Source organism: Varanus komodoensis, unplaced genomic scaffold (assembly GCF_004798865.1).
Source record: "Varanus komodoensis strain SLA01 unplaced genomic scaffold, ASM479886v1 scaffold9, whole genome shotgun sequence".
In the NCBI taxonomy this organism is placed as follows: Eukaryota; Metazoa; Chordata; class Lepidosauria; order Squamata; family Varanidae; genus Varanus; species Varanus komodoensis.
Window position 1 is genome coordinate 17849075 of NW_025336598.1, and position 72089 is coordinate 17921163.

The following is a 72089-nucleotide window of genomic DNA, read 5'->3' on the forward strand; positions in this document are numbered from 1 at the left end:
TTAGAGGTATTAAATTGCTTTTAAAAAGCACATTTTTGAAAGAGCATTAGCTGGGGTTACTTGCTATATCTCAGAAGAACTGCAGGTATCTTATCAATGCAGGAAAATGTCATGTAACATTTTAAAAGGATTTATGACTTTGGCACACATACCTAGTACATAATCCTGATGATTATAATAGTCATTAATGGTGCAGCCCCAGTGAAGTGGTGAGAAGGATAGGGATTCCTAAGCGGTAATCCCACACTGCCTGTAATGCAAAGTGAGGGCATGCCCAATTGGGTATCCCTGGTGTTATCTTAAGCTTAAATGCCTTTTCTGCAGACATGAACTTGGCACATTACCCCCTTAACATAGCCTTCCTCTATCTGGCATCCTACAGATGTGTGGAACTACAACTTCCATAGTCCCCTTCCAGTACAGCCATAGGACATCTGTTGAGGAAGGCTACCATAAAGGAATGGTGCTTCAAAGCAAGGTGCATCAGACCAAAGGTGAACTTTTGACAAGTTCAAATTAGAATGCTTGAAACAGAAAAATCAATAAGACCATGACAAATGTATACCCCCTCAGAAAGGATCCCCAACTATAATGACAGAGGGAGTTTTTCAGTCCGTGTGTATCTTTCCTTCTGCTTGCGAATATCTCAAGATCCACTGGAAGCAGACAATCACTAACAGGTTCTTCTATCATTATTTCCCCTCAAACAACCTAAAGCCTTTTAGAAAATTGGATTTGTCAACATTATGGAGTTGTGTGCCCAAGCATGCGACAAATTAAGATGAAAGATGATAAATTTAAGTCCTATGGAACAGGGAGAAACTTGGTGACATCCAGATTCATGAGCAAGATCTCTGCATCTGAACTTTGTACTCAACAAGTGTCTGGAGCTATTACTCATTGCAAGCTTTTGGATATTATGAATCCCTTCCAATTTCTGTTATGAAAATAGTGCTGTTCACCCAGTTTGTGGGTTATCCTAACCATGACACATAGCTATAGAACATATTCCTTTATGAAAGCTTGAATAGGATGCTCATTATTTTTATTTATTTAGCTCAGTCTTTGGACATAGGATGACCATGTGCCCTCTCTTACAAAGGATAAATCTCTGTTTGCAGGAGTGTTGGAGGCCAGACCCCTATTTTGAAATACTGTCCAATCCAAGTCCACTTGCGGAAAGTAGGCCTTGGAATTCAGAAGTTAGTAGCACAGGAACAGCAGATTGAACAGGAGGCACTTGGTCACAAACTGTGCCCATTATGGTAAGGTATTTTGCATTTCTATTCTGCTGTACTAGCTGTTTCCAAATGTTCACCTACAGATATATAAATTAGTATTTGCATATTTGATTATGACATTTTAAAAATGGAGAAAAGAGGAAATTGTTCAAGGTGTTTTAAGGTGGTGTTAGATACCAAAAAGATCCCAGCAACAGGCCCAGGGGACAAAAGTGCATAAATTTGCGTGTGTTTAATAATTAGAATAATTCATATTTTATAGAAAGCAAGCCAACCAATCTCTTAGTTACTTTAAGGACAGAATTGTGCAACATCCCAAACTGTGCTTCTGAAAACTTATTTATCTCTATACTTTTCTGTGCTCTTTGAGCACCAAATCCAATGGAAAGGATGAAGTGCCTGCAACCAGCAAAAGGCAACTTAAACACTGACTAATTAACTGCAAACTGAATGTGGCACACTGAGAAAAGAGCGAGTGTAAATGTATTGTGGACACTAAGAACCCATGTCCATAGGCTACACAATTACTAGGGAATAAGCCACACTAAACACAGTGGGATTTCCTTCTGGGAAAATTATTGTACCCCGAACCATCATACACAAGCAGAAAGCTCGGGATGTAGACCTCAGGACTAAAGACATGGCTTTGCTGCTTCTGGTCCCTGGACAAGGTGAAGAGGCAGAGGTAGAGAAGGTTATTGTAAGACGGTGCTTTTGTTTTATTTCAAATATTTTCCTTTGGTAGTCTCAAAGATTTGAGAATTCCCCCCTCCCTTTCCTTTATTTTATAGTCCTCAAGTTCTAATTTCAGGACACCCCAAAATCTATCCTCAAATGTTAGAAAATTAAGCTTTTAGAAACTATCATAAAAATACTAAAATGCATAGTTGGAGAAATTTATTAGGACCAACCAAAATTTCTAAACTAGGTATCTCCCAACTGTGGATCAGTTTTCATTTACTTATGTATTTTCCTTGGACTAGCATGACTACCTTTGGTTTGGTTGCTGCTGTTTTTATATACTCAAGGTATCAATCCTCTGGTTTCTCTCTAGATCCAGATCTTCAGGATAGACAAGGCAAGTTACACTTCTAGGCTCATTAAAGAATAAGTCTCCAATCCTACACTTGCATGGGAGTAAATCCTATTGAGCTAAATACAACTTATTTCTGAGTAAACATGTTTAAGGTACACAATAAGTTTGATGTAATACTGAAGATGTTACTGGATGTACATTTTTCTCTCTGGGAACAACCTCCAGTTGTTTCCCTCTCCCACATCATTTCCTGGACTACCATTTCCCACCCTGAAGATTTATTTAGCCATGGCTAAGGCTACCTCAGAAGCATTTTCTTGCCTGAGGCAGAATAGAAATTAGTCCCTACCACTCCCCAATCCTAGTCAGGCCATACACAGAGATACTCAAGATCCATTGACTCCTGAGACAGAAAATCCTACAAGCATCTCTCTCAACCCTGGCAGTGAAAATACAAGCATAATTAATAAATTAAATGATGAATAATTTTCTGCTTTTTCATATCATTCCAAATCAACTGTTTGAGACAGCTGCCTCAGGCTCCAAAGCCTGTGTGTTCTCCCTCCCCCCGCCAACACTTTGTGTGTATGTTTAAGGACCCTGCCTCCTAAGAACAGCCGTATATGTAAAAAAGAGATTATTGGCAGGGGGAGGAAGGCATATGGTTTTCAGAAAAACCTGAAATAGAAACATTCAAAGGGGGTAGCAGCAGGGTGAGGAAAAGCTCAGCTCATCCAGGGGGGTGAGATGCAACACAGATCATCAGGACCCCTGTGCCTTTATTTCAGCAAGTGTCATCTCCCACCCCACTCCAACCCACACCTGTGTATGGAAAAGTAACATCTTTCTGTACAGTGGACTTCAGTCCAGGAAAGCTTATAGTAAATGTATGAGTCATTATGGTGCTGCAAGGCATGTAGGTTTTGTATGCAAAAGAGCAAGAAGCTCCTCAAATTCTCCCATGTTTCTAACCTGCTCCTAAGCTTCTTTTCGTGTCTGTTATCTTTCTCTACCTAGTGATGATGCCAAGAAGGATCATGCACCCACCATAATCTGGTCACATGGATCATGCAAAGTCCAGGTGCACTCCAGAAAGATCAGTGTAGTACCAAGTAGGGCTGTGTGAAGAACCTTTATGCTACACTCCCCATTACTAATAGGTTGTCCTAAGGTTTCCTAGTAATTGTAGGAAACTGACTTCGGAGGGAAGGAGCAGGCTTGTATTAAGGCAGGTGATGGTGGCAGAGGCAGCTCTGAAGAGCCAGAGTCCATGTCCGAGAGAGTCAGCTACTAACACTGCCTAAGAATGGCAGGTGACCACCCTGGGATTTGGGGTTCTAGAAGAAAGATCTGGGGTTCCATCCCTAGTGGCCAACCCCTAAAACTGCCTATGGCTGACATGATAAAAGATGGCATGGGGAAACAACATAGCAAAGGGAGAACGCAAGGTCTTTTAAGGAGTGGCACAGGGGACAATTGTCTTGGATTTACCATGGAGAGGACCAGAATGTCAACAGTGTTCCAGCATTACCAATTCTTTTCTTTCAGAATCCATTGCGCTCCATTAACATAATTGGAAACAAGTCTCGAGTTCCATTAACCTAACTGGAGGGGGGAAATCACAAAACCAACTCACTGATAGCTAGGGCCTTTTATAATACTACCATGAGCAAGGTGGTTGCAGTCACAGGCAGTGCTAAGAGCCACAATCCAGCCCAACATACAATATGGACAGCTCACTCACAAAGGGTTACCAGTGTGCTGTCCATCTTCAGCACCCTCAAATGAACACTCCCTCCTGGTCTTCTCAGTATCTTTAAAAACCTCTATAAGAAAAGGACTGAGCATCAACAATCAGTGGAGCAGCTGGTGCTAGATTCAGATGGGCAGCTACTGTGGAAGAAAGGGGACTAACGATCCAGAAAATGGTGATGGGGTAGAGGAAAACTCTTTAAGACAAGGATGTTGATCACAGGGCAGAACCCACTGGTGTAGTATCAATATGTAAGACTCTCAGTGGAGAGAACTAGGACTAATTTGGGCTTTCGTGATATCCATTGAATCCAGAGTGGCCACTTGTGAGAAGGAAGATAAACTTGTGATGTTACAGACAAGGCTTGATCTGTTTTCCCCACAGAATTTGGATTGGCACAGCCTCTCCATGAGCCAAGATTCCACACCCTTTCTCTCCCTTTGCATTTGATACTCACATGTCCCTTTTTACTGGAGCAGTTAATACAGTGAGATTTCTCCTCACTTCAGACCCAAGGAATGACTGTACTGACCTGTCAAATGTCAAGCTCACCACTTTCTCCAAAAGGCTTTGGAAAATGGGGCAAAGTGACTCTAGCAATTCGTGGTGCTGTAAATACTTTGGATACAGTGACATCTTGAGTTAGAATTTTGATATTTTTGAATGGATGAATGAAACTATTGTACAGTCAGGCTGCCGAGACATTCATTTCAGTACTGCCTTTACAATGAGGGCAGCTGCTCTCTGGGGTTTCTGATGGGTTCCTTTCCAGGCCCTGCCTGGAGATACTGACAATTTAACCTGGGACCGCCTGCATATGGAAGGGGTGCTCCACCACTAGTGTCTGTTGAACACCTACATGTCTGATGCTGTGCAAATTAGGCAGACATGTATACAGTGGTATCTCGGCTCATGAATGCCTTGGTTCATGAACAAATAGAGTTATGAACAAAAATTTCATTAAAATTTTGACGTGAGTCGTGAACTCAGCATTGGGTGGCGACCAAGAACGCAGCCATCTCCCCCGCCCCCGCCCCCGAGTGGGGAGATGGCCATGATCGCGGTTGTTTTCGTGCAGGGAAGGCGTGTGTGATCAGAGGCACATTCCTGCAGGAAAGATGGGCACAATCTCAGCCATCCCCCCTCCCCCCCGCAACCAGCATGATCACGGCCATCTCCCCACCCCACCACTGAGTGGGGAAATGGTCACGATTGGGCTGGGGGCAGGGGGGAGATGGCCGAGATCGCGCCCATCTCTCCCTCCCCCAGTGCGCCCGCAATCACACCCATCTCTCCCCGCCACCCCCCAGCGCGCCGGGATGATGGGCACGTGCTGGGATGACAGGCATGATCTTGGTTGTGCTGGGGGGCGTGGAAAGATGGCCAGCTTGTGTTTGGGGGGGGGGGGTTGATGGCCGCGATCTTTGTTGTTGTAACTTTGCTTCACATTTTTCTGATTTAAAAAATGGTTACAGAATGGATTAACCTTACTTACACTGAACCTTATGGGGAAATTTAACTTGGCTCACGACCAATTTGGGTCATGACCAGAGTCCTGGAATGGATTACGTTCGTAAGCCAAGCTACCACTGTATTTTTCTATTATCTATTTACTTTTCAGACCAAACAGGGCTCCTGAGGTGACTTAGAACTTCCAAATAATTTAAAAATGGTGCAGTGGTCAGGGCGATCGACACAATCGCTCCTAAGCATCCTCTTCTGCCATGCAGAGCCCGGTCAGCACCATGGTATACACCTGAGTTGCAGGCAATGAAGCAAGCTGGGAGATGACTAGAGCACAGGTGGAGGAAATCCTGGGACGAATCTGACCGAACACACTTAAGAGCTCATTATTGAGCTTATGCTGTGGCTGTGAGGGTGCTAAAGAAGGAATTCTTCTCTGCTTCCATTGCGTCCTCACAGTGCCATCCAGCAGAGCTCTTTTGGGTGCTGCAAGGCCCATTACACCCTGGCCCCAAAAAGGGCCCTACTGCACCATCAGTAGCCAGCTGTGATGACTTTGCCCAGCACTTTAGGGATAAAATTTCTCAGATTTGTCACGAGCTGGACTCCATGATTGATCCGCCTCTGTCCAGGAGGCATCCAGAGCCCCGTCTGGTCCACTTTTATTGGGTAAGTTTCTATTGTTGTGGCCTGAGGATGTGGACAAGGTGCTTCGACTGATCCATCCCACTTCTTGTCTGCTTGACCCTTGACCCAGAAATAGCTGCCAATTATAGGCCAGTGGGTAAGATCCTGTTCCTGGGAAAGGTGCTAGAGTGGGTAGCTGCCAGACAGCACCAGGGACTTTCCGGGGAAAGTGAATATCTAGACCCATTTCAGTCCAGTTTCAGGCTGGGCTATGGAAAAGAGATGACCTGTGTAGGGAGAGGGACAGAGGGAGTGTGTCCCTCTTGGTTCTCCTGGACCTCTCAGCGGCTTTCAATATCATCAGCCATGGTATCCTTCTGGATAGGTTGGCCAGTTTGGGAGTTGGAGGCACTGCTTTGTGATGGTTCCACTCCTACCTGATTGGCTGATTCCAAGTGGTGGTGAATTGTGACTCCGCACCATGGCAACTTAGCCATGGATTACTGCAGGGTTCCATTTTATCCCCCATGCTCTTTATCATATACATGAAACCACTGGGAGAGGTCATCCGAGGTTTTGGGCTGAGGAGTAATCAATATGCTGATGACACCCAGTTCTAACTCTCTTTTACATCTAATCCAGGTAAGGCAGTGTTGGCCCTTAATTGGTGTCCAGCCAGCATATTGGGCTGGATGAGGGCCAATAACCTGAGGCTTAATCCAGACAAGATGGAGGTCCTGTTGGAAGGTGGTTCAGCCTTCCAGGTGAGTGATTTTCACCCTGTTCTGGATGGAGTTGCACTCCCCCTAAAGGTCAGGGTATGCAGCTTAGTAGTCCTCCTTGACCCTGACCTGTCCCTGGAGCATCAGGCGAGGACTGGCGAGGAGCGCTTTCCTTCAGTTTCAGCTGATACATTAACTACGTCCTTACACAGATAAGCAGTGCTTGGCAATGGTGTCCCACACTCTAGCAACCTCCCTTTTGGACTATTACAATGAACTCTATATGGGGCTGCCCTTGAAGACAGTCCAGATACTTCAATTGGTCCAGAACCGAGCTGCCAGGTTATTAACAAGGACCAGCAGATATTCCCATATCATGCTGGTCATATCTCATTTAAACTGGATGCTAATTGAAGTCTGGGCCCAATTTAAGGTGTTGGTAATGACTTATAAGGCCCTAAACGACTTGGCTCCTAGATACCTGAAGGGAGAACCTTCTTCTCTATGTGCCAGCCTGAGATCTGAGGCAGAGGTCCTTCTCCAGGAGCCCTCTTTGAAGGAAATTAGGAGGGTAGCTACTTGGAGAAGGGCCTTTTCAGTGGTTGTGCCCCAACTGTAGAACACACTCCTCAGGGAGGTTCACCTGGTGCCGTCGCTTTAGTTTTTTCAGTGTCAGGCAAAGACCTTTTTATTTTCCCAATATTTTAATAATTAACTGGTTTTATTCTTGCTTTATCACTATTTACTGGATGCAGTGTGTTGTGTGTTGTTGTTATGGTTTGTTTGTTTTTATTCTTATTCTTTGTAAGCTGTCCAGAGACTTTTTAGTAATGAGACAACATATAAAACTTTAAATATAAATAAAAACTTATTTCAAAGAATGCACATCTCACAAATAGCAGGATCAAGAGCAGGAGTACACAGAGAACCACTTCCTATTCAGATCGCTTATTGCTCACAGAAGGAAGTCTGGGGAAAATCCAGACCATCCAGAAGCTGGGATGCCATAAGACTATTTGGAGACCTTGTTCAATGTTTGGAAGCTTACATGCATTGAAGGTTGGATTATGCCCCCAGTGGCTTAGATTGCATGTTTAGTTTTCTGTATCACCACGGATGTGTCACACCCCTTTTTCACAGTCATGGAAGCAAACAGCTTATAGGATTCATACGATGTGGGAACCATTCACTTATGGATCTCAGCTGCAGCAATTTGTATAATCCTCAATATACAGTTCAGCCCATAAGACACATCATTGCTGCTGCCAAAATAGATGAACTAGTGTCAAACCTACATGGTCCATGGACGACTACACATGAGATCCTGGGTTCCAACAAACTAATGTAAAGCTGCAGGGAGGAACTAACAATATGGAAGGTGTAGGAAAGAGGAGAGCATCCCATACCTCCACTGGTTGCTTCCACCTTCAACCCCCTCCTTGCATCCGTAATCTAGAAATACAGAAGCAAAACTCAAGTTCACTGAAGTTCCCAGAATTCTACCACAAAACTTCTTCTGTCTGTATCAGATTTCAAACTCTGTCTTTTTTGTCTTTTTGCATGAACATTTTCCCAAATGTATGCGCGCATCTTTGAAATGCATGTATTTTTTCTTTGATCAATGCATGTCCATGCATATGTTTCAAAAGTACACATTTCTTCATGCACATTTCTCAAAAGCACTCATGCTGACAGTAGACATTTTGTTAAAAGATTTTACTAAACTCGTTCCAAATGTCTACCAAGCATCTTTCATTCCATTGCCCACCCATTCACAGATGGGCCTTTTTATTTTGTTATGATGTTCATTTGGAAATGTAAATTAGAGCTAACACACACTTGTGCAACTGTGCATTTGTGCACATTTCCTTCCATAAATTAGGAAATAACAAGTCTGCAAGTTTGCAGAATCTGCATTACTCAGAAAAACCCAGTCCACTGCAGAATCTGTTGGTTCAGAGAAATCCAAACTACTTTAAATTTGTTGTGAGTTTCTCTAAGATATCCAGCTGTCAGATCCCGTTTTTCTGATCAGTGAATCACAGGCCAAGCTCAGATTAATAATGAATTTGACCACTGACTGTGTTCAAGACTGCATTCAGTTTGGAAGGCATGAATTCAGTAGATCCTGACAAACTAAGAACTTAAATGGATTACTCATAAAACCCCTACCCAACTTCTTTGCCTATGAATCTGAAACCCTAACCAGAGAAAAACAAGCTGGAAGCATGGAAAGTGGGAGAAGGAGAAAGACAGAAAACATTGATATTATCAAATGCTTTTCACTAACAATTGTCCCTTATCATACCATCCTGAAGCTGTTTGGCAGACACAATGCCTGAAACAGACTTGGGACAGTAGTTCTGACGTGGTTCATGCTGCATAGCTTTTGCAAGTTCACTTGAGGTCAAGAACATGTGAGTACCAGGCTTGGGAGAAGTCCTACAGAAGAATCAGTGACATGAAATGCTGGCAAATTTTTAAAAGCTTTGCAAGCTTGCCATTCCACCAGTGGGAACTCTTAACCTGATCATTTTCAGAACATTGAAAATGTTCTAGCATTGAATTGCAAATGAGTAGAATTTTACACAAAGTTGCATTTGCTTTTGTTAAACAGAAATATAGCATTATGATGCCTCTGAATGCCACAAAATTCCACTCTGTTCTTTGTCTCTTGCAGCCTTAATAGCATTCTGCCGATCAAACATGAGTACAATTATTTTGGAAAGCTCTTTGGGTTCACTTTTTCTTATCCAAATAATACATGCCAATCTATATGGTATGGCACTTGTCTTAGTGAAAATTCTGACACTGATTGGTTGAGAGGTAAATAGCAGAGCTAAACAAAATCTGTTAATACCTGGACTGGAATCTGAATTTCATCAGCTTATAATGCCTACATCCACTTTCGAAGTGAGTTCCATTTCTCCCCATATGCTTACCTATCTTAGCTTACAATTCATGCTGGGTGCTCAGAAACTGTTATGTCCCAAGGATCTGCATACCTGGGATGCATGCTCAGTTGCAAGGTACTCTGGGATATATAGTTTCCAGATTACCTAACCCAGAGAGTATAAGCTTAGGTAGTCTGGATAATTTAATTCCCAAGTTCCTTAGTGCACAGGGTGCTGGCATGAAAGACTTATATTCACTGGGGACATGGAGAGGCCTTGATTAGAGGTCTTTGGCAAGAACTCTTCACCACCAATAGACACGGATGAAAGAGAATTGTATTTGGCAGGAAGGTGAAAACTCAACAGAATTTTCTGGCTCCCCTCTGGTAGATTTTGGTCCATTTCCCTCTGTCAGCATCAACTCATCTGCAGGTCATCAATCGAATATGTGGAGCATGTGATGTGTGTGTGTGTGTGTGTGCACCTTGCACCACTTAAAATTGATATATAAAACATATATAGTGGGTCTTGAAACATGTGCAAATGGGGTCTTTAAAAAATCCCTCTCGTCTTTTACAAGTGTACAAGCATACAGATTCATCTAGCTCAGTGGTTTTCAACCTTTCCACAGCTGGGGACCAGTAAAAACAGGAAAACCACCTCAGGGGCCACTGAGGCAGAAACAAAAAGCACCATACACATAATACAGCATTCTGTGTATTTGTTTCCAAACACAATACCAAAAGAATGAAAATTATCCAAAACAACCAGAAACTGAGCAACAAGAAATGCCAACAAAGGAACAAAGTACAGAAATCCATGCAGTGTGGCTCCCAGCTGGATCCCACTGAGCCGTCTCTCCTCTCCCTGGCCCCGCTGGTGGCACCAGCACACACCCCATGAACATGATGCCTACTGAGGAAGAGGTGGTGGAGCACAGTCCCCACAGACCAGCACAGGTCCCCAGACCGGTGGTTGAAAACCACTGATCTAGCTGATATGCACAGACTTGTCAATTTCCTTGTATGTTTCAACTGTCATCAGGAGAACCAAAGTGGAGTATGTAGTATCAAACAAAACTGATGATTTGTCTGCACTTATGAAGGACTAGGATTAAAACTAAAAGTCAGGAGGAAATAATAGCAAAACAAGGAAGAACTGATTAATGCAATGCAGAAGCACCAAAACAGTGGAAAAATATGATCACGGCCTTACAGCATACCCCGCAACTCTGCAGCTCCATGGTTCATGGAGAGATTGCTGTCTTTCAAAGAAATGTGTCCTTCACTGGGGAACCACAGATAAGCTTCTGAGGCACTCCTTGGGACAAAAATTGATAATACTGCTTTAGGTGCAATTCAGTGTCCACTCTGAGCTCTTAGCTCTGTGACTGGTCCTCTCAATTATGCAAAAAAAAAAAAGACTTAAAGCTGATCCAATTCAATTTTGATCTATGGGACTGAAAGAAAAAAGTATGCTGGCCATAACGGGGATTCTGAATGGCTTTTCAAGTGCATGAAATGTTTTGTTGTGCTGGTTTCAAGTTGTGTAACTCTTGGCACTGACATTACTGCTTGATTAAGGAATCCAGATCAGACAGGTGGCACAAGTATTTTTGGGACACTAAGCAAGTGTAGAACTTTGCTGTTGCACTAAAAGTAAATTGTCTGTTTTAATTTGGTCTCACTTTTTTTTTGTTCAGAATTTAATTCTTTTGCTGAATGTGGTGATATGAAAGGTCAGTGGATTTATCTATAATGGAACCTTAAGGGGATTTGGCATCCTTTTTATCTTAGCAATTCTCCCTTCTAAAAGATATGACAGGTGGTAATTTTCCAGGATACATGTGGCATTTCAGTGACCTGTGGCAAACAAGGTCAATAGGCAAGTCTGAAATCGTAGAAAAATGCTGCTAAGTTGGCAACACTACCAAATTCTTTCAAAGCAGATTCTTAGGGACTCTTATAATAACTGGTCATAAAGCCCTGAAAATCAATGCAGCTCTTCCAGATACTTTTTTAAATATTCAGTGGGATCTGACCCTGTGTCCATTTTTTCTATTGATAGTAAAGTTATCATCCATCCAAATCTCCACATTTCACTCATTTCAATGAGTTAACTCTCTCTCTCTTTCATCTCACTGATATTAATAATTTTATTAAGTTCAAAATCTTATAGTACCAGCTTGAGTGTTGCTTGGGATTAGGACAATGTTTTACATATATCTTTGGGTAATAAATGAAAGATTCATGGAAGTAACTTTGAGGTATGTGTTAGCATTTTGACAGGCAGCCATTATTTTAGGAAGTTTGTAAAGGATTGATATAATAGAGTGTCCTATTCTGGCAAGACTTGCATTGCTTAGTTTAAACAATGCAATAGCTTTGTACTTTCCATGCTATCCAATAAAGACACAGTGAGCTGGAGAAAGTAGGATATCTGCAGAGATGGGTGAGACACAAGTCCTCATCAGCAATATCCTCATTATATAACTCTAGCTCTGGAGAATAATCTTTGTTTGATGTTCAGTAAATCTTTTTTTGCCAATATTCCAGAAGGCATTGAAAAGGGGACAAAGACAAAATCGATGCTGTTTTATTCACAGTTTTAAGTCCTTAGGATTTAAATTTTATTTTACTTTCACATTTTTGATAATGTTTATGTGTTGTGGGCCAAGCTGAAAGTTCTGCAGTACCATCAATACACACCAAACACAAATTCAGTAGAATGGTTAGTTTGCCATAGAATTATGGGAATTTGCTTCCAAATGTTCTTCTGATGTTGCAGATAAAGATTTTGTGAATACTCTTTGGATGTGCGCAAGCTTGAAGAAATTTGCTTTTGGACATCAGTAATGTTCCCAATGTAGAATATTTAAGGAATCCTGCTTCCTGTACTGTTGGTCCACCAGTGATGCTCTGAGAGGCATCCATAGGACCTGGATTTTCACAGGATGGGTGTGAGGAGGTGGCAAGACTATTGCTCTTGTTCTGTCTAAATATCAACATATCAGACAACAAGAATACTGTACAGTGTAACTCCAGATCATCATCATCATCTACTGCCCCATCATCATATGCCCCATACTGATACTGGAAGTATGATGATGATTACTGCTCCATCATCATAATCATATACTGCCCCATTCCCACAGGCCCTGTGTAGTTTGCCAGAGATCTTGAAAGCCCTTGGGCAGGAGGCCTTCCATGGACCTTCCTTTCTGGTGGACCCAGATCTTCTTTGCCATTTGTCCCTCTGGGCCCAATCTACACAATGATCCAAAGGGAAAGCAAAAAGCTAACGATAGGTGCTGTTCAGTTTCCACCATTGTAGAACATTTGCATAGACAGAGAAGACAGGAAATGACAGCAACAGCAAGGAGAAAATGCAACAGGGACAGGAGGTTCCGGTGGTCAGCAATGGTTTCACCTGCAGGAGTGTGGCATTCAGCAATTACCCAACAGTGGAGTCAGGCTAAGACATTTTTCTGCCCGAAATGGGGACAAAAATGATGATTTCCCCTCCACCAGGGAGCATGAATAGTACTTAAGGCTAAACAAATTATTTTGGAATCAGAGGCAGAAAATCGCCACAATTACCTCATGGAGGTAATTACCTTGGGAGTAAAAATACAGTGGGTTAGATCTAAATTCCATTATACTAAGAACAGATTTTTTGAAATCAAGGAGGCTTATGTTAGGACTGAACCCTACCTAATAACAATAACCTACAACCTGTTGACTTTTCAGGACACCAAACAACTGCTACCAGAGGCCACTGCTTCACTTTACCCAATGGTAGAGCTGTCCTGGACCAGTTGCTAGCCCTGTGGGTGGGTTAATATAAGCATGTGGGACAGTCAAGCTTCCTGCTTTAACTCACTGATACATATCAGTAGTCATGACAGTGTTTCATAAAAGTTCTTTATCAAATACTAGCTAATTGTCATTATTGTTTTCAAAACAATCATGCCAACTTAAGATGAGCAATATTTTCTAGGTAGTACAATTTTCAACAGAAAGCAAGCTACATGCCTAGTATGCTTGCATCAGATTAGTGTCTCATTAGAGCAACTGAGTAAATGACACAGCAGAAAGAGCAAGAGGGAGAATGCATTGAAAATCTATGGCTCAAATGCAGGCACTGTGCTGAGGAAACAAACTTGCTCCGTCCAAAGGTTTCTTTCCCTCCTATGCAGCAGGAGCTTCCCTCTAGCTGGGAAAACATTTGTGCAGTTGTCTTTGAAATTGAATCACTCCAGGGAAATAAAATGGTATAAATTAAATTATTGGGAAGAGGAGATGGATAGACTCAGTTCAATTCAGTGATACTTTAGTAGCATGCCAAGCTAAACAAGCACAAAATATAAGAAAAGGGCAATCCCTCTCAAATTCGATCAGGAGGAGGTATAACTCACTCAGCTGAGATCGAACACTGTGATTTGAGACAGATGCCCTTGGGATTACTCAAATTGGTACTTGGCAGATCAAAAATACTGTTCAAGCAACTTTGAGAACTCTAATCCAGCTTCATAAAGTTCATCCATCCCTGCTCAGTAATACACAAAACCTTGTATAGTGGCTTAAAATTGGTTTTCCAATTTGAAAATAATTGATCAGCTCTGCTCAGCAATTTTTAAATGTATTTTTGCAGGTTAAGGGGGAAATGATTTTCAGTCCCATTGAGCAGTGTGTGTGTGGGGGCGGGGGCGGGATGGGGGACCTGTAGTCTTTTTTCTAATGAGGTTAAAGATAGGAACCCTACAAAACTGGCCTCTGAACATTTTTCCAAGCCATCTGATGGGAGGCAGGAAATCTACCTCTAGGGCATATCCCCAGAGTATAATGCTTTCTCATGAAAGCTACATGAGTTGAATTAACTCTGCTAACTTGCATGGGAGAGAGAGAAAAACCTTGCAGGGGCCCAGTCAAATGGTGCTTTTGGTAGAGGAGGCTCAGTCTTTCACTTAACCCTAACTCAATCCTGCTCTTGCTGTGCACTGACTGCCTTGAAGTTCTCTCTTTATGTTCCCCAGTTGGCCACTTGTCCTTGCTTCTCTTCACACCTCATCCCTGCCCAGTGGAAGCCATGCTGAAGCCTGCAAAGACCTGATCTTCCATTCCTTTGGGGTGATGTTAGAGCTAGAGGTCAACTTCTAGAGGCCAAGGGGCCGTCTCAACATGTCACTGGCCCAAAGCATGAAAAAGGCCACACTCTGGACCTGGTTTTCTTGACAGGGCAGGAAGATGGTGATCTGGAAGCGAGGGGTTTGTCCCCTTTGTCATGGGAAGACCACTTACTCATGAGGTTTGAGTTTGGGGTCAGTTTCCCCCTCTGCAAGGTTGCAGACCCCATTAAGATGGTTTGCCCATGGAGCCTGATGGATCTTGATGGATTCCTGAAGGCTTTGGGGGATTTTCTGGTTAATAGCACAAACACTCCTGTCGATGCTCTGGTTGATTTGTGGAATGGTGCAATGACCAAGGCAATAGACACGAATGCTCCTAAGCACCCTCTCCCACCATGCAGAGCCCACTCAGTGCCATGGTATATCCCTGAGTTGCAGGAGCAATGAAGCAAGCTGGGAGATGACTAGAGTGCAGGTGGAGGAAATCCCGGGGCAAATGTGACTGAACACACTTAAGAGCTCATTATTGAGCTTATGCTGTGGCTGTGAGGGTGGCGAAGAAGAAATTCTTCTCCACTTTCATTGCTTCCTCACAGTGCCATCCAGCAGAGCTCTTTCAGGTGGTGCAGGTCCTATTGCACCCTGACCCCAAAAAGGACCCTATTGCACCATCAGTATCCCACTGTAACAACTTCGTCCAGCACTTTAGGAATATAATTGCTCAGATTTGCCACAAAGCTGGACTCCACACTTGATCCACCTCTGGTCCAGGAGGTGTCCAGATCACCGTCTGGTCCACTTTTATTGGATAAGTTTCAACTGTTGTGGCCTGAGGATGTGGACAAGGTGCTTGGACTGGTCTGTCCCACTACTTGTCTGCTCGTCCCTTTCCCCTCATGGCTGCTTGTCAGTGCCAAGAGCAGGATATGTACCTGGGTCCTGAAAGTCATCAACCCTAACCTGAACCCTAACCCATCAACTGGTTTCAGGCCTGGCTATGGAACAGAGACTGCTTTGGTCACCCTGTATGATGATCTGTGCAGGGAGAGGGACAGAGGGAGTGTGTCCGTCTTGGTTCTCCTGGACTTCTCAGCAGCTTTCAATATCATCAGCCATGGTATCCTTCTGGATTGGCTGGCTGGGTTGGGAGCTGGAGGCACTGTTTTGCGGTGGTTCCACTCCTACCTGATTGGCTGATTCCAGAAGGTGCTGCTGGGGGGTTGTGGCTCGGTGCCATAGCAACTTAGCCATGGAGTTCCACAGGGTTCCATTTTATCTCCCATGCTCTTTAACATCTAAATGAAACCGCTGGGAGAGGTAATCCGAGGTTTTGGGCTACAGGGTCATCAATAGGCTCATGACACTCAGCTCTAACTCTCTTTTACATCTAATCCAGGTGAAGCAGTGTTGGTTCTTAATTGGTGTCTGGCCAGGGTATTGGGCTGGAGAGGGCCAATAAACTGAGGCTTAATCCAGACAAGATGGAGGTCCTGTTGGTAGGTGGTTCAGCCTTCCAGGTGAGTGATTTTCGCCCTGTTCTGGATGGAGTTGCACTCCCCCTAAAGGACAGAGTACACAGCTTAGGAGCGTTCCTTGACCCTGACCTGTCCCTGGAGCATCAGGTGAGGAGTGAGTAGGAGCGCTTTCCTTCAGTTTCAGCTGATACATCAGCTGCATCCCTAGCTGAATGATCAGTGCCTGGCAATGGTGACCTCTCTCTGGTAACCTCCCATTTGGACTATTGCAATGTGCTCTATGTGGGGCTACCCTTGAAGGCAGTCCAGATACTTCAGTTGGTCCAGAATAGAGCTGCCAGGTTATTAATAGGGGCTGGCAGATATCCCCATATCACATTAATCATATATCGTTTAAAATGGCTGCCAATTGAAGTCCAGGCCCAATTTAAGGTTTTGGTAATAATCTATAAGGCCCTAAACTGCTTGGGTCCTGAATACCTGAAGGACTGCCTTCTTCCCTGTGTACCCACAGAGGCCCTTCTTCAGGAACCCTGTTTAAATGAAATCGGGGGTAGTTACTTGGAGAAGGGCCCTTTCAGCGGTGGTGCCCCAACTGTGGAACCCGCTCCCCAGGGAGGTTCGCCTGGCACTGTCATGCTATTCTTTTTGGTGTCAGGCAAAGATCTTTTTATTTTACCAGTATTTTAACATTTAATTGGTTTTATCCTTGTTTTTATCACTATTTTTAGATGGAGTGTGCAGTGCGTTGTTGTTGTTATAATTTTTGCTCTTTGGTTTTTTTGTTCTTTGTAAGCCATCCAGAGACTTTTTTAGTAATGGACAGCATAGAAAAACTTTAAATAAATAAATATTATAAATAAAAATTAAAACAAAAGTTCTGTTTCAATTGGAAAGAAAGATACCGGCAGAGAAATGGAAAAGATGGAATTGAATTCTTTATGTTCATTTTCATTTCTCCCTTCCTCTTCCACTTCCATAGATTGATAGTGGTAATGATGAACTTATACTCAGCAAGAAAGTGATGGATACTTACATTCCATGACTTAAATTCTAGACTATGATGGCCATAGCCTGGGAAGATATTTGTGCAAATTTTAGATCATTCTTGAAGCTTTCTTGGAGATCTTCACTAAATGTCTGTATCTTAGCCTAGTGTGCCATAAAGAGAGACATGATAATAAAGTAGGACCCTAAACTCTTTTGAAGAAAGGTGTGCTATTCCAGTAATAAAACATATAATAAATAAATGCACAAATGTAAACAATAAATATTGCAAAGGAGGGACCACAGAATTATTCCTCAAATACTTTTTCTACTTATACCTTTGGAACTCTTGAAATTCTCTAAAGTTCTATTTCTGTATAGAAGGTGCCATTTTGATGTCAGCAATTTCAGAATGAGTTTGATTTAAAAAAAAAAAAACCGATTTAAGGCTGTAGTGAAAACTATGCTATATTGGCTTAAAACTGGGGAAAAAACAAAAAACAAAACATTAGTTTGGAAGCCAAGGCTGAAATCTTACCAGATGTGATCGGCAAAAATGTGTGAAGTCTCTCATTGTACTTGTTTACAATTTACACTCTGTGCACTCACACTTTTCCTTGGTGTTCCAGGGTCAAATCCAGATGGGTATACTAGGGAATATGTAAAATGGGCAAAACTGAAGGAAGTACAGCAGTTGTTTTCACCAAAATGTGAAATACGTAATATGCCAAGTTACAGCTTGGGCTATACTATATGAATGTGTCTATTTTCATCACTGCTTATTTTACCTGCAGCAATTTTCCTGTACTGCTTTGAAATCTTGCAGATGTCACGAATGCCAAGTTTCACATTATTGGTTAAACCTGAGTCATTTTTATAAGCAGTAGGATTTTTCTAATTCATTTTATACTAATGAAACCTTTTCTTGCAAGTCATATTAACTAAAGGAGCACTCCTGTACCCCTTTAATGAACTAAGACTTTAAAAGGAGCCTAGGGATAATCTAAACTACAGATCGCCACACATCTCATGCTCAGTTCCCGTTCTCATTTGCAGTCATTTTCTCTCTCACTCATGAAAAGCAAAAGCGTAAAAATTGAGCAGCAACTGAAAGTGAAATTTACACAATTTTCCTCTATTTAATGTGCATACATTTCCTACATTTATGCAAATTACCCCCACAGAATAAAGTGGTTCTAGGACAGTCTACATAGGAGATTTGTGCAAATTGTGAGATTTGCATACATTTAGGAAAATTGGGTAAATTGAATGTAAACATTGTTTGGCCAGTTATGCTCATAATCATGTTCATGGTTATGAACAAGTTTTGATGGCACCTTTTGTGAGACAAATCCTCATATATCCCTAAAGTGATCCTGATTATAGATATGTAACTGTTAATGTTTTCTTTTCTCATTTTCAAGAAGAGTTGCTCTCAATAGGACAAAAACAGTACAAGTCTCTAATAGGACTCTAATGAGTAACCTCATCAACTTCTGTTTGAAAAGCATTGGCTGTGTAGATCTGCTGGTGCAGATTTTGATTTGTGTACTACATTCAGTCACAAAAATTACATGGAAGGGCTGAAGTTTCTGAGCCTGTGAGTCTTAATACGGAGTCTAAAGTCAGTTACATTTTGAGCAAAAGATAAGGACCTGCAAGCTGAAGTGTTTGCTCAGGGTCAATTCCTTATCGATGCTCACCAGCTGCAGCTTCTACTAAATTCTGCAAGTGTTGTTATTTACTTGGGAAATATGTTGACAGAATGAGTATTCTGCCCTTAAACATTCCCTGTTTCAGTTATCTAATCCAGGATTTGTCCAATCTAACAATGAATAAAGATTCTGTGATCCAGTCCACTACATTTCTATATAATCCTTGTTAATCCTTTTCCAGGACTTGTGAACAATCTTTAAGAGTGAGAAAATGCTATTTGTATGACTTCAGTAGGTTTAATTAGTAGATTAATCAACTAAAGCTTTGGTTGATTAATTGTTAGAGTCCAATTATTCAGTGGTGGCAATTTTTAGTTAGTGAGATTGCAAGCTACATGGCACACAGTTATTACTTCAGCCAATTGTGGTTCTGGTATGCTGCTCAATAAGGAATGAAAAATAAAATAGTAATGACACTATTAAATAGTAGCCTGTGGAATCAGGGGCACTGTTGCAGGGTTACAACTGCACAGAGAGAACCTTGGCAAGCACATTCATGAGAACAGAGTTCTTCCACATGCTGAATGTACTGACCGGCAAAAACAGATGCAAGAGATTGGGTTACCACTCTCCCATATGGAAAAGCAAACGCAAATACATATGATGCTGCATGTACTCTCCTGGTCTTATCCTATATGGACATTTTTAATCATAATTGCAGCCCTATGCAGGCGCTGAAAGGTCTAACTATGGAGGTGCTATAGCGCAGCACATGCCAATCCTGCCTGCCTCCATCCTTCCACCTTTCCACATTGGATGACAAGATCTGAAGGGAGATTGAAACGTGTTCAGTTGCACAAGGCTTTTCCCACAAGGAAGCACCCCAATCCCACAGTGATCCTGAGAACTTGAACTGCACCAAGCCAAACATGATTGCATCCTCTGTGCAGAACTTGCCACTCAACACAGAAACATAGATAGGCAGGGGAGAGTCAGGTCCAGAACCTGTATCCTGGCATCCCTGTCATGCTTAGGCTGTCCGAATGCCTGTGAAAGGCTAGTGTGTGAAGTTCCTTTTGCTTCCCCACTTTATGAGAACCCCTGGAAGAAGATGAGTGCTCACGTTTCATTTAGCTATTTTTAATGCCTGAGTATGTTAAATATGTTAAGTGGTTTTATGATAAGTCTCAAACATTTCTTTTTAGCCTGTAAAACCACGGCTTTTCATGCTACTCTAATATATTGAGCTAAAGTGAATAGCGTGATTGCTATATTAACTTGCAGCTTTTATATACTCAAACATGAACATTTTATTTGCAGCACACAAGCCATTCCCAAATTCCAAGCTGTGAATTATCCCTTACTTTGGTGCAATAATCAAGGCTTACTGACAACTAATAATGAATTGATTTATTTAGTACTGGCCAAAGTTCTGCTCTTTTGAGCATGCAAATATTGGAAATAGCTGATTAATTTTAGCTTTATGAATACCTTCAGGTCTTAGTGGATGCTTCACATTGCACAATGGTGATCCAAACCCCTTGTTTCAATAGAATAATTAACCTCAAGGGGTTAATCAGTGGCGCATAATTTTTCTAGGTCATCACAATTTCAGGACATGTAGTTTCAACCGATGGTCACACTCTGAAAAGTGACTTTTACTTCAAATACTACTCCCACTACACTATAAAATGGAACACATACATGACAATCTTAGACACATTTATTCACTTTGGTGAGAAGACTGCATTCCCAAATACTTGCATACAATAAGGCAATGCCTTTATTAGAACCAATCACTGTCACATACAAAATAACCTGGAGGAGGTCAATCATAGGAGTATGTTATCCTCCAGATCAGAATGCTCAGGGTGATCTTCAAATGGAAAATGAAGTCAGAGAGGGGATCCAACAAAGGCAGTACTGTAATACTGGGGAACCCCAATGAGATACACATTAACTAAATAAAAGTATGTTCCAGTTCTGACAGAAAGGTTAAATTTCTCAATGACCTAGATGACTGTTCTCCACCTAGAGCAGTTGGCTGTAGAACCAACCAGAGGCGAGGCAATCCTGGATTTCGTCTAAGGTGAGCTTGCCCAGGACATAGTACAGAATGTAAATGTTGTTGAGCCAGTAGGAAACAGTGACCACAGTGCTATCAGATTTAATAGAAACTTAGTGGAAGACTGCTAATGAGGCTAAACATACTTACATCGAAAGAGGAAACTGGTAAAGAAGAGGGGGATCCAGAAGTTCAAATCGCTTCAAAGTGCTTGGAGTTTACTCAAAATGCTATAATACAGGCACAGATAACATGCATATCAAAAATAAGAAAAGGTTGCACAAAATCCAAGAAATCACTAGCATGGTGAATGCATAGACTTAAGAAGGGACCACAAACTTGCACAAGGGAAATACAAGCAAGAAATCAGAGATGCACGACAAAAGTTTGAGGAGCACATTCCTAACACCATGAAGGCCAACTATATATATCAAATGAAAGAAAGGGATTGGGAGGAGTTCCAAGGGGATTTCTACAAGCAGCGAGAATGGGCATCAAAATGTCAAATGTATGTGTTAAAGTAATGCAGGCTGGGGCAAACAATCCAAACTTCATGTAAGTGCTGATGGTATCAAAGCTAGCAGTGACTGAGCAAAAAAGGGATCTTAGAGTAATAGTGGACAGCTGAATGAAAATGCTGGCCACGTGCACAACTATTATGAAAAAGGCAAATTCAGGGTTAGACATAATTAGAAACAGAATAGAAAATAGAACTGTGAAAATCTCATTCCCCTTATACAAATCTTTAGTATGACTGCACTTAAAATATTGTGTTCAGTTCTGGTCACCTTACCTGAAAAGGGAAATTAATTTGGAAAAAAATAGAAGAGCAACAAAAATGATCAGGGGGATGGAGCAGGTACCCTATGAGGAATGGCTGAAAAAACTGGGACTGTTCAGCTAAGAAAAAAGGGGAGTAAATGGACATGTTGTCGAGCTGTTTAAAATTATGCATGGTATGGAGAAAGTGGAGAGAGATTTTCCCCACTTTTCTATAACACTCGAATCCAGGGTCATCCCATGAAACTGATGTTTCTATATAGCTAGGTTATATTACACCTAACCTGATAACTACCCCCTAAAAAGTAGAGGATCTATTCTCTTCTACCTCCTAACATGTCTCTTCTTCAACATGTCTAATAGTCTACATTGGAAAAAGACCCACTCTTCCTCATGCTGCTCCTCCTCCTCCTTTTCACTCTGGAGAAGTTGTTGAATGGCTTCAAGAACCGTTTCTCCACTATCAGAAGCAGAGATTTGAGAAACTTCATCAACTAGTGAACTAGTTGAACTAACCAACCAACTAGTTCACCAGCTAGTGAACTCCCTGGTTGTCTTAGGGCAGTCTCGCTCCAGTCTCGTTACCGTGTGTCCGTGGTTTGCGGCCCTCCTCCTACAGTTGGGCAGTCCTGCTACAGTTCATCAAGCTCTGGAAGAATTGCTGCAGCCTCACTCCAGTTCAGCACTAGCCTCCTGCCACCATCTCTCCAGCACAGAACCAGCTTTGCTGCAGTTCAGCTCCAGGTCCCTCCAACTTCACTGCAATTCTGTTACAACCGCACTACAGATTGTGTATTGATTCTTTTATAATTCAGGTACTTATAGGATCTGTAGAACTGCCGAAGCCATTCTAGGCAGCCTTGGTTCTCTTCAGTTCAGCTCAGCACCAGGCTTGTTTGAGCTCCACTCTAGTCCTGCTCCAGCCTCCAGCCAGCTATCTTCCTGTTTTGATGCCACCATCAAGGAATGTGTTTTCCTTCTCCTGTGTTTTTAGCTTCCTGCCTTCCAGCTTGCTTCCCAAATGAACTGACCATTTTGTCTCACGTTGTTTGTCTTGCTGGAGGCTCGCTCCAGTCTTCTTTCAGCCCTTCTGTGGTCCTGCTGCGGTCCTCCTCTGGTTGCTGCAGTCCTGCTCCACTTCCACGAGCTCTTCAGGAACTGCTCCAGCTCAGCTCCAGGCTTGCACCAGTTGATTAACTGATTGATTTGTACATGTATGGATAGGCTGCGTAGAACAGTCGGGCCTGCCTAGGAAGCCTAGGTTGAGTTCATTACACTTCAGTTCAGTTCCAGACTCTGTGTGGAGCACCTTGGACCCTGCTCAAGCTCAGCTATACTCCTGCTCCCTCCTCCATCCAGCTCTGCTCCTCTTTAGATCCAGGCCTCAAGGTACGTCTTTTCATTTTCTTGTGTTCTAAGGTTCCTGACCAAACTGGCTCCCCAGAAGGACTGACTCTTTTCCGGCACTCTGCTTGTCCTGCTGCAGACTCGCTCCACTCTAGTTCCAGCCTTTCCATGGTCTGGCTGCAGTCCTCCTCCAGTTTGTCAGTCCTGCTGCAATTCATCCTGCTCTGAGAAAACTGCTCCAGACTCACTCCAGCTCAGCTTCAGCTCGCTTCAAGTTCACTGCAGTTCTGCTACAACCTCACTAAAGTGTGTCTATTGATTGTTTTATATTTGCATGTACTTTCAGGCTCCCTATAATTGCCGAGGCTGTTCTAGGCTGCCTCGGTTCTCTTCATTTCAGTTCAGCTCCGAGCTTGTTCAAGCTCGGCCCTAGTCCTGCTCCAGCCTCCATCCAGCTCTGCTCCTGTTAAGATCCAGCCCTCAAGTAAGTGTTTTCATTTGCTTGTGTCCTAAGGTACATGATCATACTTGCTCCCCAAAAGGACTGACCCAACTGCTGGCCCCTGGTTCTCTTACGGCAGGTTGGATCGTTACCGTGTGTCCATGGTTTGCGGCCCTCATCCTACAGTTGGGCAGTCCTGCTACCGTTCATCGAGCTCTGGAAGAATTGCTGCAGCCTCACTCCAGTTCAGCACTAGCCTCCTGCCACCATCTCTCAAGCACAGCACAAGCTTCGCTCCAGTTCAGCTCCAGCTCCCTCCACCTTCGTTGCAGTTCTACTACTGTCGAACTTCAGTGTGTCTATTGGTTGTTTGAAATATCATGAACTCCTAGACACCCTATAGCTGCCAAGGTCTTCCTAGGTGGCCTCGATTCTCTTCAGTTCAGTTCAGCTCCAGGCTTGTTCGATTTCCGCTCTAGTCCTGCTCCGGCCTCCATCCAGCTCTCTTCCTGTTTTGATGCAACCATCAAGGTATGTGTTTTATTTTGCCTGTCTTGTTAGCTTCCTCCATCCCAGTTTGTTTCCCAAGTGGACTGACCATTTTACCCCACCGGGGTTGTCTTGCTGCAGGCTCACTCCAGTCTTCTTACAGCCCTTCTGTGGTCCTGCTGAACTCCTCCTCCGGTTGCTGCTGTCCTGCTACAATTCCACGAGCTTTGCCAGAACTGCTCAAGTTCAGCTCCAGGTTTGCCCCAGTTCAGCTCCAGACTTGCACCAGTTGACTGATTGAATGATTTGCTGCCCTCTTCCTAGAGTTGGGCAGTCCTGCTACAGTTCATCGAGCTCTGGAAGAATTGCTGCGGCCTCACTCCAGTTCAGAACTAGCCTCGTGCCACCATCTCTCCAGCAACCATCAAGGCATGAGGGGGGTTTTAGCCTGTTTTGTTAGCTTCCTGCCTCCAGGTTTGTTTCCCAAGTAGACTGACCATTTTACCCACCGGGGTTGTCTTGATGCAAGCTCACTCCACTCTTCTTCCAGCCCTTCTGTGGTCCGGTTGAGCCCCTCCTCCAGTTGCTGCAGTTCTGCTACACTTCTATGAGCTTTGCCAGAACTGCTCCAGTTCAGCTCCAGACTTGCACCTGTTCATGATTTGTACATGCATGGATAGACAGCAAAGAATTGTCGGGGCCTGCCTAGGCAGCCTAGGTTGGCCTCATTACACTTCAGTTCAGCTCCAGATTCCGTGTGGAGAACTTTGGGCCCTGCTCAAGCTCAGCTATACTCCTGCTCCCTCCTCCATCCAGCTCTGCTCCTCTTTAGATCCAGGCCTCAAGGTACGTCTTTTCTTTTTCTTGCGTTCTAAGGTTCCTGACCAAACTGGCTCCCCAGAAGGACTGACTCTTTTCCGGCACTCTGCTTGTCCTGCTGCAGACTCGCTCCACTCTAGTTCCAGCCTTTCCATGGTCTGGCTGCAGTCCTCCTCCAGTTCTTCAATCCTGCTGCAATTCATCCTGCTCTGAGAAAACTGCTCCAGACTCACTCCAACTCAGCTTCAGTTCGATCCACGGTCACTGCAGTTCCGCTTCAACCTCGCTGAAGTGCTTCTACTGATTGTTTTATATTTGCAGGTACTTTCAGGCTCCCTATAACTGTAGAGGCCGTTCTAGGCAGCCTCGGTTCTCTTCATTTCAGTTCAGCTCAGAGCTTGTTCAAGCTTGGCCCAAGTCCTTCTACAGCCTCCACCTAGCTCTGTTCCTGTTCAGTTCCAGCCCTCAAGGTAAGTGTTTTCATTTGCCTGTGTCCTAAGGTACGTGATCACACTTGCTCCCCAAAAGGACTGACTCTACTGCTGCTCCCTGGTTGTCTTAGGGCAGTCTTGCTTCAGTCTCGTTACCGTGTGTCCGTGGTTTGCTGCCCTCCTCCTACAGTTCAGCAGTCCTGCTACAATTCATCGAGCTCTGGAAGAATTGCTGCAGCCTCACTCCAGTTCATCACTAGCCTCATGCCACCATCTCTCCAGCACAGAACCAGCTTCGCTCCAGTTCAGCTCCAGTTACCTCCAACTTCGCTGCAGTTCTATCAAAACCACACTACAGATTGTGTATTGATTCTTTGATATTTCAGGTACTTACAGGCTCTGTACAACTGACGAGGCCTTTCTAGGCAGCCTTGGTTCTCTTCAGTTCAGTTCAGCTCCAGGCTTGTTCGATTTCCGCTCTAGTCCTGCTCCAGCCTCCATCCAGCTCTCTTCCTGTTTTGATGCAACCATCAAGGTATGTGTTTTTTGTTTGTTTGTTTGTTTGTTTGCCTATTTTGTTAGCTTCCTGCCTCCAGGCTTGTTTCCCAAGTAGACTAACCATTTTACCCATCCGGGGTTGTCTTGCTGCAGGCTCACTCCACTCTTCTTCCAGGCCTTCTGTGGTCCTGTTGAGCTCCTCCTCTGGTTGCTACAGTCCTGCTACACTTCTACGAGCTGGGCAAGAACTGCTCCACTTCAGCTCCAGGTTTACCCCAGTTCAGTTCCAGACTTGCAACTTTTGATTGATTAATTGGAACATGTATGGATAGCCTGCGTATAACAGTCGGGGCCTGCCTAGACAGCCTAGGTTGACCTCATTACACTTCAGTTCAGCTCCAGACTCTGTGCGGAGCACCTTGGACCCTGTTCAAGCTCAGCTATACTCCTGCTCCATCCTCCATCCAGCTCTGCTCCTCTTTAGATCCAGGCCTCAAGGTACTTTTCATTTTCTTGAGTTCTAAGGTTCCTGACCAAACTTGTTCCCCAAAAGCCCTGACCCTTTTCTCGCACTCTGGTTGTCTTGCTGCAGGCTCCCTCCACTCTCATTTCAGCCTTTCTATGGTCTTGCTGCAGTCCTCCTCAAGTTCTTCAGTCCTGCTGCAATTCATCCTGCTCTGCGAGAACTGCTCCAGGCTTACTCCAGTTCTGCCCCAGCTCCCTCCAACTTCACTGCAGTCCTATTACAACTGCACTACAGATTGTGTATTGATTCTTTGATATTTCAGCTACTTATAGGCTCCATACAACTGCCGAGGCCTTTCTAGGCAGCCTCGGCTCTTCTCACTTCAGTTCAGCTCCAGCCTTGTTCAAGCGCAGCTTTAGACTTGTTCCAGCCTCCATCCAGCTCTGTTCCTGTTTAGATCCAGCCCTCAAGGTAAGTGTTTTCAGTTGCTTATGTACTAAGGTACGTGACCATGCTTGCTCCCCGAAAGCACTGACCCTTTTCTCGCACTCTGGTTGTCTTGCTGCAGGCTCCCTCCACTCTCGTTCCAGCCTTTCTATGGTCTTGCTGCAGTCCTCCTCCAGTTCGTCAGTCCTGCTGCAATCCATCTTGCTCTACGAGAACTGTTCCAGCCTCACTCAAGTTCAGCACTAGCCTCAGGCCACCATCTCTCCAGCAAAGAACCAGCTTCACTCCAGTTCAGCTGCAGTTCCCTCCAACTTCACTGCAATTCAACTACAACCACACTGCAGTGTATCTATTGATTGTTTGATATATCATGGACCTCTAGGCTCCATACAACTGCCGAAAACCTTCTAGGCGTCCTCAGTTCTGTTCACTTCAGTTCAGCTCCAGGCTTGTTCAAGCTCAGCTTTAGACTTGTTTTAGCCTCCATCCAGTTCTGCTCCTGTTCAGATGCAACCATCAAGGTTTGTGTTTTCTTTTGCCTGTCATCTTAGCCTCCTGCCTCCCAGCTTGCTTCCCAAATGGACTGATCCTTTTACCCCACCCTGGTTGTCTTGCTGTAGGCTTGCTGCAGTCATATTCCAGCCTTTCATTGGTCCTGGTGAGCTCCTCCTCCAGTTCTCCAGTCCTGCACCAGTTCTAGGAGCTCTGCAATAACCACTCAAGTTCAGCCCTAGGCTTGCCCCAGTTCAGCTCCAGAATTGCACCAGTTGATTGATGGATGGATTTGTACATGTATTGATAGGCTGCGTATAACTGTCAGGGCCAGCCTAGGAAGCCTAGGTTGAGTTCATTACAGCCTCAGTCCATAGCTCCTCCAATCCTGATTGACCTCCATTCTAGTACTGCTCCAGCCTCCTTCCAGCTCTGCTCCTTTTTAGATCCAGCCTCAAGGTATGTTTTTTCATGTGCCTGTGTTCTAAGGTTCCTGACCACGCTTGCTCCCCAAAAGCACTGACCCTTTTCCCGCGCCCTGGTTGTCTTGCTGCAGGCTTACTCCAGGCTCATTCCACCCTTTCCATCATCTTGCTACAGTCCTCCCCCAGTTGCTGCGGTTCATCGAGCTCTGAAAGGACTGCTCCAGCCTCCCTCTAGTTCAGCACTAGCCTTGTACCACCATCTCTCCAGCACAGCACCAGCTTTGCTCCAGTTGAGCTCCACTTCCCTCCAACTTTGCTGCAATTCTACTACAACAGCTCTACAGTGTCTCTATTGATTATTTGATATATCGTGGTCTTCTAGGCTCCATATAACTGCCAAGGCCTTTCCAGGTGTCCTCGGTCCTCTTCAGTTCAATTCAGTTCCAGGCTTGTTCGAGCTCAGCTCCAGTCCTGCTCCAGCCTCCATCCTGCTCTGCTCCTGTTTTGATGCAACCATCAAGGTATGTGTTTTCTTTTTCCTGTTTTCTTAGCTTCCTTCCTTCCAGGTTGCTTGTCAAATGGACTGACCCTTTTACCCCAGTTTGGTTGTCTTGCTGTAGGCTCTCTCCAGTCTTTTTCCTGCCCTTCTGTGATCCTGCTGAAGTTCTCCTCTGGTTGCTGCAGTCCTGTGCCAGTTTTATGAGCTCTGCAACAACTGCTCCAGTTCACCTCCAGCATCACTCCAGTTCAACATTAGTCTTGCTCCAATGTATTTATTGAGTTATACATGCATTTATAGGCTGTGTATTACTGCCGAGTCCTTCCTAGGCAATCTCAGTTCAGGTCAGGTCAGTTCAACTCCAGTTCTACTGTAGACCTGCTCCAGCCTCCATCCAGCTCTGTTCCTGTTAAGATCCAGCACTCAAGGTATGTGTTTTCACTTGCTTGTGTTCTCAGCTTCTGGGCTTGCCTGATCATGTTGCTTCCTGAACCGACTAGCCCTTTTACTGCACCCTGGTTTTCTTGCTGCAAGTTCACGCCACTGTCATTCTGATACTGCTGTGGTCTTGCTGCAGTCCTGCTGCAGTTCATCGATCTATGCAATTACTGCTCCAGTCTCACTCCTGTTTATTGATTGATTGCTTGCTTCATCTACTTATTGCTCCAGGCTTGCCCCAGTGTATTTATAGAATTGATTCATACATGTATTTATAGACTTCCTATAACTCCCTGGGCCTTTCTAGACAGCCCCAGTTCAGTTCAGTTCAGCTTAGCTCCAGCATCCCTCCAGCTTTGTTCCAGTTCAGGCCCAGCCTTGCTCCAATTGATTGAATGATTGATTGATACACGTATTGCTAGGCCACCTGTAACTGCCAAGGCCTTCCTAGGCAGCCTCAGTTCAGTTCAGGTCAGTTCAGTTCAGCTCCAGGCTTGCTCCACCCTTCCTCCAGCTCTGCTCCACCTTAGATCCAGCCCTCAAGGTACATGTTTTCATTTCCGTGTGTTCCTAGCTTCCTGGCTCCCAGTTTGCTTGAACATGCTTGCTCCCCAAAAGGACTGACTCTATTGCCGCACCTTGGTTGACTTGCCGGAGGCTCACTCCAACCTCATTCCAGTCTTGCTTCTCTCTTGCTGCAGTCCTCCTCCACTTCTGCAGTTTTGCTTCACTTGGTCGAGCTCTGTAAGAACTGCTCCAGCCTCACTCCAGATCAGCAACCAGCCTCACTCCAACTTCGCTCCAGGTCAGTTTCTGCATCACCCCTGTGCATTGATTGATTGATTGATTGATTGATTGATATACATGTATTTATAGGCCATGTACAACTCCTGAGGACTTTCCTAGGCAGCCTCCAGTTCAGTTCAGTTCAGCTCCACCATGCTCCAGTTCCATTCCAGCTGTGATCCTGCTGTGCTCTAGTCCTGCTCCAGCCTCTGTCCAGCTCTGCTCATTTAGATCCAGCCCTCAAGGTAAGTATTTGATTTGTTGGAGTTCTTAGCTTCCTGATTCCCAGCTTGCCTGACCCTGCTTGCTCCCCAAAAGGACTGAACCTTTTGCCACATCCTGGTTGTCTTGCTGCAGACTTGCTCCAGTCCCATTCCTGTCTTTGTGCAGTCCTTCTCCACTTCTGCAGTCTGGCTGCACTTCATCAAGCTCTGCAAGACTTCTCCAGCCTCACTCCAGTTCAGCTCCAGCTAGCTCCAGCTTCCCTCCAGAAGCTGCCTCAGCGATGAAGATCTCCTGAGATGTGAGGCTCCCTGTTGCTCTGCAGTTTCTCGTGCTATTGCCCTGGGTCCCTGAACTCTTTTCCAGTCTTACTCCACCTCTGCTCCAGTCTTGCTGTGTTTTTGCCCCCATCCTTTTCCAATTGCTGCAGTCTAGCCCCAGTCATCCCAGTCTTGCTCCAGTTCCTCCAGTTGTGCTCCAGCTGCTTCTCTCTGGCTCCAGCTCTGCACCTGGAGGGGGGTTGCAAATTGAAGAAGGGACTTCTCAGTGGTTGCCTCCTATGTATGGAATAGTCTTCCCAGACAGATTTACCTGGAGGCAACATTATTGTCTTGTCAAAACATTTCTCTTTACCAGGTATTTTAACAAATTGTTGAATGCTGGTGATGTACATGGTTGTCCTCTATAACTTGCCTTTTTTAATTATAATGTTGCTATTTTATTACGATTTTTTAATGTTCTTCCTTTCTTATTGCTTTTAAGAATTGTGTTTAGATTAGTATTTTACCTCACCTTGAGAACACTATGAGAAAAGTTGGTGGCATATTAATTAATCTTGGAGGCTAAGCAGGGTTTGGCATGTTTGAAATCTGGACGGATGATTTAAATGTTTTTAAACTTTCCAGTGAGCTTCGGCTGTGGGTTGTATCAAAATGAATAATGATAAAATTGTAAGCTAAAAGGAATTTCTTCACACAATGTATTGTCAAACTATGGAATTTGCTGCCATGGGAAGTAGTGATGCGCATCAACTTTGACAGCTTTAAAAGGGGATTGGACAAATTCATGATGGAGGGGAATATCATTGGCTATTAGCCTTTATGAACCTGCATATACCTCTTGCTGAGTAGTCTGGGAGATCCTATGAGCAGCTGGTGTGCCAGCATTGCTTTTCTTATGTTCTTATGCTGTTATGTTCTGCAACAGTGAGTGATTTTTCAGGTTCTTCAGGATTCTTTATTAGGTAGCTGTTGAAGAAACATTGGCATGATGTTTAAGGCCAGATGTTAAGTATTCTAGGAACAATCCTCCCTGAGCCCTCACTGCTCCCGTCTCCTCCTTTGGGAAAGATTAAGAGCCTTTGTCTTTTAGTTTAAGCTTATTGAATTTTGACATTATTTCCAAACAAGTCAAAGTATAGTTATTTTAAGCAATGGTTTATTGAAACTGACCAAAATCCAACAGAGGTTTCTGAATCTGAAATCTTGCAATTAATAATTTGAATTATCCAGATTTTTCCAGTGTTGGTAGAATTGCAAACTGTCCATCATCTTGTCAGAGGAACACTGGCAGGGAGAACACACATGCCCAAAGATTGAGAAGGCCCATTTCCATGAAATTGACCAACGTTACCTTTGAATTGCTTTAAAATATAATAAATTGGACATACAATTGGTAAAATAATCCCTTGCACCTATGCAGCTTTATAGAAAAGCTTTCCTCAAGATGACACTCTCCAGATGTTTTTTGGAGGCAAGCCATGTCCTTCTCATCCAGCATGAATAACAACATTCTGGATGAGGCTGATGCTGGCAGCTACAGTCCAGAGCATCTGGTGAGCACCAGTTTGGGGGAAGTTCATTTAGAACATCCAAAGTACTTCACATACATTCATACAACAGTCCTGAAATCTAGTTCTCCCCCTACAGGAAATGAAGATGTCCCTTGAAGTAGAAAGGTTAGAATACGCTTGAAACTGCTTCCTGAGCACATGGCAGAAGCCAGCTAACAAAGCAAGGGTTCAACCCGGAAATCCCAGTTTCACCATTCAGTCAATTTCATTCTGAACTGGACCATGCAAGCTTGACAGGACAAGGACCTGCCCTCCTTCTGTAAGGCACTGATACACACCAATGGTGTTGATCTTCATTCTAGATCATGAGAATGAGCCATAATAGTCCTCTTCAAGTAGAGCACCTCACCTCGCCCAATGTTGTGCTGGTCCTGATCTGTTTGCTATAGCAAATTCTCATTGGTTGCAAGCTCTTTTCAGATAAGATCCTACTTTTCAGAGTATTTACATAATCAGCCCAGAGATACACATTTAAATGTGCCATAGAAGTCCCAGATTAAAAATATGGCAAGTAATAAAATATGATGTTTCAGTCTCTCTATTAAATTGCATCGGCTTGAACTATACTCATAATAAAAAAAAATAGAAAAGAACCACCACAGTAATTTACCTATTGCTTTCCTGAGAGTTAATGAGTATTCCAGGGTATGAAATTCACCAACAACATTTTAGAACAGCTTGAAAGAGCATACTTTATGTGATAAGCCAAATGTAAGTCAGAAAACTCAGTGATTTTAATTTAAAATTCTCTGCCTCGTTTCCATAAATGTTAATTTTTCACTCATAAATCTCCTTTAACTGTTCATGAGGCTCGTCATGAAAACTGTCTATAAATAATTGTATATTCTGCAAGAGAGAATAATTTTCTTTAATTGAGGAACGACCCTTACTTCAATGAGAGGGCAGTGGATGCTTCAGGGGAATGGAAGGCCAAAACAGACATGACTTTAAATCTTTGTCTAGCACTGCCTTCCCCAACATAATAACCTCCAGATGTCTTAGATAACAATGCCCAGCAAGCCTGAGCTAGTTGTACTGGGAGTTGTAGTGCCACACATCTGGAAGCCTCTACCTTGTGAAATGGTAGCAGCTATGTCTCTTTTCTCTAGTTTTATTCTAGAGTAGTTGCAGAACTTCTGAACATTGATTGTAAAAAGCACCCTTACACCAGGAGGCTCATTGGATTTGGGAGGTCAGTACCGTGAGTAAAAATATTGCTACTCAACGCACCTTTAAAGCAATGTCTGTTTTGACTCCAGTCAGCAGAAATGGAAGATGCAATGCATCCTCCTTCCGCGCCGCCCGGACCGTCGTGTCGCCGCTTTGCACTGTCGCTGTTGCTGCTGCTGGACTGGGGCGTAACGCCGAGCCGGGGGCCAGCTGAGGCCGCTCCTGCGGCCATCGCTGGACCACCCTGGGCACGGAGGATGCCAGGGCCACGCTAGGCCTGCTGCCAATGGCACGGAGGAGGATGCCATCATCTTCCCACCTGATGGGTTTCCGCGCCCCTCCCTGCTCCCCCCCGCTGGTGCCAGTGAGAGCGATGCCGGTTTGGGGCAGGTTGCGTGGGCAGGCTCTGGTTTAACCCGCCGGGCCCGGCCTGGGGCAGGGCGGGCTTGGAGCTCCCTCCCACTGTGGACATAGGCCGCATTCTGCAGCTCAGTTTACCTGCTGGGCCACGCTGCGCAGTCACTGCTGCTGCCGCCGCCGCCAGACTGGGGCACATCGCCAAGGGAAGGGGGAGTTTTTTATTGTTTTTATAATTTTATTGTATTTTAATATGTTTTAATTTGTTTTTATGGAGTCGTCCCTGGCCATGTCGATGTTTGTGTTTCCTGGGGAGTGCAGGGGCGCCGCCATTGAGGTGGTCATGGGCAATGGACATAACAGCAGTGGGGGCTTAACGTGTCTGCGTAGAAGAAGGAGGGACAGATGGTTGACACCTGTCCCTCCTGGTTTTTCCCCCAGCCAGAGGGTTCCAGGTAGTCTTGTCAACCGCCCCTCGGGCCTGACGGTGCTGCTGCTCAATGACAGGTCGGTCAACAATAAATCTTCCCTCATCCATGACTTGATTGTGGATGAGGGGGCCGACCTGGCTTGCATAACAGAAACCTGGGCGGGAGAGGGAGGGGATGCCGCCCTCTCTCAAATGTGCCCACCCGGATATCTGGTTCAGCACTGTTCATGCCCGGAGGGTGGGGGAGGTCGCTTTGGTTTACCGAGTCTCCATCTCTCTCATGGGACTTCCGGTCCCTTCGAGACCAGGGCTGGAGTGTCTCTACTTGGTGTTGGGTGACTGAGACAGATTGGGGATTCTGTTGGTGTACTGTGCACCCTTTTGCCCAACAGTCTCCCTGCCTGAGCTGACGGGGAGATCATCTCGGACCTGGTGTTGAGGACCCCCAGGATGTTGGTCCTGGGGGACTTCAATCTCCATGCCGAGACTGGTCTGACCAGGGCGGCTCAGGACTTCATGGCCTCCATGACGGCCACGGGGCTGTCTCAACATGTTACCGGCCCGACCCATGAACGTGGACACACTCTGGACTTGGTTTTCTCGACAGGGCAGGAAGAGGGTGGTCTAAGGGGAGGAATTTATGTTTGACTCCCCTGTCATGGTCAGATCACTTCCTGGTGAGGTGCAGGAAGGAGGAACCCCGATTATGTGGGTCCGCCCCCGGAGCCGGATGGATCCTGATGGATTCGTGAAGGCCCTGGGGGAGTTTCCGGCTGACAAGACTGGTGCTCCTGTCGAGGCTCTGGTCGAACTGTGGAACGGGGAGATGACCAGGGCTGTGGACACGATCGCTCCTAAGCATCCTCTCCCGCCAGGCAGAGCCCACTCTTCCCCTTGGTGTACACCTGAATTGCGGGCGATGAAGCAGGTTGGGAGACGGCTAGAGCGTAGATGGAGGAGATCACGGGATGAATCTGACCGAACACACTTGAGAGCCCATTATCGGGCCTATGCTGTAGCAGTGAGGGCGGGGAAAAAAGAGTTTCTTTTCCGTTTCCATTGCCTCCTCATAATGCCGTCTGGCAGAGCTTTTTCGAATGGTACAAGGCCTGATTTGTCCAGGTCCTAAGAAAGATCTGGTTCCTCCCTCAAAGGCCCGCTGTGACGACTTTGCCATGCATTTCAGGGAGAAAATCGCTCAGATTCATCACGAGCTAGACTCACTAGTGAATCAGAGGTTTCTGGGGAGATACCAATGCTGCCGTCTGGTCCAAAATTAATGGATGAATTTCAGTTATTGCAGCCTGATGATGTGGACAAGGTGCTTGTATGAGTATGTCCCACCACTTGCCTATTGGACCCTTGCCCGTCTTGGTTAATAAATTTCCAAGCGCGGGATTGGGATCTGGATCTTGGAAGTGGTTAACGTTTCTCTGAGGGAGGGTCAGGTGCTCGCCCCTTTAAAGGAGGTGGTAGTCCGACCGGTCCTGAAGAAAGCGTCACTGGATCCAGAGGTGGCCACTAATTATAGACCAGTGGCCAACATCCCGTTTTTGGGAAAGGTGTTAGAGCGGGTGGTGGCGGGACAACTCCATGCTCTCTTGGATGAAACTGATTATCTGGACCCATTTCAGTCTGGCTTCAGACCCGGGTATGGTACTGAAGCTGCCTTGGTCACCCTGTATGATGACCTGTGCAGGGAGAGAGACAGGTGGAGTGCATCCCTGTTGGTTCTCCTGGACCTCTCAGTGGCTTTTGATACCATCAACCATGGTATCCTTCTGGATAGGCTTGTGGGATTGGGAGTTGGAGGCACTGCTTTGCAGTGGGTCCGCTCCTATCTCAATGGCCGATTCCAGAAGGTGGTGCTGGGAGACTATGGATCTGCACCATGGCAGCTATGCCATGGAGTACCGCAGGGGTCCATTTTGCCCCCTTTGCTGTTTAACATCTACATGAAACCGCTGGGAGAGGTCATCAGGAAGTATGGGCTGCGGAATTATCAGTACGCTGATGATACCCAGCTCTACCTCTCGTTTTCCACCAATCCAGGTGAGGCAGTGGCTGTACTGAACCGGTGCCTGGCTGAGGTAATGGGCTGGATGAGGGCCAATAAACTGAAGCTCAATCCAGACAAGACGGAGGTCCTGTTGGTTGGCGGATCGGGCTTCGGAGAGGGTGAACTGAACTTAGTCCTGAATGGGGTTGCACTCCCTCTTAGGGACAAGGTCCGCAGCCTGGGAGTGCTCCCCAACCCAGAGCTTTCATTGGAAGCGCAGGTGACAGCAGTGGCGAGGAGCGCTTTCCTTCAGCTTCGGCTGATCCATCAGCTGCGCCCCTACCTGGAGTACAACTGCTTGGCAACAGTGACACATGTGTTGGTGACTTCCCGTCTGGACTTCTGCAACACGCTTTATGTGGGGCTACCCTTGAAGACGGTCCGGATACTTCAATTGGTTCAAAATAGAGCTGCCAGGCTGCTGACGGAGACTGGGCATTATGTTCACATGACTCCAGTCCTCCATCAGCTTCACTGGCTTCCCATTGAAGTCCGGGCCCAATTCAAGGTGTTGGTGATGACCTATAAAGCCCTAAACGGCTTGGGTCCTGGTTACCTGAAGGAGTGCTTACATCCATATACACCCACCCGCCCCTTGAGATCTGCGGAAGAGGTCCTTCTCTGGGAACCCTCCGTGAAAGAAATTAGGAGGGTAGGTACTCGGAGGAGGGCTTTCTCTGCGGTGGCGCCCAATCTATGGAATGCACTCCCCAGAGAGGTCTGCCTGGCACCATCATTATTTGATTTTCGTCGCCAGGCGAAGACCTTTTTATTTAAACATCATTTTAATTAATATTATTTGCTTATTTTATCTGGCCAGGGTGACTTATTTTATATTGTTAATTTGTTTTATATTTTTAATGTATTATATTTTAGTTTATGTTGTGAGCCGCCCCGATGAACCCGCTTCATCGCCCTTAATTCAGATGTGTACCAAGGAGATGAACGGGCTCTGCCAGGTGGGAGAGGACGCTTGGGAACGATCGTGTCAATAGCCCTGGTCATCTCCCCATTCCATAGTTCAACCAAGGCATCAACAGGAGCACCAGCCTTGTCAACCGGAAAATCCCCTAGACCCTTTAGGAATCCATCATGGATGAGTGTTGCTTTGTTTTGGACCAACCTGACATTAAGCAAAAGCACCGACAGGCCCAGGGGGCAGTTGACAAGCCTACCTGGAACCCACCGGCTGGGGGAATAACCAGAAAGAGGAACAGGTATTAACCATCTGTCCCTCCTCCTTCCATGCAGACGTGTTAAACCCCCAACACCATAACATCCATTGACCATGACCACCCCAATGGCGATGCCCACGCGCTCCCCAGGTGACATCGTATTGTAAGCACGAGATGCACCATTAAAAACAACATTAAGAACAACTTAAAACCAACAATTAAAACAGCTAAAAGCTTACTCACTTTAGCCCCCAACCAGCCCACAAACAAGACCAGAACCAAAGCCCCTGGCCAGCCCAGTCTCCGCTCAGCCCCCAAACGGTGTCACCACCCTTAGGCCGATGCCCTTCAGCCACCGGCCTGGCCACCACCGGTGCTTTCTAGGCCGCAGAGCCCCTCCCCCTCACCCCTCCCCATCCCGGCACATCTCTCACCCACGCCAGGGGAGTGGGGCCAGAGCAGGGTCCTCGGTGGTGGTCCTGGCAGCGGCGGCGAGCCTCGGCGGCAGCAGCAGGCCTTAGCAGCAGCGGCGAGCCTTGGCAGCGCGGGCTTTGGGCGACGTGGATGGTGGTGGGCTGCTCATCAAAGCTGGTTGCTCCCAGGGGCTGGCCTGGCCACCGCCAGTGCTTTCTAGGCCGCAGGGCCCCTCCCCCTCCCCCTGCCGCATCCCAGCGCATCTCTCACTCACGCCGGGGGAGGGGAGGCAGAGCAGGGTCCTTGGAGGTGGTCCTGGTGGTGGCGGCGAGCCTCGGCAGCAGCAGCAGGCCTCAACAGCAGCGGCAAGCCTCGGCAGCATGAAGTTTGGGCGGTGCAGATGGTGGGGGCCGCTCGTCGACGCTGGTCACTCCCGGGGGCCGGCCTGGCCACCGCCGGCCTTTTCTAGGCTGCAGGGCCCCTCCCCCTTGCCCCGCCCCATCCCAGCACGTCTCTCACTCACACTGGGGGAGTGGGGGCAGAGCAGGGTCCTTGGCGGTGGTCCTGGTGGCTGTGGCGAGCCTCGGCAGCGTGGGCTTTGGGCAGTGTGGATGGTGGTGGACCGCTCGTTGACGCTGGTTGCTAATCTATTTAAGAATAGATTTAAAAGCATAGTTCCTAATACAGAACCCTGTGGGACTCCACTTGTGATATCTCCCCTTTGGGAGAAGTTGCCATTTATTCCCACCCTCAATCTTCTGTGCTTTAACCAGTTAGTAACCCATAAGAGGATGCTCCCTTTTATTACATGACTGCTTCATTTGCTCAGGAGTATTTGATGTGGGACCTTGTCCAAAGCCTTTTGGAAATCCAAGTAAACATTGTCTATTGTCAATGTCCAGATGTTTATTGACACTCTCAAACATCTCTAATAGGTTACTGAGGCAGGACTTTGCAGAGTTAATTGCTGATTCTTTTTCAGCAGGGATTGTCTGTGTGCTTACTGAATCTTTAATGGTACTTCCAACCAATTTACCCTGAGTACACATTAAGCTAACTGGCCAATAATTCCCCAGATTCTCTGTGGATCTCCTTTGAAAAATTTGGTTGTACATAAGCCATGCTCCAATCCTCTGGTACAACCACTGGTTTTGGAGTCATATTTTGGTAAAAAGGATTTCATATTTGAAGGGTTTGGTAAAAGGGCAAAAGGGCTTTGGTAAAAGCAGTTTCATGTTTGAGTTCTTTAAGAACTCTAGGGAGGAAATCATATGGGCTAGGTGATTTAGTGACTTTCAGTTTGTCAAGAAGGTTGAGAATTTTCTTTGTCATTTCTATTTACCTTAATTCCTCAGACTCCCATCAAGAATATGTTAAGTTCAGGAACAGGTATTTGTTCTGCATTCTCTGCTGTGAAGACTGATGAAAAAAACACATTCAGTTTCTCTAAAATCTCCTTATCCCCATTCAGTCCTCTTTTAATTCTATTATCATCCAGTGGTTCAACTGCTTCTTTAGCTGTTTTCTTTCTTCAGATGCATTTAAAGAATATTTTTGGCTTTGATGTTCTAATGATATGCTCCTCAAAGACCCTGTTTGCTTCTCTTATTGTCTTGTACATCTCCACTGTGCAAGCCAGGATTCCTTTTGCTTTTCTCATTTGGGAAAAACTTCCTTCTCTTGAAGTAAGCTTTCTTCTCTCTAATAACTTCCTTGGCTCTGTATGGTAGCCATGCTGGTGACTTCTTGGACTCATCTGTGTGTCTGTTATATTGACTTTGAATAATCTCCAAATGCTTCAAAAGGATTCAACCTTCTTGACTTTCCTCTTCAACTTCTTTACCAGCTCCCTCATTTTTGAGAAGTTTTCTCCTTTGAAATCAAATGTGATTGTGTTCAACCTCTTTAACAATCTTCCCCTTAACTTAATAGTAAATCTGATAGCACTGTTGTTACTGTTCCTAGTCAGTTCAACAACATCCTGTTTGATGTCCGGGGCAACCCACTTAAGATTAAATACAGGATTACCTCTCCTCTGCTTGGTTGCTGGGCCAGCTGCTCCAGGGTACAATAATTTAGGATAGCAAGTCATTTAACCTCTTTGTCAGAACTGGAACATCATTCAACTGGTCAGTATGTGGGTAGTTGAAGTCACCCATTACTACAGTGCTGCTTTTGTTGGTGGCCTCCCTGATTTCATTCCCCATCCCAAGATTACCCTGAGCATTCTGATCCGGAGGATGACAGCATGCTCCCAAGACTAAATTAATTGTGGAACCAGGATTTGTCACCCCTAGAGCCTCCATAGAAGAGTCTGCACTTTCTCCATTACCAAGTCTGCTAGAGTCTACATCCTCTTTAGCACAGAGCAACATCTTCTCCAGTATGCCCTTCCCTGTCCTTCTTATCCAGATTTATCCAGAGATGGCCATATATCATTGGTTACCTTCATCCCATCATTTTCTGCAATGCTCAATAGATCTAACTTCTCCTTTAGAACCAGGCAGTCCAGCATTCCTGTTTTGGCCCTGGGACATCTAGCATTTACCATCCTTTGCAATTCAGAAGTTTTTATGCATATCAGAAATATCAGTGGTAACAGGGGACTTTTAAGAAGAGAAAAAGAACTTGCATTGGAATTAAATCTCATCCTGAAATTCACTGTCCAGTATCCAATCCTTCAGCAGATCAGTCAGAACTGCGTTCTAAAATATCCAGGTGAAATACCAAGTGAGAACTACTTGATATATTCAGCAGAATAAAGTGCAAACATATTTCCCTTTTTAGGCTTAGATGGAGTGAATACCTGTCAAAATATTCCTTCACAGGGGAACAAAAATCACAGGACATAGAAAAATAATATCTCAGGGAGAAGGTTAGTCTGAAATACTGTGAACCTACCAATTAGGCAGTGAGATGAGTCAGATGGAAAAATGTAGGAGAGCTACAAATGGGCTGTGTGGGATTTACTGGTGTCCTCAAGGGATGGGCTAACTAATGATGCCCGAGATTACGAGGATTCAACAAACATCATCTCTGCTCTCATCACATGCCCAATTCTTGTTTGCAAACCCTACTCACTCAGATTTGTGCAAACCAAGCAGCAGATGAACAGATTTGCACAAATCTCCCCAAATTCTCATATATACCTAGTATAATCCAATATGGATTATAAACCACCTAGAGAACCTTTGGGTTATGGGGCAGCATAGAAATGGAATTAAGCGTCCTCTCCCGCCGGGCAAAGCCCACTCTTCCTCTTGGTATACACTTGAAGTGTGGGCAATGAAGCAGGCTGGGAGATGGCTAGAGCATAGGTAGAGGAAATCACGGGATGAATCTGACCGAACACACTTAAGCCCATTATCGGGCCTATGCTGTGGCGGTGAGGGTGGTGAAAAAGAAATTCTTCTCCATCTCCATTGCCTCCTCAAAATGCAGTCCGGCAGAGCTTTTTCGAGTGGTGCTTGACCTGCTTTATCCTGGCCCCAAGAAAGATCTGGTTTCACCCTCAAAGGCCCTCTGTGACGACTTTGCCAAGCATTTCAGGGAGAAAATCGCTCAGATTCGTCACAAGCTAGACTCTACTAGTGACTCAGAGGTCTCTGGGGAGATACCAATGCCGCCTGGTCCAAAATAATGGATGAATTTCAGTTATTGCGGCCTGATGATGTGGACAAGGTGCTTGGACAAGTACGTCCCACCACTTGCCTATTGGACCCTTGCCCGTCTTGGTTAATAAATAACGCCAAGCACGGGATTGGGATCTGGATCTTGGAAGTGGTTAACGCTTCTCTGAGGGAGGGTTCGGTACCTGCCCCTTTAAAGGTGGCGGTAGTCCGACCGGTCCTGAAGAAAGCATCACTGGATCCAGAGATGGCCACTAATTATAGACCAGTGGCCAACATCCCGTTTTTGGGCAAGGTGTTGGAGCGGGTGGTTGCGGGACAACTCCAAGCACTCTTGGATGAAACTGATTATCTGGACCCATTTCAGTCCGGCTTCAGACCCGGGTATGGTACTGAATCTGCCTTGGTCACCCTGTATGATGACCTGTGCAGGGAGAAGGACAGGGGGAGTGCGTCCCTGTTGGTTCTTCTGGACCTCTCAGTGGCTTTCAATACCATCGACCATGGTATCCTTCTGGATAGGCTAGTGGCAGTGGGGGTCGGAGGCACTGTTCTGCAGTGGTTCCACTCTTATCTCAATGACCATTTCCAGAAGGTGGTGCTGGGGGACTATGGCTCTGCACCATGGCAGCTATGCCATGGAGTACTGCAGGGGTCCATTTTGTCCCCTTTGTTGTTTAACATCTACATAAAACCTCTGGGAGAGGTCATCAGGAGGTGTGGGCTGCGGAACCATCAGTATGCTGATGATACCCAGCTCTACCTCTCGTTTTCCACCTATCCAGGTGAGGCAGTGGCTGTGCTGAACTGGTGCCTGGCCGAGGTAATGGGCTGGATGAGGGCCAATAAACTGAAGCTCAATCCAGACAAGACGGAGGTCCTGTTGGTCGGCGGATCAAGCTTCAGTGAGGGTGAATGGAACCTAGTCCTGAATGGGATTGCACTCCCTCTTAGGGACAAGGTCTGCAGCTTGGGAGTGCTCCTCGACCCAGAGCTTTCACTGGAAGCTCAGGTGACAGCGGTGGCAAGGAGCGCTTTCTTTCAGCTTCGGCTGATCCATCAGCTGCGCCCCTACCTGGAGAACGGCTGCCTGGTGACAGTGGCACACGCGTTGGTGACTTCCCGACTTGACTTCTGTAACGCGCTCTATGTGGGGCTGCCCTTGAAGATGGTCCAGATACTTCAATTGGTTCAGAATAGAGCTGCCAGGCTGTTGACGGGGACTGGGCGTATGCTCACATGACTCCAGTCCTCTGTCAGCTTCACTGGCTTCCCATTGAAGTCCGGGCCCAATTCAAGGTGTTGGTGATCACTTATAAAGCCCTAAACGGCTTGGGTCCTGGCTACCTGAAGGAGCGCTTACGTCCATATATGCCCGCCCACCCCTTGAGATCAGTGGGAGAGGCCCTTCTCCGGGAACCTTCCGTGAAGGAAATTAGGAGGATAGGTACTCGGAGGAGGGCTTTCTCTGTGGTGGCGCCCAATCTATGGAATGCGCTCCCGAGAGAGGTCCGCCTGGCGCTGTTATTTGTTTTTCGGCGCCGGGTGAAGACCTTTTTATTCAAGTATCATTTTAATTGTTAATGTTATTTTTATTTTTAAGTTTTTTGGCCAGGGTGACTTATTTTATACAGTTATGTGTATTTTATATTGCTATTTATGTATTTTAATTTATTTATTTGTAAGCAGCCCCTAGGCTTCAGCGAATGGGGCGGCCTAGAAATATTCTAAATAAATAAATAAATAAAATATGGGCACATCTGCCCCAAACAAGGCAAACCGTCCCACTCTCCCTAACCATACTTTTAGGAGTCAATGGATCCCCTCCTGAGCCATAGTTCCTGAAGTTCTTAGAAGACTCCATGACTTGGGAGGCTCCAAGTAGAACCCATTCATGTCTTCCTCTTGTCTCAAAGCCCTGACAGGTAAACTATGGAAATTGCTTTTCTCCTTGTTGCCTCTGATAGCTCACCAAAAGCCTGTTCTGCCTTAGTTATGGTTTGATAGACATAACTTTGGGGAATCAGCACACCCAATGGCCACGTGACCCTCCAAGCAACTCAAGACACAGTAGGCAAGGGGAAAGGGAAAATAAACACTTGGCTAATCTAAATATATAAAGATGTGGGGGGGGGCAGTGGGGGCACGGGGGGGCCTACTCAGCCCTACTGTGACCGGCTATAGCCTGTAGTGAGTTCTGTGGCATGAGGTGGATGCCAACCAAATGGCAACTGCAGGGAACAGCAGGCAGGGCCAGGCTTAAATAGAAGTCTTGGTCCTGCCCTCTCTGCACAGTGTGAGTGTCCGTGCAGGGCTCCTGTATTCCTGCCTTGCTCTGGGTGCCACTGCTTGTGCACAGGCATTAGCTCTGCTTGTATGTACAAGCAAAGTACTCCCCTTCAACCATGCAACTTCTCCAGAATGAAATGGCACTCTCCCTACCAGAAGGGGTTTATCTCTTTAAAACTTTTAGAATCATACAGTTGGAAAGGACCTAGAAGACCATGGGGTCCAACCCACTGCTCAATTCCTGGACTTAAATCTCCCATCCAAATACTAACAAGATCAGATTCCACTTAGCTTCAGAGATAACACAGGATCAGGCACTTCCAGCCATATGGAGGCTTCAATAGTTTCAATTTTATTCTGCCCAAAGTGCAAACTAGCCCCAAGAGTTCCACATTGCCTCATCTCATGCCTATATGCAAAGGGACGTACATGCATCTTGTTTCTCCAGTTACTAAAAAGTAAAAACAAAGATTGCACCTTCATCATGCTGTGCCCTCATCTGAAATCAAAAACTGCCTATATGAGACAATTTTAATATTTATTCCAGCAGGGACCCCAAAATCATATTTTTAAAAGCTTAATTATCAATGATGACAATTTGAAGATACACTTCTTGCTTTGAAAGCATATGAACTATTTTTTTACCAGTAATGAGAGGGAAGGGAAAAGGAAGGAGAGCAAAAGGGGTGGGAGAGAGCAGCTGGCTTATGTCATTTTGTATCCCATTATTTTGTATCTCTTATGTTTTACTCTTATATAGATTAATGGGAAACATTTTCAAAGAAGGAAGAGAGGCAGCTTCATGGAGGTTCATTGGGAAAGAGTTGAATAGTGACTTTCCCCTTTATTTCTAGAGCTTAATTAGATCATCTAATGAATGCAGCTTTGTTTCTTCTAACCCATGGGATTTACTGAACACAGAGCTGACATAGCAAATATTTTTTCAAGGATAAACAAGCTAATCCTTTGAACAGTGTGCCTATCTGGATCTGTTTGCCCCTTCTAAATCACTCCTGGGTACACAAGAGCCAAGTTGTCCAAAAATAATTCCTCCACTTATATTAAACTGCATACCTGCCAAAGAAATGGATCATTATGTAGCTATCAGCCAAGTACTCAGATGGGGTCAATAAGAAATTAAAATGATAATACATGTCTAATCAAAAGGTAAGATTTTAAAAATCAATATTTCTTTTTAAAAGTAGTTTTACTTGTGAGTAAACTGGTTAAGGCTGCAAGCTCTCTCTGTGTGTGAGCGGGGTGAGGGTTCCACTTTTCCAGACGAAATCAATTCTATTCATGGTCATTGTTCTTTTAACTTTTATTTCCATACCCCATAGCAGAGTGAAAATTACTCTGAAAAGATAAAAAATCAACAGACAACATCTTTTATGCCCCCCTTTTATTTGCAATCTGCATAATTCCAGGATATAGTTTAATGTAATGATGTCTCCACATTCCTATTCAAATCCGTTCATCACCACTTGCAGTACTTGTTTGGAAGGTCTGCAGTTTCCAGTATTAACAATGCAATGTTCACTTAGCTTCAGTGGGAGCACAAAGACCACCTTTACAGCTGCATTTCTTCAACTCCTCATAGGATGCCCATTTTCCAAGTGCAGAGGGATGAAAGCATCTCCACAGAACTGTGCACTAAGTCTTCAGGGGCTTCTGAATTAATGTTTCTGATATGAACTCTAGTCTTCACTGTCTTCAGGAAATGAGGGTTTGCATATATCAGTACAAACATCACAGCTCTTTCACCTATTGATTGCTTTTCCTGCGTGTGTGTCTTCAAAATATTCATCAGTTTCTTTCATATGGTGGGTTCAGTCTTAAAGATGGAGGCATGGAAGAAGCAAGAAGAGCCAGAGGAAAACATTCAATTTATTCAGCATGAGGATGTGACCAACTTGTTTGGCGATTTCAGGCCAGCCATGTGCCTCTCTCGACCCTTCAGGATGGTACCAGATCATCTATTTTGAAAGAAGCAATTATTAGGCCTTTGCTGGAAAAAAATAAAGTCATTAGATCTTATTACTGTGAGTCCCCACTTTGCCATGACTAGTAGTGGCTCAACACTAGGATTTGTTGACTGATACTTAGATTCTTGCCAACAAGACTTAGGACCAGCTCTGGGACTGAAATTGCTCTGGTTACTTTGGTGGATAACCTTCAGTGAAACTGTAATGGATAGTGGGGATTGAGTTCTGGTATTCTCTTGATCCTCTCAGCAGTTTGCAACACTATTAACCATGACATCCATCTGGGATATCTCATGGGGATATCACATATCATCTCTCTGCTTAGAAAGCCTTCAGACTAGTACAGCAGAATATAAGTTGGAAAAATAAAGATCATATTGCAGCTAGGGTTTAGACAAACCCTAATAGATTCCACCCCTCAGGCTCCCTCATCTACTTGGCCCATTATTCCAGAGCAAACCGAGCCAAGAGGAAGTCTGTGAACATCCACAAACATCCACCCTTTACAGTGTCAGATGATGGTGCCCAAAGGTGACTGAGCTTCGAAGAGGAGAGAGGCACTGCTAGCAGACATGAAGACTCCTTTCCTGGTGAACCCCTCATAAGCAGAGTTCTTCAGCATCAGGTGCAGCAGCCAAAACAGTGGATGCACCTGACATGGGAGAGGGACATTGCTTGCAGAGTATAGATTCCTGTCAAGTGCCTCACAAACTTTGGGTGCACCCACCAGGAGCTCAGACTCAGGATCAAATGAAGTAGATTGGAATTTGGGGAGCTGAGCCTGGGGAATTGTGTGGGTTCCCACACCCAATGGATCCCTCACTGATCCCTACTTACAATCTTGCTTGGTAGGTAGATTGTCTGCAGTGGTGCTCTGGGACTATGACTTAACCACTTTGGTTGTGGGAGAAATTCATTTTGTTCACATTTTAATGCAAACACACCTAATTTCATATTGTAAAGCCAGCATCTGAACTGAAATTCAGCTATCCTTTGAGATGCTCACTTGCCAGAATTCTGCTAAAGAACCTTTGACTTATGGGATTCTCTAGCTTTCTCTCTTGTTCTGCATGCTGTTTAACATCTTATTGAAACCACTGTGGGAAATCATCCAGGCGCTTGGACATCATCAATATGCAAAGACCCAATTTGAAAGAAGTGCCGTTACTCAGTTCCACCCTATCTATACATTTTCTGGTACCAAGTAGACCTATCCATTGTGCCTCAAGCCCTGGTGAAATCCAGGTTGGACTGCTGCCATTTGCTTGAAGCCAAGTTGCTTCATGATCCAAAGGCTATCATGAAGCCCTGCTCAGTGTTTCACTCACCTCAGAGGTGTGCACACTATGAATAAAAGAGCAGTCCATTTTGAAAATGATACCCCGATTGTAGAACACCCTGCTGACAGTGCTTAGGTTAGCTCAGTTTTCTAGTTTTAGGATGGTAGAGAACACTTTCTCCCCACTTTGACTTTAATCTGTTTCAGCCACCTCCTCTAGAAACATGTCTTTAAACTGGCTCAGTAGTTTTATTCTCCCCTTTCATGCTTCAGTTTTAATGACTCAATTGAAGTATCACATTTGGTTTTTCATTTCATTATTTTAATTGCATTTTTTGTGTTGTTACTCTCAAAGCTGGTGGAAATCCTATAAAACAAGCACACAAACAAACAAATCAGTAAAGTGCTATACAAAGACCTCTCCATCATGCTGCAGGTGCACTATGCTGGACCGATTCCCAGCATGCATTCAGGATGCCTGAAGGTGCTCTACATTATTCAACATTTGAGAGTGCTATTTCCACATCAAGTCCTAAGAGGGCTGCTTGCTTAATAATACCATCAAATGCAGCAGCTATTAGTGCTGCATCAAAATTTGTCCCACTGTTTTCCAAAAGTTTTTTTTTCTTCCCCTGTGAAATTGGTTACTGTTGATCTCCTCATCATCAGGTACTTTGAAATTTAGATTTGGTTGGTATTTTTGAGCTGACCTTAAGTGAAAGTAGAATGGGGATTACCTAAGCCCCCTCTGGTGAGGCAGGGACAAATAATGTCTTTGCAGACTGCCATCATTCATCTACATACACCTCATCCTGGGCCAGCAGACTTCTAAACCCTTCAGGACACACTTGGGTGTAGAAATAAGAGTACAATCTGGATTTTCCAGCTCCAAAGCTGCAAATGTTAGCAATTAGCCCAAGCAGCAGGACTAAATTTAGTACTAATATTTACTTGGATAACCCCAGGTTGTAATATTATGGGATAATCCTACATTCTAGTATTATAGGAGAGGGATAAAGTGTGTCCCCATCAGCATTCTCCCTGGCATAAGTAATTCTGTATTCCTCTGTCATGTCTCTCTTTAGTCACCTTCTTTCAAAACTAAACAATATCAACTGTTGTAATCTTTTCTCATAGGGAAGTAGCGTTAACCCCTTGGTTATTTTAGTTGTTCATTTCTGCACTTCTTCTAACTCTACAATGTCCATTTTTAGGGGCAGTGATCAAAACTATACATGCTATTCTAAGTGCAGTCATGCTATAGGTTTGTATGAGGACATTATAATACTGGTAGTGTTATTGTCAATTCCTGTATCTTTCTCCTATCTACTTCTGATAAAATATGGAAAAAATCATTTGACTTCTCTGCAATCTCCTTATCCTCCTTTAGTACTCCTTTATCTTCATCATCATCCAACCGTCTAACTGTCTATTTGGTATGTTGCTTCTGATGTTTTTAATGAATTCTTTATTGTTATCTCAATGTTGATAATATTATATTAGCTCCTCAAAATGCTTTTTTCATCTCTTGTTATCTGCTTGCATATTCCTTCCCTAAGCCTGTGCTCCCTTTTATTTTCCTTATTTGGGCAAGACTTCTGTTTTCTAAAAGAAGCCTCCTTTTTCTAATAGCTAATCTGGTCAGTTCAATGACACAGATGTTTAAAACACTGGATTTTCTTTTAAGTGAGCTATGCAAGAAACCCCCAACCAATCCACACCACAAAAAAAAAGAAAAGAAAAAAGAAAAAAGAAAGAAAGAGAAAACGCTATATTCAAAATTTAAGAGAAAAATTACCCATAATACATATTTTATGTATGTATACATGTATTTATATTATTATTTTTATACCACACACAGCTGAAGGCAGGTGGTTTTGATTTATACTATATTTCCCTATATATTAATATCCATTAATTACTAATGTAATTAACAATAATCATGCATATACTTCAGGTAAGCTACCCCAAAATCCATATATTCATCCATTTACAAATTTCACCTAAATGCCACCCATTCAAAAATTGTTTCATTAAATGCATCACCTTTGTGTTATTCCAGGTGGCCATTTGTCTTCCCAGTATTGTAATATTACTCTTTTAGCTGTCAAGGGAGTATGAAAAATCCATTTATATTGCCCTTGTGTTAGATTCCATGGTACCCTGTGTATCTTTAAATATTTAAAAAAAATCCATCACAAGTTTTATCTGAATAATCACCTTCTCCCAAAAGGAAACTGCCATTGGGCATTGCCAAAACATATGGAGAAGAGAAATGTGTACAGTGTTATACCTCCAACAGTTGGCTGATGTAGTTAAACTCTTATTAAACAGACATTATGATGCCAAATATGCTCAAAACATCAATTTTTTTTGCTGCATTAAGCATATCCTGACATCTACAGTCCCTTCTGAAATAGATAATAATGATATACTAAACTGATTAGGGAACATGGGATGTTCCCATTCATTATTCCATTTTTGCTTGAGATCTCATGTATCACATTCATTTATATTTATATTATTTCTTTAATATAAATATTTAATCCTGATAAACATAAATTTGTAGGCCAAGGTAAGTTTTCAGCTTCAGTTAACCCTCCCAATGGAAGTGGCTCTGCAGCAGTAAAAACAGCAGGATCAAACCTAGATTCTAACAAATGTTTCAACTAGGTGTATCAGCGATTTTTCCACCACTGGATGACTCTCTCTGACTCTCCTTTGGAACTCCCTGGTCCACTCCCTGATGAGCCCTGGAGGACTCGCTCCTCAGTGATGCATGGCACTCCCAGCAGCTTCTGTATTAGGTCTTTTGCCTGAGAAATGAGTGACTGAGCACAGAAGGCAGTGGGCAGAATTCCTGTTCCAGCATAGCACAGATGAGAAAAAGGAAACTCAGTTCAGTTTGGAATGAACTGCTGTTTTTCCTTGTGATAAACAGGAAATGTATGGCCATAGTGGACAGTTTATATTTAGCCTAAAGAGCAGAGAATGGCAAAACATTATACCCAGAATCAAAAGGATGATCTAAAGTAAAAATTACCCTGTTCATCCAGGTCCACTAAGCAAACATGTCTTGCCTATTTTTAAATCCAGGTTTCTCTGTAAAGTTAATCTTGCATGAGAAAATGTGTTAAAGGGCAATTAATGTGAAAGTCTATGTTGCAACTGTCTAGCTGCCATGACTGAAGGGGACACATTGTCTTCTCTGAGAAATCCAACCTCTTCGACATAATCAAAACATGCCTTTGCTTAGCCATTGGGATGTAGCTGAAGTTATCTGTTATTACAGCACTTCCTGATTTCCAGAACTCCCTGTTTTCATTTTACATCTCCAGATCACCATGAACATTCTAGTCTGAAGGACAATAGCATATTGCTAGAACTAAATTACTTTTGGAGCCAGGTGTAGTCACCAATACAGCTTTCTAGGGGAATCTGTGCATTTTGAGTCTGCTAGACTCTATATGCTCTTTGAGGTACAGCACAAGACCATCTCCAGTACTACTTTCCCAGACCTTGCTCTAGTGTTTATATTCAGAGATGCAACTCTCATTGGTTTTCTCCATTCTGCCAGGTCCATTCCATCAGGCCCATTATGTCTAGTTTTGCCATTAAAACTAGACACTTCAGCTCTCCCATTTTGGCACAGGAGCTTGTAGCACTTAGATAGAAACCTCTGTTCACAATGTCCAGCTGTCTCTGGCTTATGCAACCTCTGTTTTGGCACTTACACCTCTTTCACTGACCATATGTCCCCCCATATGTTCATGGCCTATTGCTTCTCCTTCTACATTTGGACAATCAGAAACTTTTTCCTCCATCCCCCAGAGATGATTTCACCAGAACTGGATTCTTCCCATCTCCTGTTGTCTTACTGCTGAGTTCAGTTTAAGAGCTTCCCCTGTAATTGCAGGCATGATACTTTCCAATGCAGTCAGTAATCAATGAGTAATCAAAAGGCAAGAAATAAAATAATAAGACAAGTGATGCTTGCTTGGGTGAAAAAAAAACTATTATGAATGAGCAGACAGGTCCCCACCCTTTGCTCCATCTTTGGCAGTGACTCCCACAGTAGACAGAGTAGGGAAAGGACTGTCATTTCCCACTTACTACCTTCCCTTCACACTGGAAATTTCTTCCTGGAATATGACTTGCACATGGGCTCCAGCCCTGGCCTCTTAGAGAAGGGGAGGGAGGAGGGAAGTTGGTACCTCTTGCTGAGAGATACTGGCTTGCACAGATATAGAGCTGCCTTGGAATAAGAACCATACGCCAGGATGCAACCATTTTCATTCTGAAACAACATCTGACATGTCTGAATCCCACTCCATAATGTGAGTTACCATCCTATTATACCCTAATCCAGGGGTTCTGAACCTCTTTCATTCCAAGGCCCAAATTCCATTTCTGAGAAGGTCTTGGGAGCTGCATCCCAGAGCCAAAGGGGGAAGGAACAAAATACCCAAAGTAGCAGCAAATTTTACTTAACGCTCTTATTGCCTATAAGTAAGTCTTAGGAGAGCCATGCCGGCCTTTTGGAATTGGTAGAGGGACAGTTTGCACAAAAGCTGGGAAGCTACCAAAGGGTTGGTGGTCAGGGAGGATGGGATGGGCCAGAGAAAAGGAGGGTGGCCATTTTAGGAACTTCTGAGGGCTGGATTTGGAACTTAGGCAGCCCAGATGTGGTCCTTGAGTCTAAAGTTTTTGCCCCTGCTGCAATGTCTTTGAACTCTACAACTCTGCTCATTTCTCTTCCAGGATCTGCTTCAATTAAGTTTGAACCCTAAGATGATTATCAGGAGCCTTAACTTCTAGGCAGATGAATGCCAGCCATTCTGACAGGAAATATATCACTGTATGGATTTTGGATAAGGATTAATTTGTGTAGATGGCAGTGAAACAGAAACCTTTGAATGGACAAAAAGCTTCACTTGGAGAAAATGGAGAAAACGAGAAATTCCTTCAGTATGAAAGAAGAAATGAAGACCCAAAACCACAGCAAGTTTTCCTAGGCTTGCTTAACAAAGAAATGAATTACTGATATTTTTATTTGTGTTTTAGCTTTCAGAGTTGATCTACGTATTAAAGCAAAATTCCTTGATGTAAAACAAATTAAAGACAGACTAGGTGTGTGTGTGTGTGTGTGTAGACAGATATGAGTAGATGCAGTCTCTGTTCACTGTCAAGCATTTTCCTCTATCATTAGTAGAAAGAATGTAAATGTATTTAAAGGCTGCAGTTCTTGAAATCTTTATCAGCTTTTCTATATAGTCTGTAGATTTGGAGGCAGCCCCATTGTGATAAAAATATACCTGCAAACACTGTTTCTAATAACACCAAATAACTGTGTTCCATATCTGGTTTTGTAAAGAATTTATTTAATACTGCTGCATTTTCTCCATGGAATGATTCGTTTCAAACATACAGCTTCATATAAATATACACACTCACACAGGGTAGATTAAATTTTATGCTTGCAGGTATATTTTGATATAATTGTATCTTTAATTTTTATTATTTGCGTACAGGGACCATACTTTTAACTAAGTAAAGCTGAAGGCCTTCTCCCACCACCCTTTATTTAATCAATGCTTTCTAGACTTACAGTATTAATCACTTTAAAAGGCAGGCAGAGCAAGTAGGAATAAAAGAGTGAAAGTGTGCAAGCTGAATATTTAATCTGTAAAAGTCTCTAAAAGAAATATTCATAGACTTTTTTTTTGCCCCATGCAACATTCTTCAAAGATAGAGGTAGATTGAATGATATCTTACTATCATCTTGCTTTATATTTCCTTGTTGATTTCTCTCTCTCTCTCTCCACACACACACACACACACACACACAATCTTTCCCTTGAAGGAAATTTGCTAACTTGTTCCTGGGAGCTGTGTAACCTAATCCCTCTATCAAGGTCTAATTCTCTTTCATCTTGCTCAGACATGCAGATAAGCAGATAAGCTGGTTTTCCTATTGCTCATCACTCCCCTGTAAATCACACACAAGTTATTGTTCTTTGTTTTACTATTGTCCTTCAATTCAATATTCAAAGTAGCCCACCAGTGATTCCTCATTTTTCCTCGATTCAAACCACAACCCAGTTAGCTGTTCTGCTTTCAACCATCCCTCTGAACACCCCCCCTTCCCCCAATTTTCTTCTAACTTCTTCAATATATCTACACTGGTAAATAAGCAATGAAATTTGTGCCTAGAAAATCATGAATGTTCATTGCATTCTCAGTATTAGATCATTTCTCCTAGACCAGAGGCAGTGAGGCCTGATGGAGGGAGTATTGGCCTGGGAAACCTGGGTTCTGGGCCCCACGTGGTCATGAAGTTCATTGGGCCAGTTACTCGCTGCAGGCTAACCTGCCTCACAGAGTTGTTGTAAGGATAAAATGGAGGAGTGGAGGACCATGTAACCTACCTTGGGCTACTCACAAGGTATAAATACAAACTAGTGAACCCCCACCTGCAAGTAGCTAGTAAGAAATCCTGTGAGATGAGTTGTTGAGACATGGGAAATGGTTATTTATTATTATTTATTTATTTAAAACTTTTTTATGCCACCCCCCCATCGCAACAAAGCCTCGGGGCGGCTCACAAAAAGAACAAAATATAACAAATTATACAATAAAAATATTAAAACTCGGTGCATCTCGGCTTAAGATTTAAAATCCTAGAAATAACCAATAAATTAACAATTAAAATAAGTTTTAAATAAAAAGGTCTTAGCCTGGCACCGAAAAACAAATAATGACGGTGCCAGGCAGACCTCTCTGGGGAGCACATTCCATAGATGGAGTGCCACCGCAGAGAAGGCCCTCCTCCGGGTACTCACCCTCCTAATTTCCTTCACAGAGGGTTCCTGGAGAAGGGCATCTGTTGCCGATCCCAAGGGACGGGAGGGCATATATGGACACAAGCGTTCCTTTAGATACCCAGGACCCAAGCCATTGAGGGCTTTATAGGTCATAACCAACACCTTGAATTGGGCCCGGACTTCAGTCGGGAGCCAGTGCAGCTGACAGAGAACTGGGGTTATATGAGAACAATGCCCAGTCCCCGTCAGCAGCCTGGCAGCTCTATTCTGCACCAATTGAAGTATCCGGACCGTCTTCAAGGGTAGCCCCACGTACAGCGCGTTGCAGAAATCTAATCAGGAAGTTACCAACGCATGTGTCACTGTCACCAGGCAGTCGTTCTCCAGGAAGGGACGCAGCTGATGAATCAGCCGAAGCTGAAGGAAAGCGCTCCTCGCCACCACCATCACCTGAGCTTCTAAAGCCAGCTCAGGGTCGAGGAGCACTCCTAAGCTGCGAATCCTCTCCCTCAGAGGGAGTGCAACCCAATTTCGGACAAGGCCCAAGTCCCCCATCCCAAGGCCCGAACCACCCACCAACAGGACCTCCGTCTTGTCTGGACTGAGCTTCAGTTTATTGCCCCTCATCCAGCCCATTACCTCGGCCAGGCACCGGTTCAGTACAGCCACTGCCTCACCTGGATTGGTGGAAAACAAGAGATAGAGCTGGGTATCATCAGCGTACTGATGATTCCGCAGTCCACCCCTCCTAATGACCTCTCCCAGTGGTTTCATGTAGATGTTGAATAGCAAGGGGGACAAAATGGACCCCTGTGGAACTCAATGGCATAATTGCCATGGCGCAGAGCCATAGTCCCCCAGCACCACCTCTCTCTCTGGCCGTTGAGAGAGGAGCGGAACCACCGCCACGCGGTGCCTCTGCCTCCCAATCCCGCTAGCCTATTCAGAAGGATACCATGGTCGATGGTATCGAAAGCTGCTGAAAGGTCCAGAAGAACCAACAGGGATGCACTCCCCCTGTCTCTCTCCCTGCACAGGTCATCGTACAGGGCGACCAAGGCAGATTCAATGCTGTATCCGGGACTGAAGTCAGACTGAAATGGGTCCAGATAATCAGTTTCATCCAAGAATGCTTGGAGTTGTCCTGTCACCACCCACTCTAGCACCTTGCCCAGGAATGGGATGTTGGCCACCCGTCTATAATTGGCGGCCACCTCTGGATCCAGGGATGCCTTCTTTAGGACTGGACGGACTACCACCTCTTTTAAAGAGCAAGGTACCCAACCATCTCTTAAAGAGGCATTGACCACCTCCAGGATCCAGGTCTCAATCCCATCCCTGGCTTTCTTAAGTAGCCAAGATGGGCATGGGTCTAGTAAGCAGATGGTAGGGAGTACTTGTCTAAGCACCTTGTCCACATCATCAGGCCGCAACAACTGAAATTCATTCATTCATTGTGGACTCGATGGCGTCGTTGGCATCTCTTCAGTAGAATCTGGTTCAATAGTAGAGTCAAGCTCGTGACGAATCTGAGTGATTTTCTCCCTGAAATGCCTGGCAAAGTCATCACAGCGGGCCTTCGAGGGTGGTATGAGATCTTTCTTTGGGCCTGGATGTATCAGCCCTTGCACCACCCAAAAGGGCTCCGTCGGACAGCATTGTGAGGAGGCAATGGAAGCAGAGAAGAATTTCTTCGCTGTTCTCCCTGCCACAGCATAGGCCCGATAATGGGCTCTTAAGTGTGTTCGGTCAGATTCACCCCATGATCTCCTCCACCTATGCTCTAGACGTCTCCCAACCCACTTCACTGCCCATAATTCAGGTGCATACCATGGAGATGAATGGGCTCTGCCAGGTGGGAGAGGACGCTTGGGAGCGATCGTGTCAATAGCCCTGTTCATCTCCCCATTCCACAATTCAACCTGGACATCAACAGGAGCACCAGCCTTGTCAACTGGAAAATCCCCCAGAGCCTTCAGGAATCCATCAGGATCCATCCGACTCTGGGGGCGGACCAATACAATCTGGTCCACACCCTTACAGAGGGAAAGGCCGTTCTCGAGCTCAAACCTTATGAGGAAGTGATGTGACCATGACAAGGGCGTCAAACTTAAATTCCTCACCCTCAGATCACCCTCTTCCTGCCCCATCGAGAAAACCAGGTCCAGAGTGTGTCCACATTCATGGGTTGGGCCACTCATGTGATGAGGGAGCCCCATTGCCGTCATGGAGGCCATGAAGTACTGAGCCGCCTCGGTTGAACTGTCTCGGCATGGAGATTGAAGTCCCCCAAGGCCAACATCCTGGGAGTCTTCAACACCAGGTCCAGATGATCTCCATCAGCTCAAGCAGGGAGTCTGTTGGGCAGAAGGGTGCACGGTACACCAACAGAATCCCCAGTCTGTCTCGGTTGCCCAACACCAAGTGGAGGCACTCCAGCCCTGGCCTCGAGAGGACAGGAAGCCCCACAAGGGAAATAGAAGCTCGATAAACCAGAACGACCCCCCCTCTCCTCCCCTCCAGGCGTGGTCAGTGCTGGACCAGGTACCTGGGCGGGCACATTTGTGAGAGGGCGACATCCCCCCCTCACCCGCCCAGGTCTCTGTGATACAAGCCAGGTCGGCCCTCTCATCCATGATCAAATCATGGATGAGCGTTGCCTTATTTTGGACTGACCTGGCATTAAGCAGCAGCACCGTCAGGCCCAGGGGGCAGCTGACAAGTCTACCTGGAACCCGCCGGCTGGGGGAATAACCAGAAAGAGGGACAGGTGTTAACCATCTGTCCCTCCTTCTTCTATGCATACCCGTTAGACCCCCAACGCCATAACTTCCATTGCCCATCACCACCCCGATGGCGGCGCCCACGCGCTCCCCAGGCAACATCATAGTGAAGCACAAGATGCACCAATTAAAAGCAACCTAAAACCGACAAAATTACTAAAAACATCCTACTTTAATCCACTGCTAGCCCATAGACGAAACCAAAGCCACCACCAAAGCCACCAGCCAGCCCAGCCCCCCTCTCGGCCCTGAACAGTGCCCAAACGGCGACATCACTGCCCTTAGGCCGTTGCCCTTCAGCTGCCGGCACTTTGTAGACCACAGGGCCCCTCCCCGTGCCCCCCCTGTCCCGGTGCGTCTCTCACACAGGCTGGGGGAAGCGGGCCGGAGCAGGGGCTGGGCCGGTGGTCCTGGCCTCGGGGCGGCAGCAGTGGGCGATGGAGCAGCGGTGAGTTTCGGGCGGCACGGGCTCCGGGCGGTGCGGATGGAGGTGGGGCCGTCCGACACGCTGGTTCGCTTCCTGTTATAACAGATCTGGCCAGCCTGCCTGCCTGCAGTGAGTTCTTCAGTTCACCTTGTCAGGCTGGATCAAAGAGCAGTACCACTCTTGCTGGCATTTGATGGTGGCTGTTCATCACAGAAAGATCAGGCTGATAATTACATCTGCCTGAGAGCACCTCTGGGGTTGCTACAAGGAGAAGGCCCCTGGGCCTTATTGTCAAGCCCCTCACTCAGTCCTCCTTGCATGATGCGCTCATACACTTACCAACCCCACTTCTTAGAATAAAGGGAGTCCCTTTCATGCATTCCTTATGCAAAGGGGCTGTTATGGAGTTACTATAACTACCAATGGCAATATTGTATTGCTCTTATACTTCCTGTTCCTGTCCTTTACCTTTGACCCGGATGCAATAACACAGTGCTTCATGACTCCTCAGACTAACAGCTTGCAGCATCATCCTTTCTGTACATGAAACATGGTGTCAGAAGTGACTTGAATCTGGATAGAGCCTCTTGTTTGGAGTGCAGTAGCCCCGGGACACAACACTGATTTGTGAGTTACAGTTTGAGACCGTTCATTGTGCGTTTTCTGCTACTGGAGGGCTGTGAGGCCTACCAACCGCATGGCTGCCATGAATTGCATACCTCCCCCAGAGGGGATGAAAATCGGTGGGGACTGTAGCAGCAACTGGGAAACTTTCAGAGCTGAATTTGAGGATTATTCCCTGGCTACAGGGCTGAATGCGAAACCTGCGGCAGTGCAGGCAGCCACTCTGAGAAGAGTCATGGGCAGTGAATGCAGGCATGTGTATAAGCACAATCTGAACCTCTCAGCAGAGCAGCAAGAGAATGTTACAGCCATTCTGGATGCATAGAAGCTTATTTCAAACCTGCTAAAAATGTCATTTATGAAAGATATGTGTTTGGATGCTGCAAACAAGAGGAGGGAGAATCTCTTGACAACTTTGTTACTCGCTTACGAGAAAAAGCAGCTACTTGTGAATATGGCACCCTGAAAGATGAACTAATAAGGGACAAAATTGTTCTTGGTATATCTAGTGAGAGCACACGCAGGTGTCTTCTAAGACAGCGTGACTTAATGCTAAACACAGCTATTGAAACGTGTCATACAGCAGAGCTTACTGACAGACATCTGAAAGTGATGGAACAGGACAGACAGAGTGACAGCATAAATGTTGCAATGCAGCGATGGCACATAAGCAAACCGCAAGGACAGCAACACATGCTTAAAGCAAATACTGCCAACTCTACAGCATGCAAATATTGTGGGACTGTGCATCAAAGAATTAAAGAGCAGTGTCCAGCATATGGGAAGTCTTGTAGGTCTTGTGGAAGAGCAAATCATTTCGCTAAAGTTTGTCAAGTAAAAAACAAGTGTCATCTGGGAAATTACACGCTATGGAGAATGCGCCTGCATATGAGGAGAAGCCACACACTGCTGAAATGATATACAGCAGTGAATTAATCAGTGCTCTGCAATCCAGAGGAAAGAAATGGTTTGTCACTTTAATATTAAATAATAAGCCTCAATCCTGCCAGCTCGATTCGGGAGCAACATGTGATGTGATGTGCTTAAGAGACAAAATGACATTAGCACCGGAAGTATCTCTACTGCCAAGTGACACCAAACTAAAGTTATACTCAGACGAAATTCTGAAATCTCTTGGACTGTTCAGGACAGAATGTGTCATACGTGGACTGACACAGAAGCTAGAGTTTGAAATTGTGGAAGCTTCCAAAAGCCACTGTTATCTGGCTCAACCTGCGAGCATCTGGGGCTGATGCATTTCTCCATCCCTGCAGAGCTCAATGCGATGGACAATCAATTTAAACGGCCCTTGACAAAACAACTGTTATTATAGGAATTTGGTGATGTTTTTACAGGGTCTGTTGAATCTGTTCCGGGGGAAGTTCATTTTGACCTTGATGTGAGTGTCCTTCCAGTCCAATGTGCACCACGCAATGTGCCAGTGGCCTTGAAGCAGGCAGTTAAGGCACAGCTTGACCGGTATGAGGCTGATGGTCATATCGCACCAGTTACCGAACCAACTGATTGGATTAGCAACATGGTGATTGTAAAGAAGCCTGATAAGCTAAGGATATGTATAGATCCCAAATTTTTGAACCAGGCCCTGAAACAATCTCATTACATAATGTCAACTCTTGAGGATGTTTTGTACAAGCTGCCTAAAGCATGTCTGTTCACACTTCTTGATGCCCGGGACACATTTTTACAGTGTAAGTTGGATACTGCAAGTAGCTACATGACAACCTTCTGGACTCCCTGGGGCAGGAAAAGGTGGCTCAAACTGCCTTTTGGAGTCTCAGTTGCACCAGAGCTGTATCAACGTAAACAACATGAACTATTGGGAGGACTTAAAGGTATTGAACCAATAGCTGATGATATACTTGTAGTTGGCTGTGGTGATACAGATGGAAAAGCAGAGCAAGATCATGATCGCAAACTGCTGGACCTGATGAATCGTTGTAGGCAAGTGAAACTGAGACTTGGCGTGAAAAAACTGCAGTTCAAGGTCAAAGAGGTCTGCTTTCATGGTCATATCCTTTCAGTGGAGGGTTTGAAGGCTGACCCAGAAAAAATCAGGGCCATACGGGATATGCCGCAGCCGGAAAATGTGAAATCTCTGCAGTGCTTCATAGGATTTGTTACCTATTTGGCAAAATTCCTACCGTGTCTCTCGGAGGTTTGTGAGCCTTTGAGAAGACTTCTGGACAAGGATGCAGTTTGGCATTGGCTTCCTAAGCATGATAAGGCAGTGCAGAAAATCAAACATTTGGTCACGGATACACCTGTCCTTAAATACTATGACGTTACAAAACCGGTAACTATTCAAAGTGATGCAAGCAAAAATGGACTCGGGTGTTGCCTGCTGCAAGACGGACAGCCTATTGCTTTTGCTTCAAGGACACCGACTCCTACAGAGCAAAACTATGCACAAATAGAGAATGAATGTCTGAGTCCAACATGCAGAATGAGATTAGAGACTTTGTTAGTCGTTGCTCAGCATGCAATGAGTATGCACAAGCACAACACAACAGAAAGAACCCATGATGTCACATGTGCTGCCCACCCGGCCTTGGCAAATTGTAAGTATGGATTTACTGAGTTATGTGGGATAAGATTTTTTATTAATTGTTGATCACTATTCTGACTTTTGGGAAATTGAGCTCCTTCCTGACCTGTCTGCTGAAACTACAATCAGGAGCTGTAAAGTACAATTTGCACGTCATGGCCTACCAGATAGGGTAATCTTGGATAATGGACCCCAATTTGCATGTGAGCAATTCAGAAGGTTTTCTACAGATTGGGGATTTGTGCATGTTACCTCATCCCCGTGGCACCCGCAAGCTAATGGCAAAGCAGAATCAGCTGTAAAGATAGTGAAGAACCTTTTCAAGAAGTCCAAGTATGATGGTAGTGACCCATGGAAGGCCGTTCTACATTGGAGGAACACCCCAACAGTAGTCCTGAACAGCGTTTGATGTCAAGGAGACTGAAGACGTCATTGCCTGTGGCCAACAAACTGCTCGAACCTTGTGTGGTTACAGGTGTTCTGGAGAAATTGCAATGGAGGAAACAAATCTCCAAACTGACATACGACATGTCTGCTAAAGATTTACCAGAACTAAGCATTGGAGAGCCAATCCGTATGATGCCACTTCCTGGCGACAGGACTGGTCGCTGGAGACTGGGTACCTGTGTTCAGAGGGTTGCCCCTTGCTCTTATGTTGTGGGTGTGGATGACAGTCTCTACCATCGCAATCGAGTGGATCTGTGAGTGGCAGAACAACCCACCTCACAAACTTATGAGAGTCCTGCACATGATTCTCCAGAGGTGTTCAATGCCCCTAGTCCCACTGGACCGAGTAAGCAATATAGAGATAAGGCTACTGTCATATCTGAAGGAAACAATGAGGATGAAATAATGCAACCGCACATACCGGTAAGTTCTTCTATACCAAACACACCAGTCAGGAAACAGGACAGTCTCTTATCAACACCTTCTGGAACTAAACAGCCTTCACCAGGCAAAATCCCTGTGGCCTTGCGAAGCGGCCGAGTTTCAAGAACTCCAGAAAGACTTAATCTGTAGCCTATTTACTAATAGTACAGTATGTTATGTTTAAGATTGTTTGGGATCTGTTTTCAGTCTACTTGTTTACACACTGTTGAATCATATGTAAAAGAGGGGAGATGTTACAGAGTTACTATAACTACCAATGGCAATATCGCATTGCTCTTATACTTCCTGTTCCTGTCCTTTCCCTTTGACCCGGATGCAATAACACAGTGCTTCATGACTCCTCGGACGAACAACTTGCAGCGTCGTCCTTTCTGTACATGAAACAGGGGCTCCATGAGAACAAGGGGCTGCATCATTGGCTCTGCCCCTCATGTCCGATGGCCTCTCTGGCCCTGACAAGCACACACTGCACATGGATGTCTAAGGGAAGCCTATGCTTATGCCTTTCAACCCCTGTGGCATCAGGAGCCCTGCACAAATTAGATTTGATGAAACTATATGGAGATAAAAATATGCACAAACATCTATATGTGCATCCTGCACTGGAGCTACCAGGAGTCTGGCTGATAAAGCTGCATGATTTTGGGAGAGGGACAGAGATCTGGCACCTCCACATGTGCTTGTAGAGCCTCCCGTGGATGAATAAGGTGTACAGTGGGGGAAATACTTACTAATGAACATCAGTAAGAGCCCCATATAACGTCATCTTGAATAGGCTTCCGCTCATCCATCTTAGCCAGCCCGTGAGACTTGTAGAAAACGAAACAGCAGCAGAGGTAATTTCATCACTCTATTTGTTTCCCTGTGTTTTCTCCCTTGAAATGTTGTGTTACCTGCTGAGCATTTTTGCAGCTATTCCATCTTGGGCTAAAATGCCAAGTCTTTTTCATGCTCTGCAGCCCCCTGCACGCACGCACACACACACTCCTTGGATGCCGTTGCTCCCTTTGTAAAGCGCAGGTTTGGGGCCAGTGTATCTTTTCAATCTTCGGGATTGTAGGCAGTTGATGGTGTGGGTACCTTGAAAAGATATGCATTGTTCTGTTGACCTAAAGCAACTAGAATCAATGGTATTTTCCTTTCTGCAACACTGCTTGCTGTTATTTCAATAACCCTTATGTAATTGTTAGTGTGCCTGCCAAATGCAATTCCACATTGAATACAGTGAGAACAATTTCTCCGACAGACACTTTTAAATGTATTCCAGCAACCCTTTAACATCGCTCCTGTATCTCAATGGTCCATTCCCTTTAAAGCCTTTCTTGATGTAGCTCTTGTGATTCTCATCTGATGAGGCTGATAAGCCGATTCATCCTGTTTGGCTGCACAGCTAAGTGTATTTTGTATTCAAACAGAATGGAAGTTTGGAATTGAGTTTATTATTCTGTGGTGTCTTGGCCAAGAGGAAAAAAAGGGAGATATGTGGGTACTGATATTTGAGACAAACCCTTCCAGCAATAAACAGCTCCCAGTCCAAGGGGGAAAAGATCATTGAATTTTCAAACCTCGTCATGGTCTCCTAAACTGAAAAGATGGAAAGACAGAAAATGTGCTGAAATTTGGAATACTGTAAGTTCTGTGAATTTTGCATTATTTGCTGCCGTTATTAGTATAATGTCTGCAATATACATCTAGGGAAAGAGGAGCAGGACTGTGCCACTGGTCTTGTCCATTTGGTTTATGCACATTCCGAAAGATCTCAGGGTAATCATGTTGTCTACTTCTGTACAGAGATATCCTATTCAAATGGGGAACTTGTCCATCATTTCACATTTGTGGAGCATTATTGTCCATGCAGTTTTATGCCAGTAGATAAAGGACAGAAAAAATAGCCTTTCTCAGCACACACCTTACTCTTGTGAAGAACAAACTGAGAGAACCTCCATTAACATTTGGGCATGTTCCCTCTGATGGTGCTGTGAGGATGTACCTTATAATGGCAGTACTCTACAGTATAATTCTTCGGACTCTAAAACCAATAGCTCGCATCGTGCACTGTGCTTACCCAACCATTTGTACCACCATTTGCTTAACCATACTTGCACAAACATAACTTTAGTTGGTTCTCTGCTTGCACTAGTTCAGAACCTCATTTGCACTAGCTGAATGACTCAGTTAGATACCACGTATTATCTCCATTTGCAAATAGTGTTCATAGTTCCACCATGACCAAGAGATGCCAGAAAATTCAGGTTCCCTCAGCCTCTCCAAGCAAGCACACAGTGTGGAACAAGAGTGGGTTTTAAATCCAGACACTTAAAACATCTGAAAGAGGCAATTCAGAAAAGTTATTGCCAGACTGTAGGCCACTTTGTCAAATAGTTCATAGCCATTGTCCAGAGTTTCATCAAGCATAAATGGTTAATAACATTAAAGAACTTATCTCCATATCCAGAGATGAGAGCCAGTGTGGTGGTGTGTTGAAGCAGGCAGGTCTGGGACTCCGGAGATCTGAGTGCCCCTGAATGCCTTAAGGGGCATGCAATTGAAAGTTAGGATTTTTTAAATCTCCTAAATATTAAATGAGTAATAATCAACAATGTCTTACTATGGTAGTTAAGCATGTAAGGAACACATTCATGACAGGCCAATGTTTTTAGCATTTAAATTTTGTCTGCGTTAGCAAATAAATTTCACCTGTTATGTACAGTATGTGAAATGTGTTATTTTAAAAAGACGAAAAGGTTTAGCTAGACATTGGCTTTTGCATTAATGACAGTGAAAACAGTCTTAAATATAGCTAAAACAAATAGGTGGGGCAGATTTGTGATGGAAGAAAAGAAAGAACTGCTGGAAAAAGTTAATGGTGTAGTAACATTCAGGAACGGCACAGTTTAATTCCATGTATGTCTAATCAGAATGAAGTCCTATTGAGTTCAATGTGATTTCCTCACAGGTACAAGGGTATATACTGCAGCATAAGGGCAACAATCCAATGCATGTTTAGAAAAAAATGACCCAAGGCTTCTAGGTTTCCAGCATTCCCCAGCCAGCGTGGCTCATTGGGAATGTTTGGAGTGGTAGATAGTTTCTGTCTAAACATATATGGGATTTTGCCCTAAGGGTGCTAAAATACTACTGAATAATAGTAAACTGGAAATACAATTTCCATATTATCAAATGCATGACTAACTTTCATGATGCAATATGGGGAGAAATGCTTTTTGCATATGCATTCATACTGAAAGCTGAGAAAGACAGACTGGGAGGGAGGGAGGGAAAAACAAGCCTTTCTCTTCTCCCCTGGTTGTCACCTCCCTTCATCAGTCTCATTTTAGAATTTCATAACCATATGGCCTGGGAAACAGCAGAATGCCCTGAGTAAGTTCTCTCAAGTCCCTAAGAAAAAAATAGCTGAGAGCATGGAAACGCATGTTCCTTTATTTAAAAAAAAGGAAACTGCAATTAAAACAGTATGATGCACATCAGAACAGAGGCAAGTTGCTGGATTAGCATAGATATGCTGGAGTTTGCAAGCTTTGCAATGCCATCTTTAGCAAATTTTTGTAGAAGAAATTCTCACTGGTTTCCTTGGGACTTATTTCACAGTGAGGTGCATACTAGGGAGCAAGTCCTATTGAATTCAGTGAAATTACTTACTTCCAGGTAAGCCTACTTCAGATCAGGTTTTATGAATAATTTCTGAGTAAGTTTAAGAATGTCATTACATTCTTGTGACTGTGACTAATGTGAAGGATAAGAGGAAGGAGACAAAAGTTTTCAGACTGAATGTATATTTGTTCCCGCTTAATTTTGATATTCTGCTTTAACCAGTTGGTAGAAATATGGGATTTGCTGTGTGTGACTGCAGATTAGGAAAAACACACATACTGGAAATGACTGTTCATGGTACCTTGGCCTTGATTTTTAATGAAGGGGGAAATTGTGTTCACAATTATCATAATATCTAAACTGTAGTCACACACACACACACACACACACACACACCTTCAGAAGACTTGATATTCAGAAGAGGTGTACAACTTAAACAGGCCTACAGGAAAACATTTGGGGCACAATCCAATTGGGAAGACAAATGACACACCACACATGAAGGGTTATGGGCATACTATGCAGGACTGGAGAAGTGCAGGGGCACTTTTGCTCCTCCTGCTCTGCAAAGCAGCTAGATGGCCAATTTCAACCTTCTCACTATCATGCTTCAGAGAGGACTGAGCCATACCTCATCCTTTGCCAGGGTCTGTCTCTTTCCTTCCCCACCCCTTGAATACCCCCTAAGCCGCTTCTCTATAGTTGCTTTGATGACCTCAGAAGCAGGGTTAGGATGACTCCTGCTGAAATATATCCCTCCAGCATCTGCTGGCTTCTTCCCATAGTCAGTCCTGCCAAGTGAGCCAAGCCAAAAAGAAGTCTGGGAATGCTGGTGGACTCCTGGTTGCATAACAGCTGCAGGAGCAGCTGCAGGATGAGAAAGGGGGGAGCGGCAAGCAGGCACAACAGCCACCATTCCTGGCAGCCAACCTTCTTCTCCACTCACTGTCATCAGTGGCAGAAAAATGGCACTGCTTGTGCAGTGTGTGTGTGCGGGGGGGGGGGGGGTGTCCCAAATGCTGAATGCTCCCACCAGGACTTCAGACTCAGGCTTCTGCAGCCTGAACTGGAGTGCAAGGAACTGAGCACAGGAAATCCAATAGATTCCCACTTCCATCTGGACTCTTCACAGAGCCCTACTCAGAAGAATCTGGAGGTGTTCTCTTTGCACTGGCCGTGGGGCAGGAGGAGGTATTATGAGCATCCAGTTCCAGATCTGTTGTTGCAGCTATTTTCCATTCAGTGGCTCTGAGACTTCTCAGGTACTGTTAGAGAACAAGCCAAGGATGTGGTGGTTTGGACCCCACAGGCTGTAGATAGAGACTACCCCATCATGCTCCAAGGTAAAGGCTAAACAAAGGTCTGCCTTGCCCTATGCACTAGCCCAGTGATCGTTTGAGCAAGCCTCATGGTTTTCAGACATCCCATGAAGTTCTGAGCCAGTCTGCTAACCTTGTCTTGCCTTTTTTAAAAAAATCACCCGGATCAATGTTCTGAAATTCTCCAGCATCATATTTGAGGCCACCTTAGCTGGAGAGATGGTTTGAAAGCAGGCTACTCAGTACAGCACTACTCTCACCTCAATATCCACAACCCTTTTCATTGACCCAGTATTAGGTATATTAGCACTGATGGTGGTGGTGATGATGTATTCTACCCATCTCAGAGGGAGCTGTATCTGATTTTATTCTTTTGTTTTCCCAAACAGCCTAAGTGGGTGGCCCAAGGTCACCCACTGAGCTTCATGGCTGAGTGAGGGTCCTGTCCCCCACCATTTCGACAGCTTCTAGTGGAGAGAAAGTCTGCCACATTCAAAGGAGCCAGATTTCCCAACAGCTGCAGATCTGTATTCTTGGTAGACCTGGCACTAGGGGCTTGGGAACCACTTCCCTGGAATGCTAGACCGTATGACTGAGATTGGAGTATGACTATTCACTCATGTGGATGGGACGAGCCTTTTGTCATCCCAGAAAGCACACGTCCAGATATTCCTTTTCATCCTCAGCCATGTCCTGTGCGCTCCAGTCTTTATACAGCACTATTGACTTTGGTTTGGAGGATAATTAGAGCATCTCAAGGAGCTGGGTGCAGGCCTTGGGGTGAGGGGAGTAAGACAATTTTGTTTCAATTTGCAAATCATCTGAGCTTGTCACATTTGCAACCCTGAACGTGACTGCAAATGAAAGTGCATTACAGAAATGTTCACACATTCCTGAACTTCTAATTGTGTTGGAAAAATCTATGCTCTAAAATGTACATTAAAAAGTATTTTTGTGCTTAAACAATTTTCAAAAGGGCACACTTTAAAAAGCATACCTTCTCATTCAAGACCCAATATTTTCTTGTTCAAATGAACTGAAAAATAGATTGCGAATGAAAATGGTGATGAGAAGAGCCAAGCTTCAAATGTCAATGTTCAGATAATTTTGGTGAGTTTGAAAGTGTTTTGTACTCTCCCCTATTCCAGCTGCTTTGGTCTGTACAAACTTGGTGGGGCTAAAAGTCCAAAGGGGTGCTAAAATTTCTCTTTCTCCCCTTCCCCCTTTCCCCACTTACTTTCCCATCTTTAAGTTATAGCAGACAGGATGCAATTCTATGAAGGTTTAGACAGAAAGAAGTCCTCATTGCATGGAAAAAGGGAAATCTACTTTATACTTTCAGTGGGACAATTTCATCCCACAGAAGTGCATGTGCATTTATAGAACCATGAACAGAATTGCATGAATGGTTTACATTCCAGTTAAATTCACTCCCATCTCTTTCTGTCTCTCTCTCTCTGTCTCTCTGCCTCTCTCTCTCTCTCTCTCTCTCTCTCTTTAGGGTCATGTCCATTTAGTGCAAGGCTGACAAAATGAATGATTGCACAGATTTGTCACAGGATATAATTTTTAAAGGTATTAAGGAATGAAAATGTATGGCTCTTTCTTTCATCATAAAGAACTTAGTGAAAAAACAATTCCAAGAAAGAGAAGTCTTATATACTGATACCACCAAAATAGATGGAGCAGTAAAAGGCCCCTCTTGTCAGCTCTGAAGAAATAAAAGCATATCTATGTGAGACTTCTGGAATTAAATCAGGCTGTTAAAAGTACATCCAAACCTCTTTTCACTGTAACTGAAAACTTTCTAATAAAAGTTTACTATTGTCACTGTGGAATCAGTATCTAGGTAACCATGACTCAAGTTCATTGCATCACAACTGCCTAGAAACTGAAGGCAGTTGAGGGTAAGAAGATAACCCCAGATAGGATGGCTATTGCCATCAATATCTGACCATTTTTATGAACTGCTCGCGGGAATCTTTATAGATGTCCAGTGCTATACGAACTACTTCCATGATAGCTGAAGCATTTTGGATGACTTTTAGAATAGAGTGCTTTGCTGTGTATTGGAGATTCAAGAAAAGTGGACTATGTTTGGTTTCTATTAACTGATTTCATGCTGACTTTATGTTTTGCAAGCTGCCATCTTGTGGTAGTTAGCTTGCTAGCATTAAATGCAGTACAAGCCAGTGATAATATCACTGAAGCATATCTAATTTTAGGTATTCCATTCTGGCACTCAGTGACAGACACCAAAACTTTCAAGATCAGGGGACTCTTGTGCAAAGAGTCTTTCTGAGCCTGTTTCATGAATGAATGATTCAGAATCAAGATGTAGGAAATTTGTCCTTTAATTCCTGCAGTATTTCCACTTTCCCAAATGCTGGGAGCACATATTCAAGACCCTAACAAAAGTGGATTTTAGGTTTTGTGCAATAATGTTCCAGCTCATGGTTGCATGCTAGTTTGTACAATCAGTTTCATTGTGTGTCTTCTCATTCCTGTTGAACAATATAGGCATTTATTTAAGGTGTATAATACAGATCGTAACCATTGTTCCAGATCATCTGCTTTTATTTTGTGTGCATAATGTATTGAAAATGCCCTAATCATTTGACTGAAGGGCAGGTATAAATCTTAATGATAATAAATACATACATACATGTTTAGCTGCATTCCAGCAAACAATAATCATAAATTAGTTAGCAACTATACTCCCAGAAATGTTGAGGCAATGAAAGTTGGCCAAAACTAGGGCCTTAATTAAATTACCAAGAGATCTGTGATCCATGCTAGCTATGTGGATCTTACTAGGATGGCTACCTGGATGAACCTGACCTACCTATCCCACCTGCCTGTGCTGAGGGGTACCCTCAGGAGTTCCAACTGCTCAAGTCGAATTTGCTCTCTAGAAGAGGTTTCTTCTGCCCCCAAATAATCCTTTCACCTTGAAGGCATTTCCAGGTTAGTGAAGACTAGCTCCCTAACTTGCCCTGTCAATTGGTTGGAACCAGTATTGCTTAAACTGCCTCTACTACACTTGCCTGAACCCAGGAAGCCAACTGCAATGGCCAGCTCCTCCTCCAAGTGCAGCAATCACTTTCAGGCCACAACCTGGCTTCACACTTACCTAAGAGTAAATCCCAGTGAATTCAACTTATTTCTGAGCAAATTTGTTTAGGATGAGGCTGCCTGCTCCACTGGAAGTCATTTAGGCCAGGAACAATCTGATTATGCTCTTTTCTTTTTGACACTACCTGGGAAGAAATAAGGAATACATTCATTCAGGCTGGCTTTTTCAATATAGGTAAATCCTTGCTTCCCTCCTAGCATTATAATGTGACAGGCTTACCCTTCTGTCTTCAGAAAAGAAGCCAGAGGACTTGGAGTGAGTGAAGTGAGTTAAATGGCCATGACTCCATTAACTTAACAACATCTGCAATCAGAGCAACACAGGAGCTCCGGGTTAGTAGCCTATCAGCCTCTGCCCCTGCTCTTCATGTGTGACTTGAGAAAGACTATCATCCCCACCACACTCAGGCAACCTGCAAAGCTCAAGTCCACCCTGCCTCTGAACACCAAATCATTTCAAATGCTTGTCTGCACCTGCACATGCAGAAGGTGGAGAAGGTATACTGGGAAGTCCCTGGAAGGCTCATGTCAACATGACTATGTATTAGCTTCTAGATGTAAGAGAATTTCCGGACCCCAAGGGTGGCCACCAATCCATATATGCTTTTATCAGCTGACTGAGAGGAAGTCCATTGCACAGAACTCATGATGTGCTTCTTTGCTTCTAGGATGATGCATGTATGCAGTTTGATCTGTATCTTTCCTCTTCCCCGAAATACCTCTTCATCAGGCAGATGTCTTGTGGTACTCAGGAGTCCTAGGCTGAAGTCCCTCCCAGTCTGCATAGTATCTGTCTTTGTGCCTAAAAAGTGTGTATGGGGTGCTGGGGGACTAAAGCCAGCTATGCACCCATAACTCCCAACCCTGAGTTGGTAGGAATTAAGCAAGAAAGCACCATTCATCTACCAAGCATAAGGATGCTAAAGCGAGCCCTCTTAGCCATCCAAACCAGTAATTTGATGTACCGTGCTGCTGCCCAGCAAGAGTGGGGACCAGCCAGGCTTGGGTATTCATAGCCCCATTGCTGTCCAGCTCCTACTGACACCATAAGGACCAACCTCACCCTGCCATCTTTCCATTGACAGGGGAAAAGATGAGCCTATTCACTGTGGACTAGAAGCCAGGAGAAGTCCCATTCACAACAACTAAAACAATGTCACAACTAACATTGTTTTATCAGGTACTACTAAGTTGAAGGTCTAAAACATGGCCTTTTTGTGCCTCATTATCTGGTGCCAATAGAGCAGCAGCGGCTCAGCAAATTTTATTATATCAGCAGCCAAAATAGCCTCTTGTTCAAGGTAATAAATGTCTGTTTATATAACAGTATTTCATGTCTTTCTTAACAGAGCTCCAGATATGTCGCTAGTGGTATAAGGCAATTTGAACTTTGTTAACAAAATATGTGTCTCTTGGGCACCTAATAACCATGTGGTGTTGTTTGATCTTGCTCCAAATTGTGTCTCCCCTGGGTCGTTGTTCCAAATGTACATCTTCTCAGCATCTATTGGCAGTCTGTGCTCAGTACTTGATCTCTCTCCATTAGTGTATCCCTCCTGGGGGAACTGAATCTTCTGAAGTACAGTTTGTAAAGATGCTCTAAGAATGTTGATGATGGCTGGGATGTAGAGACAATAGTTCAGCAATGAACATATGGACACCTGATTGGAGAATAGGGGTTGAGAGTTAAAATGACCAGTTTCTGTACGTGTTGAGAAAAATGTTGCGGTAGCAATCTGAGGATCTACCTCCCACAGACTGAAAGGCTTGGCCAGGCCCTATGGGGATTTGGGACACACTGAAACACCCCTTGAACAGAAGGGCTTGATTTGCAGCAGTAGATGCTGTTTAAACAAATGCAGTTTACACTGCACAGAGTTATGTTGTGGTCCTTTGGATCATTTTGATTAGTGTGGGGCAGAAATTAACTTGCTTCTCATAATATGGGGCTTCTTGTTTTGGGATAGCAGTCAGCGCCATGGGCAGCTCCTAAAAATCTGAAAGAAAAGCTGCAATGGATAAGGTGCTCCACTGACATGGGAGTTACCAGCCCACCATGGTTTCTGACTCCTGGTTGTGTCTACTAATGTCTGGTCGTGTCTACTAACAGCTGAGTTGGATACTGCCCTGATTTTTTAATGCCAAGTCCCTTACAAACAGACTCAAGATAACCAATAACCACATGGAGAACTTTGACAAACTATTCTTTTCGAAGGAAATCATCTTTAAAAGTAGGAAAACAGACCCTACCGAATGGAGCCAATGTGGCTTTTGCCCTTTGCCAACAGTCATGTTTTAGGACAGGGACCAGTAGACAGCTCTGAACTGAAAGATTGGTGTGGGAGGTGAAATTCTGCTCCATTTGATCAGCAAGGGAGGAGACATTGAGAAGAGCTTCTTGGTGAATTTCAAGGAAGGAAACAAGCTGGAGGGATGCCAAGGCACGACGAGCAGTAAATGATGTTCAGTGTCTCAAAATGATTGTAAATGGGAGATGCCTCTGGCTGAATAATACCACCAGGAACTAACTGTTATCCGTTAGTTGAAGGAGAGGCAAAAATAAACCCACAATTTATAACTCTAGGGGAAAATACTGGATTTTTTAAAACTGCAAGCTCTTCTTTGGTTCTTATGGTTTCTAGTTATTCTGCATGCTGTCAAGTATAGACAATAGGAAGTTTTGTTACTTTATTTTTTTTTCTTCTCATTCTTTTGCTTTCTGAGACAAATAAATAAATATATGGGCCAGTCACAGATCTGGTGCTCTGCAATTCCTTGCAGCTTTTCCCACTGGAAAACCAGTAGTGGCAAAGTCATTCATCTCCTGTTGTTCTTTTTGTTCCAGTAAATTAATCAACAAAATCACTTGTCAATTAACTGGCTCTCAGTAGGAACTCAAAAACAGTCCAATTAGGTGCCTTGCCCAGAGTTTTTCACAGGGTTATTGTAACAGAACACTGCACTGTAATGGGAGATTATGACTTAATGGGCCAATGTCAGTTGACTTCTCAATGAAGAAAGAAGGTCATGAAATTCCTCTTTCGGAAAAAGGCTGCATGAGAGTTGACTTCACCTGGTTAAATGGTTTTGTCTGAAAACAGGGTTCAATTGATCCTTCTGAAGTTCAATCATGCTTTTAAATTTTTTATTACTTTTCCATTTTATTACTATTTCATTTTAATTTATACAAATTAAGTATAAATTGCCTGCCATCTCAAGCCTGCTCACACTGTGTGAAATTCTGCTTTAAATTCCTGTTAAGATATATTAGAACAATTCTATGGATTCAAGCCACATACAGAAATACAGGTTTGTGTGTGTGTGTGTATATACAGAGAGGAAGATCAAGAGAGAGAGCAAAGCCAAATATATCTAGCTCATTGAGATGTCAATGGAGTTACTGGGTGTTGACTTGTTAACATGTTGTGTTTATTTTATTGTTTTTATTGTTGTAATTGCTGTATGATGCAATTATGAACATCCATTTTAATACTGCTTTTTTGTAAACCATTCTGGGAGCCCTGTCTGACTGATGAGTGATATATAAAATTATACACGCACACATGTGCGTGCACACACGCGCACACACACACACATATTAGCAAGCTGCAAAGCTGACCTGCTAAGTCAGAGAACACATG